This window comes from Cetorhinus maximus, chromosome 10 (genome assembly GCF_964194155.1).
Source record: "Cetorhinus maximus chromosome 10, sCetMax3.hap1.1, whole genome shotgun sequence".
NCBI lineage: Eukaryota > Metazoa > Chordata > Chondrichthyes > Lamniformes > Cetorhinidae > Cetorhinus > Cetorhinus maximus.
The window spans coordinates 24,857,954-24,930,042 of NC_135888.1; the positions used below are offsets into that span (position 1 = coordinate 24,857,954).

General features: G+C 48.1%; 1 protein-coding gene across 1 annotated transcript; it reads right to left on the bottom strand.

Annotated features, from left to right (window-relative positions):
• Positions 1 to 16,770: 16,770 nt before the first annotated feature.
• Positions 16,771 to 52,235, bottom strand: LOC144685568 (noelin-like). The gene is made up of 6 exons (XM_078550221.1): positions 52,054 to 52,235; positions 39,242 to 39,391; positions 35,757 to 35,912; positions 30,440 to 30,659; positions 29,713 to 29,819; positions 16,771 to 19,307 (listed from the first exon to the last, which is right to left on the bottom strand). The coding sequence occupies exons 1-6, from the start codon at positions 52,201 to 52,203 to the stop codon at positions 18,633 to 18,635; spliced, it is 1,458 nt and encodes a 485-aa protein (XP_078406347.1). The 5' UTR covers positions 52,204 to 52,235; the 3' UTR covers positions 16,771 to 18,632.
• Positions 52,236 to 72,089: the final 19,854 nt, after the last annotated feature.

The following is a 72,089-nucleotide window of genomic DNA, read 5'->3' on the forward strand; positions in this document are numbered from 1 at the left end:
ATCAGTGCTGGGGCTTCAACTTTTTACAATTTCTATGAATGACTTGGATGAAGGGACTGAAGGAATGGTGGCTAAATTTGCTGACGACACAAAAATAGGTAGGAAAGTAAATTGCAAAGAGGTCATAAGGAGTCCACAAAATGATATAGATAGTTTCAGTGAGTGGACAAAGACCTGGCAAATGGAGTATAATGTGAGAAAATGTGACATTGTCCATTTTGGCAGGAAGAATAAAAAAGCTTATTATCTAAATGGTGAGAGATTGAAGAGCTCTGAGATCCAGAGGGATCTGGGTGTCCTAGTGCATGAATCACACAAGGTTAGTTTGCAGCTACAGCAGGTAATTAGGAAAGCTAATAGAATGTTATCATTTATTGTGAGGGGAATTGAGCACAAAAGTAGGGAGGTTATGCTTTGGTTGTACAGGGCACTGGTGAGACCACATCTGGAATATTGTGTACAGTACTGGTCTACTTATTTAAAGAAAGATGTAAGTGTGTTAGAAGCAGTTCAGAGAATGTTTACTAGACTAATACCAGGAATGAGCGGGTTGTCTTATGAGGAAAGGTTGGACAGTTTAGACTTGTATCCACTGGAGTTTAGAAGAGTAAGAGGCAACTTAATTGAAACCTTTAAGATCCTGGGGGTCTTGACAGGGTGGATATGGAGAGGATGTTTCCTCTTGTGGGAGAATCTAGATCGAGGGGTCAGTGTTTAAAAATAAGGGGTCACTCATTTAAGACAGAGATGAGGAGAATCTTTTTCTCCTAGTGGGTCGTGGGTTTGGAACTCTCTTCCTCAAAAGGCGGTAGAAGTAGAGTCTTTGATGCACAGTGGCAGCAGTGTGTACCATCTACAAGATGCACTGCAGCACTCACCAAGACTCCTTAGACAGCATCTTCCAAACACACGACCACTACCATCTAGAAGGACGAGGGCAGCAGATCGATGGGAACATCACCACCTGGAAGTTCCCCTCCAAGCCACTCACCATCCTGACTTGGAAATATATCGCCGTTCCTTCACTGTCGCTGGGTCAGAATCCTGGGACTCCCTCCCTAACAGCACTGTGGGTGTACCTACACCACATAGACTGCAGCGGTTCAAGAAGGCAGCTCACCACTACCTTCTCAAGGACAACTAGGGATGGGCAATAAATGCTGGCCCAGCCAGCGAAGCCCATATCCCGTGAATGAATAAAAAAGAAACTTCACAGTGTTACTGGATGAGCCTCCACCATAATGAAGAGGAAACTCTATGTTACTGATATTATAGAGTCATAGAGCCATAGAGGTCTACAGCACAGAAAAAGGCCCTTTGGCCCGTCAAGTCTACTTAATAGTACCTAACTATTCTAATCCCATTTTCCAGCAAATGTCATATTAACCCTTCAGTACGGCACATCAGTCCATAGTGAAAAAGGCTAATTCTCTGATAAATAATCCATCACTCATCTACATCCTCCAACCTTTTTGTTCAAACCTCTGTCAGTTTGACATTGGTTGCTGCTTATTCGAGCTATCCATTGCTTTTCGAATGAGACTTACACGGAGCAGCACCACACCAACCCTACCCCTATCAGCCTGTCAGGAAGGTCGGTATATCAAAGCAAAACTCTCAGGAGGCTCACTGGTCCATTGACAGAACTCTGTCAGTAGTCACGACAATGTACCAAAGAAACACAAGGAAGACCAAAGACTGGGTAAGTCTTCCAGAGTCAGTGCCATGAAGTCAAAGCTGTCACTTCACCAACTCAACACATACGTCAACATGATTAATGCTCCTTACTTTCCACATCAATATCATTTTTCCCCCTAATTTCCTTGGCAGATATGAAAGTCCCAGAGGAGATGATCGACTAAGTGATACGGAGTGTAAGGAACTGGGAAAATGTGTTAAAACTAATGGACAACATTGCCATTTGGATTGTGGTTCCAATAGCTTAAGCTGCAGAGGCCAAACACAAAGTGACTTGCACTGATCCAGAAAGTGGGAAATCTGTCATATTTGTTTGGCAATTTTCTCAAATTCTGGTCAATTGGGAAGCTCATGGCTTTATGTGTCCATAACATGAACAGGCAGATTACCTACATGTGGAGCCATGTGCTTTATTGAACGTAATGCAGTGATGCAATGACATTGTCAGTGAATACAATGCAAGAGCAGCTGCACCAAGACCTTCATATAAGGCATGAAAAATAAGAATTTTGACATATTTTCAGTAATGCTTTGAAGTTTTCAAACCCACAATTAATGCAGCAGGATGAATAGATGCGGGGGATTGGAAAGATGGGAGGGGTTGGCAATGGAGTGACTGGTGAAGGGGGAGTTAGGGAATGGGATGAGTTCCATAGGAACATAAGAAATAGGAGCAGGAGTAGGCCATCTAGCTCCTCGAGCCTGCTCTGCCATTCAATAAGATCATGGCTGATCTGATCTTTGCTTCCAGCTCCACTTTCCTGTCTTGACCCCCCTGGTTTTTAGATCAAAAATCTGTCTAACTCAGCCTTGAATATATTCAGTGACCCAGTCTCCACTGCTCTCTGGGGAAGAGTGTTCGAGGCACTAAAGACCCTCTGAGAGAAGAAATTCCTCTGCATTCCTGTCTTGATTGGGAGATCTTGTATTCTGAAATTATGCTACCTGGTTCTGGTCTCCCCTATGAGGGGAAACATCCTCTTAGCGTCCACCCTGTGAAGCCCCCTCGGGATCTTATGTTTCAATAAGATCATCTCTCATTCTTCTAAACTCCAATGGGTACAGGACCAACCTGCTCAACCTCTCCTCCTAAGACAAACCCCCTCATCCCAGGAATCAGCCAAGTGAATCTTCTCTGAACTGCCTCCAATGCAAGTCTATCCCTCTTTAAATAAGGAGATCTAAACTGTACACAGTACTCTTAGTGCGGTCTCACCAATGCCCGGTACAGTTGTAGTAAGACTTCCCTCTTTTTACACTCTACCCACTTTGCAATAAAGTCCAACATTCCAGCTGCCTTCCTAATCACTTGCTGTACCTGAATGCTGTTTGTGATTCGTGTACCAGGACACCCAGATCCCTCTGTACCTCAGAGTTCTGTAATCTGTCCATTCAAATAATATTCTGCTTTTCTATTCTTCCTGCCAAAGTGGAAAATCTCACATTATGTCCCATATTATACTTCATTTTGCCCACACATTTTAAAAAATTCATTTAAGGTATGTGGGCATCGCTGGCTAGGCCAATATTTATTGCCCATCCCTAAGTTGCCCTTGAGAAGGTGGTGGTGAGCTGCCTTCTTGAACTGCTGCAGTCCATGTGGTGTAGGTACACCCACAGTGCTGTTAGGGAGTGGGTTCAATGACCATATCTATATTGCTTTGCAGACTCTCTGTCCTCACAACTTGCTTTCCTACCGATCTTTGTATCATCAGCAAATTTGGCTACAATACAGTTGGTCCCTTCATCCAAGTCATTGATCTCCTTCGGTTCTCTGCCCGAAGACAGGTCCAACCCACAGTGCCATAACCTTCACCATGGGTAGGGCAAGGAGGGAAAATCCATCCCAGCCAGAACAGGGAATCGAACCCCATGCTGTTGGCACCAATATGGTCCACACAAGCTGTGCAGCCAACTGGCCCCCAAAGAGTCCAAATTTCTGCAGCAACAATTGCTTTTCTATGCATGTTGTAGTCTGGAGCTATGATGGTAGAGGCTCCAACATTCTTTCCATCCCATGGCCAACCAGGAATCTCTCCCACACTTACCACCTGCCATTGGCATGTTCTTCAGGTTGATAATCAACCTGTTTGGCCACGTTACAAACACGCCTTCCTTGGCCATCAGTCCTGGGGTGGGACTTGAACCCAGAGCTTTGGGCTCGAACCCAGAGCTTCAGGCTCAGAGGCTGCGATGCTACCCACTGCGCCACAAGACCTCAAGCCATTAATATAGAACATGAATAGTTGAGTGTCTGTGTGGCACTCCACTAGTTACAGTTTGCCAACCTGAAATGATCCATTTATCCCAACTCTGTTTCCTATCAGCCAACCCTCTATCCATGCTAATAAATTCCACTCCTGTCCCCCAACATCATGAGCTCTTGTGCTTAACCTTTGGTGTTTCACCTTATTGAATGCCTTTTAGAAATCCTAATATACCACATCTACTGGTTCCCTTTTATCAACACTGTTTGCCACATCTCAAAGAACTCAATTTGTCAAACATGATTTTCCTTTCACAAACCCATGTTGACTCTGCCTGATTGTATTATGATTTTCTAAATGTCCTGCCACTGCCTCCTTAATAATGGATTCCAGCAATTTCCAGTGACAGATAGTAGACTAACCGGCCTATAGTTTCCTGCTTTCTGTCTCCCTTCTTTCTTGTACAGAGGCATTACTTGGGAGGATGATAAAGATTAGCTAGGGCAACAGGGAAATTTCCACTGCTCCTTTTGAATGTTGCCATGGGATCTTTAAATGCAGCTGAGGCCCGAGGGAGCCTTGTTCTTACCTGCACACACGCCTGATCGTGCAACACTCACTCTGATGCACTGGGAGTGTCAGCCTAGACAGAAGATATGGATCCAAGATGTGCTGATTAAAGAAATCTTTTCACTACATCTGTAGATCGGTGAGGAGTGGTTTAAGCCTGGCAAATGCCCTGTGCATGTCAGGTGAAGCCCATACTTGCACTTACTGCCAGGGTCAGCCAACAGCTACCCCGTGGTGTAAATGTCAGCTCCAACCAGCTATCGAACTGAAGAGGAATCAGACTTCCTGAAGGAGTGATTTTCACTTCAACTTCACTCTGGAGTCACATCCAAACTCCTCATCAAGATTAGCTTTCAGCTCCGTAATAACTCATGACACCGTGGAGTGTGGCTGCAGTCAGTGACTCCAAGCTGTGCCTTTGAAAAAACTGTGGGCTGAAGGGTGAGTGCACGCCCTCAGGGAGCTGAGCGAGTCTGTACCCTTGAGGTGATGGGGGAGGAATGAGTTGGAGTGGGAGTCTGTGTGCAGGAATCTTTAAGACATGAACATTTACTTGTTGACAGGAGCAAAGGGAAAACTTTCAGGATGTCTCAAGGCATTTTACAATCAATGAAGCACTTTGTGATGTATATTCAGCATTCCAATGGAGAAAACATGGCAACCAGTGTGTGCATGGCAAGATCCCTCAAACAGCAATGTGATTATCACCAGAGAATCTGTTTTACTGGTGTTGTTGAGGGATGAATGTTGACCAGAACACTGGGCAGAACTCCCCAACTTATTTTTGAAATAGCAGGCCATGGGCTCTTTAATGTCCACCTGTGAGAGCAGACTGGACTTTGGCTGAGCACTCTTTGGTCTTCCTTGTGTTTCATTGGTACAATTCAAATCCTCGTGACGACTGACAGAGTTCTGTCAATGGAACAGTGAACATCCTGAGGGTTTTGCTTTGATATACTGACTTTCCTGACTGGATGAAAGGGGTAGGGTTGGTGAGGTGCTGCTCTGCTTAAGCTGCCACACTGTTTTATGCTGAGACTGGTACACAGTTGCCAAGGCCACCTGTGCCACATCACCTCACCAACATAAAGGCTCCTGTAGAATGTCCCTGCCCAGCTCCTGGCATGATTGTTTTCACCTCTCTGCCTCCTTTCGATATTTAAGATGACCAAAGCTTAGTTTCCTCCCTCAAGTTCACGCTTACCAATTACACCTACCTATCATAGCTTACTCCATGATTTCATCAGCTTAAGGCATAACACTCCAGCTTTGTCTTAGCAGCGTCATCTCATTAATCCTTCCCAAGAGTACAACTTATCTAAAATCTTGTAGCCCACATCTGCATGAACTAACTCCCAAGGGTCCATTGCTCATTCCCTCAGTACTGACCCTCCGACAGTGCGGCACTCCCTCAGTACTGACCCTCCGACAGTGTGGCACCCCCTCAGTGCTGACCCTCCGACAGTGTGCGGTGTTCCCTCAGGGCTGACCCTCCCACAGTGCAGCACTCTCTCAGTTCTGAACCTCCGACAGTGCGGCACTCCCTCAGTACTGACCCTCTGACAGTGTGGCATTCCCTCAGTACTGTCCCTCCGACAGTGCGGCTCTCCCTCAGTACTGACCCTCCGACAGTGCGGCGCTCCCTCAGTACTGACCCTCCGACAGTGCGGCGCTCCCTCAGTACTGACCCTCCGACAGTGCGGCACTCCCTCAGTACTGACCCTCCGACAGTGCGGCATTCCCTCAGTGCTGACCCTCCGACAGTGCGGTGCTCCCTCAGTACTGACCCTCCGACAGTGCAGCGCTCCCTCAGTACTGACTCCTCATTACCTCACACCACAGTGCTCCCTCAGTACTGCAAGTGTCTGCCTGGATTTTGTGCTCCAGTTCCAGAGTGGGGGGCTTGAGCCCACAAGCAGCTGACTGAGGCAAGAGTGGTACCCAATGTGCCCCAGCTGACAGCAGCTAACAAGATTGTGCAACACAGAGTCAGAGGGAAAAGATCGAGGGATTTGTAAACAAGCTGGTTTGTGGTGCGTCAGTGAGAGAGAATGAGGGGACACATCAGTGTTTCCACACACACGCCTGCAGTCAAATGACTGAGATGGAAGGACAAACACACTCTGACGAAGGTTGTGAAAAACATGTTTTTGTGTGGTGGGGGTTGGGTGTGTGTGTGTGTTAGGCACCGGTTGAGCTTGAGTGTGGAGGCTCACAGGGACTGGATAGTCGGTCGCAGGTGGTGTCAGGTAATGACATGATCCGGGGTTTGTAGCCCCTGTGGGATGCTGCAACCTCACTGCAGTAATTAAACCACCAACTCATTCTGCAGCTCAGGAGGTGAGGCATTGACTGGCGGTGGGGGGGGGGGGGGGGGGCACAGGGTCAGAGGTTAATGAAGCCCCCTCTGCAAACATTTCTTAAGGTTGGGATCAGGATCCCATGGAATAGCAATGGGAACAGGATAGTGTGAGCTTCAGAACTGGATGGAGTGGGAAATATGTCATGGTGATGGAGTTTGAAGCAGGAATTCTGATTGCTCCCTTTCTCGCTGGAAAACTGAACATAATCATTCCAGTCAATGTGTCATAAAATGGCAGTGCATAGCAGGGCCAGGGTCGAGCAGAGAGAGAGAGCAGGATTGCAACAGACAGGGAGGCGGGATCCAGGGAGGGGATTTGGAGAAAATGGGGAGAGGTTACCAGCTTTTGGATAAGATGTTAAACTGAGGTCCTTTCTGCCTTCTCAAGTTAATTCAGGGGGATTGGAACCAGGGAGTTTCGTGGAAGAAGAGTGAGGTTCAGAGAGTGGGGCTGTCACAGAGTGAGGGAGTGGGCAGAGAACAAGACTTGAGCTGAGCTGGAGGGAAGGAGGCAAGAAACAACAGATAATTCAGTGTCAAGTGAACTAATTAAAATAGTGAAATAAAACTGCATGGATGGCGTGTGACTGGTAACTCACCTCCTGACTCCCCAAAGTCTGTCCACCATCTACAAGGCACAAGTCAGGAGTGTGATGGAATACTCCCCACTTGCCTGGATGAGTGCAGCTCCCACAACTCTCAAGAAGCTTGACACCGTCCAGGACAAAGCAGCCCCGCTTGATTGGCACCACATCCACAAACATTCACTCCCTCCACCACCGACGCACAGTAGCAGCTGTATGTACCGCCTACAAGATGCACTGCAGGAATTCACCAAGGCTCCTTCGACAACACCTTCCACCTAGGAGGACAAGGGCACGTGGGAACACCATCACCTGGAAGTTCCCGTCCAAGTCACTCACCACCTTGACTTGGAAATATATCTCCATTCCTTCACTGTAACTGGGTCAAAATCCTGGAACTCCCTCCCTAACAGCACTGTGGGTGTACCTACACTACATGGACTGCAGTGGTTCAAGAAGGCAGCTCACCACCACCTTCTCAAGGGCAATTAGGGATGGGCAGTAAATGCTGGCCCAGCCAGCGATGCTCACAGCCCACGAATGAATTAAAAAAATGCCAGCCTGACTGTCTCCCCCTTGGCAGCCTGGTTGTCTCTGTGAGACAGCCTCATCTGTTGGAAGGGGTATTTCCTGTCAGACAGACGCCTGCTCAGGGTTTGACTCCTACATTTAAACTGCGACAAAGTCACGGGAATATCAAACAAATCTGATTCACAACTGAAACATTTTCAGCCATTATAGAAAAATCATGTACAAATATTTCAAAACACAAAACTGGGTCTTGGGTGCAAGTTTGAAAACCCATCAACCAATAAATATCCTCCATTTAACCCCAAAACACCCCCATGCCTCAGTACGAACCCTTCGACAGTGTAGCACTCCCTCAGTACTGACCCTCCGACAGTGCGGCACTCCCTCAGTACTGACCCTCTAAGAAGTGTTTAATAGACGAATTTTGGCATCAGCAAAAGTGACCACAAAGTGGTCAGATTGTCGTAAAAGCCCAATTGATTCGCTAATGTCCTTTAAGGAAGTAAACCTGCCGCCCTTATCTATTCTGAGCCTGTTTTTGACTCCAGACCCCACGCTAAGTAATAAGAAATAATGGGAGCTTGTCAGAAAGGCACGGTGATAATCATGGGAGATTTTAATCTATATATAGACTAGAAAAGTCAGATGGGAAAAGGTAGCCTAGGTGAAGAGTTCATAGAATGTTTCCGGGATAGTTTCTTAGAACAGCATGTTCTGGAGCCAACCAGAGAGCAGGCTATACTTGAGCTGGCATTGTGCAATGAGATGGGACTAATTAATGAATCTCATAGGGAAGGTGCCCCTCAGTAGCAGCGTCCATAATACGATTGAATTTTACATTCAGTTTGAGGGGGAGAGGAGTGGGTCTGAGATTATGTTTTTAAACTTAAATAAGGGCAATTATGAGGGCATGAAAGCAGAGCAATTATGAGGGCATGAAAGTGAACTGGCAAATTAGGTTAAGAGATAGGTCAATAGAAATGCAGTGGCAAACATTTAAGGGGATATTTCAGCATACACAGAATAGATACATCTAAACGAGTAAGAAAAACTCCAAGGGACGGACACACCATCCGTGGTTAACTAGAAAGGTTAAAGATAGTATCAAACTTAAAGTAAAAGCATATAATTGTGCAAAGATGGGTGAAAGGTCAGAAGATTGGACAGAATATAAGGAACAGCAAAGGTTAATAAGGAGGGAAAAATTGGAGTACAAGAGAAAGCTGGCCAGAAATATAAAAACAGATAGTAAGAGTTTTTATATTTAAAAAAGAAACAAAGTGAGTGTTGGTCCTATAGAAAGTGAGTTTGGAGAATTGATGTTGGAAATCAAGGCGATGGGAAATGAATGGAACAGGTATTTTGCATCAGTTTTCACAATAGAGGATACAAGTAACATTCCAGAAGCAGCTATAAATCAGGAAATGGGAGGGAGGGAGGAAGTCTGGAAAATTACAATCACCAGGGAAGTGGCACTGAATAAATTGTTGGAGCTGCGGCCTGACAAATCCCTGGGTCCTGATGGACTTCATCCTAGGGTCTTAAAAGAAGTGTCTAGTGAGATAGTTGATACATTGGTTTTAATTTTCCAAAACTCCCTAGATTCAGGGAAGGTCCCATTAGATTGGAAGATAGAAAATGTAATGATGTTATTCAAAAAGGGAGACAGAAAGCAGGAAACTACAGGCCAGTTTGCTTAACATCTGTCATAGGGAAAATGTTAGAAGCTATTATTAAAGAAGCAGGGCACTTAGATAAGCTCAATGTTATCAGGCAGAGTCAACATGGTTTTGTGAAAGAGAAATCATGTTTAACCAATTTATTGGAGTTCTTTGAGGGAGTAACATGTGCTGTGGATAAAGGGGAACCAGTGGGTATACTGTATTTAGATTTCCAGAAGGCATTTGATAAAGTCCCACATTAAAGGTTATTGTGGAAAATAAAAGCTCATGGTGTACAGGGTAACATATTCACATGGATAGAAGACTGGCTGGCTAACTAGAAGCAGAGAGTAGGCATAAATGGACCTTTTTGAGGTTGACAAATTTTACTGAGTGGTGTGCCACAGGGTTCAGTGCTAGGACCTCAACTGTTTACAACGGTGAGAGATTGCAGAGCTCTGAAATGCAGAAGGATCTGGGTGTCTTAGTGTATGAATCACAAAAGGCTAGTGTGCAGGTGCAGCAAGTAATTAGGAAGGCTAATATAATGTTGTCATTTATTGCGAGTGGGATTGAGTGGGATAAAAGTAGGGAGGTTATGCTTCAGTCACATGGGGCACTAGTGAGACCACATTTGGAGTACTGTGTACGGTATTGGTCACCTTATTTAAGGATGTTAAACGCAGTTCAGGGAAGATTTACTAAATTAATACCAGGAATGGGTGGGTTGTCTTATGAAGAAAGGTTGGACAGACTAGGTTTATATCCACTGGAGCTTAGAAGAGTAGGAGGTAACTTGATTGAAACATACGAGATCCTGAGGGGGCTTGACAGGGTGGATGTGGAGAGGATGTTCCCTCTTGTCGGAGAATCTAGAACTAGGGGTCACAGTTTAAAAATAAGGGGTCGCTCATTTAGACAGATAAGTTGATTTTTTTTCTCTCAGAGGGTCGTGAGTTTTTGGAAATCTCTCCTTCAAAAGGCAGTGGAAGCAGAGTCTTTGAATATTTTAAGGCACAGCGAGATAGATTCTTAACAAGGGGGTGAAAGGTTAACGGGGGTGGGTGGGATGCAGATTTGTGGTTACAATCAGATCAGCCATGACCTTATTAAATGGCGGAGCAGACTCAAGGGGCTGAATGGCCTACTCCTTGTTTGTATGCACTAATGTGAAGGACAGGGGAGGTGACAGCGTAGTGGTATTGTCACTGGACTAGTAATCCAGAGACCCAAGGTGATGGTCTGGGGACCTGGGTTCAAATCCCACCACGGCAGATGGTGGAATTTGAATCCAATAAAAATCTTAAATTAAAAGTCTAATAATGACCATGAAACCATTGTTGATAGTTGTAAAAACCCATCTGGTTCACTGGTTAGGGAAGGAAATCTGTCGTCCTTACCTGGTCTGGTCTACATGTGACTTCAGCAATGTGATTGACTCTTGAATACCCTCTGAAATGGCTGAGCAAGCCACTCAGTTGTAACAAACTGCTACAAAGTCACAAAACATGATTGAAACCAGACGGACCACCCGGCATCGACCGAGGCACCGGAAACGACAACAGCAAACTCAGACCTGTCGACCCTGCAAAGTCCTCCTTACTAACATCTGGGGGCTTGTGCCAAAATTGGGAGAGCTGTCTCACAGACTAGTCAAGCAACAGCCTGATATAGTCATCCTCACGGAATCATACCTTACAGATAATGTCCCAGACTCTACCATCAACATCCCTGGGTCTGTCCTGGGACAGGACAGAGGTGGGGGCACAGTGGTATACAGTCGGGAGGGGGTTGCCCTGGGAGACCTCAACTTCTGGACCCCATGAAGTCTCATGGCATCAGGTCAAACATGGACAAGGAAACCTCCTGCTGATTACCACATACTGCCCTCCGCAGCTGATGAATCAGTGCTCCTCCATGTTGAACATCACTTGGCAAGGGTGCAGAATGTACTCTGGACTTCAACGTTCATCACTAAGAGTGACTAGGTAGCACCACTACTGACCGAGCTGGACGAGTCCTAAATGACATAGCTGCTAGACTGGGTCTGAGGCAGGTGGTGAGGGAACCAACAAGAGGGAAAAACATACTTGACCTCATCCTCACCAATCTGCACCAGTATCGGTCGGAGTGACCACCGCACAGTCATTGTGGAGACGAAGTCCCACCTTCACATTGAGGATACCCTCCATTGTGTTGTGTGGCACTACCACAGTGTTAAACGGGATAGATTTCGAACAGATCTAGCAACTCCAGATTGGGCATCCATGAGGTGCTGTGAGCCATCAGCAGCAGCAGAATTGTACTTGAACACAATCTGTAGCCTCATGGCCCAGCATATCCCCCACTCTACCATCACCATCAAGGCAGGGGATCAACCCTGGTTCAGTGAAGTGTGCAGGAGGGCATGCTAGGAGCAGCAGCAGGCACACCTACAAATGAGGTGTCAACCTGGTGAAGCTAAAACACAGGACTACTTGCAAGCCAAAAAGCATAAGCAGCAGACAGAGCTAAGCGATCCCACAACCAATGGATGAGATCTAAGCTCTGCAAGTCCTGCCACATCCAGTCATGAATGGTGGTGGACAATTAAACAACTCACTGGAGGGGGAGGCTCCACAAATATCTCCATCCTCAATGATGGGGGAGCCCAGCACATCAGTGCAAAAGATAAGGCTGAAGCCTTTGCAACACACTTCTGCCAGAAGTGCCAAGTGGATGATTCATCTCGGCCTCCTCCGGTGGCCCCCAGCATCACAGACGCCAGTCTTCAGTCAATTCGATTCATTCCATGTTATATCAAGAAATGGCTGAAGGCACTGGATACTGCAGAGGCTATGGGCCCTGACAATATTCCAGCAATAGTACTGAAGACATGTGCTCCAGAACTTGCGGTGCCCCTAGCCAAGCTGTTCCAGTACAGCTACAACACTGGCATCTACCCGGTTATGTGGAAAATTGCCCAGGTGTGTCCTGTACACAAAAAGGTCAAATCCAACCCAGCCAATTACCGCCCCTTCAGTCTACTCTCGATCATCAGTAAAGTAATGGAATGGAATGGAAATAAAGTAATGGAATCAACAGTGCTATCAAGTAGAACTTGCTTAGCAATAATCTGCTCACTGACGCCCAGTTTGGGTTCTGTCAGGGCCACTCAGCTCCTGATCTCATTACAGCCTTGGTTCAAACGCGGACAAAAGAGCTGAACTCCCGAGTTGAGGTGAGAGTGAATGCCCTTGACATCGAGGCAGCATTTGACCAAGTGTTGCATCAAGGACTCCTAGCAAAACTGGAGTCAATGGGAATCAGGGGGAAAACTCTCTGCTGGTTGGAGTCATACCTAGCACAAAGGAAGACGTTTGTGGTTGTTGGAGGTCAGTCATCTCAGCTCCAGGACATCACTGCAGGAGTTCCTCAGGGTAGTGCCCTCAGCCCAACCATCTTCAGCTGTTTCAACAATGACCTTCCTTCCATCATAAGGTCACAAGTGGGGATGTTCGCTGATGATTGCACAATGTTCAGCACCATTTGCGATTCCTCAGATGCTGAAGCAGTCCATGTCCAAATGCAGCAAGACCTGGACAATATCCAGGCTTGGCCTGACAAGTGGCAAATAACATTCACGCCACACAAGTGCCAGGCAATGACCATCTCCAACAAGAGAGAATCCAACCATCGTCCCTTCATATTCAATGGCATTACCATCACTGAATCCCCCACTATCAACATCCTGGGGGTGGGGGGGGGTTACCATTGACCAGAAACTGAACTGGACTAGCCATATAAATACTGTGGCTACAAGAGCAGGTCAGAGGCTGGGAATCGTGCGACAAGTAACTCACCTCCTGGCTCCCCAAAGCCTGTGCACCATCTACAAGGCACAAGTCAGGAATGTGATGGAATACGCCTCACTTGCCTGGATGAGTGCATTCACAACACTCAAGAAGCTGGACACTGTTCAGGACAGAGCAGCCCGCTTGATTGACACCACATCCACAAACATTCACTCCCTCCACCACTAACACACAGTAGCAGCAGTGTGTACCATCTACAAGATGGACTGCAGCAACTCACCAAGGCTCCTTCAACAGCACCTTCCAGACCCATGACCTCTGTCATCTAGAAGGACAAGGAGAGCAGATAGATGAGAACACCACCACCTGGAATTCCCCTCCAAGTCACTCACCATCCTGACCTGGAAATATATCACCGTTCCTTCACTGTCACTGGGTCAAAATCCTGGAACTCCCTCCCTAACAGCACAACAGCAACAGTACCTACACCACATGGACTGCAGTGGCTCAGGAAGGCAGCTCACCACCACCTACTCAAGGGCAATTAGAGGTGGGCAATAAATACTGGCCCAGCCAGCGAAGCCCACATACCATGAATGAATAAAAAAAAATTCATCAAGTGGGCTAATAAGACTCTCAGTTGTATCAAGCCAACAGAATCTAGCATCCTCTTCTAAGAACAATTAGGAATGGGTGATCAATGTCAACTTTTGAGAGCGAAACTCACATCCTAAGGATAAGTGAATAGAAAAGAATACAAAGCTTGCAGCCCAGTGTGGTAGGCCCATAGGAGAAGGATAGAATGCAGCTCCACTGTTACATGCAGTTCCAGCCACACTCTGACAGGAACAATATATGTACAGTGTAGAAGCTCCAGATTCAGTGCACTGAAGCTATATTACTGCAAACAGTGCATAGACAGAGACAGGCAGTTCTACAAGCAACACGTCAGGCTGAAGGTCTGTTGTCCCAGTTCATCAGGTCAAGAATGGTGGTGGGGAACCAGACAACAAGCAGGCGTCGTCTCAGGCATGGTGGAGCCATAGAAGGCGATCGGCATCCAAAAGTGCAGAATGAACAATTTCACTACCTCCATCCACTCCTTGTGGTTCCCATGACAATAACTGTCAGCATCAAGCCAATTTGCCTCACTTGCTGTGACATTGCGCAGGGCCTGAGTGTATTGCTTGTAGAAGGTGACAGAGCGCCTTAGCAATAATTCTAGCTGTAGAATTGATAAGACGCACCAGAGTCAGCTGCTCCAATACCTCACAGTAAATTAATTTTAAATCTGTGAAGAGATTTTTTACTAAAGGTACACAAAGATCTGGAGGCAAGGCAGGTGGATGGAGTGAAGATAAGGATCAGTTATAATCTCATCCAAAGGCAATGCAAAGAAGGAGCTGTCCGGTTAATCCCACACAGCCCTGCTCATTCCATTTAGACCTGGCGCAGTGTCAAATTTCTCTTTGATAATGGTGCTCTGATGTACCTTTGCTGAGTTAAAGATGCTATACAAATGCAAGTTGTTGTTACACCGCATCACGCAGGGATTTTTATCAATTTATCACATCTCAATTTCCGCAATGCAGCAAATAAAGGTCGATTTCACAAGCAACGTGTTAGTAGGACTGGCTCTGCCAGCTCACTACAGGAAGCTGCAAACTGGAAGGTTAACGCTGACACTCAGGTCAACGTACAGCCTGTCACAGTGAGGGTGCAAACAATCTGAAATTAACAAAAGGCGAATGTCCTGATGGGAGGTCAGACCAGCCCCCCAACAAAAGCTGATGCTAAGTTTTGTTCCGTTTATTTCCCATGGTACCGATAAACTGAGGTTTAATGAGGGATCAAAGCTTCCTCTGCACTGTCCCCATCAAACACTCCCAGGACAGGTACAGCACGGGGTTAGATACAGAGTAAAGCTCCCTCTACACTGCCCCCATCAAACACTCCCAGGACAGGTACAGCACGGGGTTAGATACAGAGTAAAGCTCCCTCTACACTGTCCCCATCGAACACTCCCAGGACAGATACAGCACGGGGTTAGATACAGAGTAAAGCTCCCTCTACACTGTCCCCATCGAACACTCCCAGGACAGGTACAGCACAGGGTTAGATACAGAGTAAAGCTTCCTCTACACTGTCCCCATCAAACACTCCCAGGACAGGTACAGCATGGGGTGAGATACAGAGTAAAGCGCCCTCTACACTGTTCCCATCAAACACTCCCAGGACAGGTACAGCACAGGGTTAGATACAGAGTAAAGCTCCCTCTACACCGTCCCCATCAAACACTCCCAAGACAGGTACAGCACAGGGTTAGATACGGAGTAAAGCTCCCTCTACACCGTCCCCATCAAACACTCCCAGGGCAGGTACAGCACGGGGTTAGATACAGAGTAAAGCTCCCTCTACACTGTCCCCATCAAACACTCCCAGGACAGGTACAGCACGAGGTTAGATACAGAGTAAACCTCCCTCTACACTGTCCCCATCAAACATTCCCAGGACAGGTACAGCATGGGGTTAGATACAGAGTAAAGCTCCCTCTACACTGTCCCCATCAAACACTCCCAGGACAGGTACAGCACGAGGTTAGATACAGAGTAAACCTCCCTCTACACTGTCCCCATCAAACATTCCCAGGACAGGTACAGCATGGGGTTAGATACAGAGTAAAGCGCCCTCTGCACTGTCCCCATCAAACACTCCCAGGACAAGTACAGCATGGGGTTAGATACAGAGTAAAGCTCCCTCTACACTGTCCCCATCAAACACTCCCAGGACAGGTACAGCACGGGGTTAGATACAGAGTAAAGCGTTCTCTGCACTGTCCCCATCAAACACTGGGGATTTTCTTATACACAGCGAGTTGTTGTGATTTGGAAGGCGCTGCCTGAATGGACGGTGGAAGCAGATTCAGTAGGAACTTTCAAAAGGGGAATTGATTAAGTACTTGAAAAGTAGAAATTTGCAGGGTTGTGGGGAATGAGCAGGGGAAGTGGGGTTAATTGGATAGCTCTTTTAAAGAGACATGGGCACTATGGTGGATTGGTGTCACCCTGTGCTGTAAGATTCGATGAGTTGTGTCTGGAAGTACATTTGGTGACAGTGCCTTTCTTATGCGTCACTTGCTACCACGCCAGGCAAAGATTCTAGCAACACACAAGCAAACTGCAGAAAATGCTGGAAATACTCAGCAGGTCTGGCAGCATCTGTGGAGAGAGGAACAGAATTAATGATTCAGGTCTACGACCTTTCACCAAACTGGTCAGGATTATTGCAGAATAGGAAATGTTTCAAATTAAAGCCTCTGATCAAATGCACAAAGACTGAAGGATTCACATTGCTGATCACAGGTCATCTTGGGCTCCTTTTAATGATAAAATAGAAAGGGGCAAGTACAGAGGTTGAGTTTAACAGTCGTACTGTTTCCCTGTAACAACAGTCAGTAGCAGCACATGCCAACCTCTCCGTTCACTGCCATTGGTGGAGAACAAGAGTTAAAACTCTAAATGCGTACACGCACACACTGACTGATACACTCAAAAACTCTCTCTCACGTGGACTAACAGACTTTGAGTCACACAGACTGATAGATGCACATACACTCATGTAGACCGACTGACTCACTCAGATACTGTCACTGACTAAGACTCTCACTCTCACACTACCAGGCAGATGCACAGTCACAGAGACACATACACACCCACTTAAATAGACTCTCTTGCACACACACAGCCACACACCAGATGCCCACAAGCACAATAACATGCCCCCACATTCACGCACACCAACACACACACACAGACCTACTCTTGTATACATATATAAACCAAGACATTGTGGCAGACAGAGATATGCAGACAGCGACATACACACAGATGGAAATGGATACCCCTTCCCCCAAAACACACACACACACACACACCCCTATGTACTGAGACACATAGATATAGTAACAAAGACAAACACAAGTATACACGGAGACGGAATCAGGTGTACTGATGTGCACACACAAGTCGATATCAGAGCTGTATACACGCAAATGCATATGCAGATATACTCTCACACTTTCCCTCTCACATACCACAGCTTTGCAAACGATTGAAACAATATTCTAACAGTTGGTAACTGGAGAGTTCATTCATGTGGTGATGGGTTTTGGACAGAGATGGGCTGGATATGAAATATTTAAACTCTGCAAACAGACCTGGGTTGAATTGAGAACAGAATCTTAAAGTACCAGGTGCTTTGATGGGAAAAATACTCTGGTTAATACGATGTACCTCACACTGAACATACAGATGTTAAATGGGCCTTTGCAATGTGTCACTGATGAGCTGTGACACACAATTCACCACACAATAGACTTGATGCAGAAATCATTTTTCAAACAATTATATCTCTTAGATTAAACAACAAATTCCCTCCAGTAACAGATGAGGCAGCTCAGTAATGCTGTAGCAGGTTAAATGCAGGCAACAGTGAGGGTGAAATCCAGTTCGTCTGACAGTTGCATTTGCAAATAATCCATCCCATTCCTGTGGTCAGTGGCTGTAACCAGCATGAGAGACAGTCTTTTGCAGAAGTGGGGGTGTTTCAAGGGGGGGCAACGAGATGGTGGGAATCATTCCTCCCTCCCCCACCCACAGCCCTCACAATTTGTAGAACTATTCAAGGTTGAGTGATGATGTGGATGCCTCCGATCCATCAGCAGGGATGGTCACCGTGGTTACTCACTGCCCGCTCCTGATGAGACTTTCAGTGTTTCCCCCTGGCTCACTGGGGGGAATGCGACTCTTGCTGTCCTCGATATTGGAGGCAAGACGGGGAGGGAGGGGACAATCAGGAAAGAAAACAAGGGAGAGGGGAGGAGAGGCTGGGGGTGGATTGGGTGGAAGGAAAAGATGGGGAGTGGGAGGAGGGAAGGAAGGGAGGAATGGAGACAGAGGATGCGAGAACATGGAAGGAGGGAGTGAAGGGGCTATTCCATCCACTGATTCCAATTTTCATTCTGTTGAGTTGGGAATCGGGGATGGACATTGCTTATTGAGAGAATCCCTCACATGGAGAGAGCAACAGTCCAGAAACAAAGCTAAAACTGTCAATTATGCTATGTGTCCTTTCTACAGAATATATATATACCTGTACAGGTCCTACAGATCTATATATCTCTATACTAACTGTTTCATTGTGGAAATGAAGGACTTTGTGTGGTCTTATAATTCATCAGATTTAATGATGTGGAACAATGTGACATTATACAGAACCTGGTGACCATTATTCCAGGTGTAAAGGGCTCGGTCCTTGGGGTTATAATCCAGCATGGAGATGTGAGAGTATTGGTTATGGAACTGGATGTCAGTGTATTCGTAGGTGGAAGTGTTGGTGTTATATGAGTAGTAAACTTTGGCACCACCCAGGTGTGAGTTAGTCATGTACAGAGTGCCACAGATCATGAAAGCCTCTCCGGCACTACGTTTAGGATAGCCAGTGTTCCAGCTCCGTATCACCTCCAGAGTCCCCAGGTCCAGCTTGCTGATGACGATGTTCCCCGCGTTCTGATTGGTGGCGTAGACAGCCCACAGCCCCCCCTCGTCCACCATCAGGTCGATGTCAGAGTGGCCTCCCCAGGAGTAAGGGTACATGTTGTTATATCCTGCGTAGTCCAGGCTTCGTTGAGTAAGCAGGCGTTCAGTCGGGATATGGAACTTGATGATGATGTGGCTCTGGTACTTGTTAAAGTACAAGGTCTGGTTGTAGACTACCTGACCTGTGCCAGACCAGGGATGAGGCAGACGATGCACTGTGAAATTGTCTGTACTCATGAAATCCTGCAGGGACTTATAAACACGCACAAAGCGGTTGTTATGGTAACCATCCATGTAATAAACCTAGAGGAAAATTAAACAAGACAGCATCAAGATGGATTTGTCAACTAAATGTAGGAGCTGAATTTAACATCAGAGTAGATCAGGAATGACCTAATTCAAACCTTCAAACCCATGCCCACCTTTCCCAGAACTCCACGTTTGAATCCCTCCAATCAGGTTTCCACCCCAGCCACATTACCAAGACAGTTCTTATCAGAGACACAAATGGCATCCTCTGTGACTGTGACACGGGTAAACTTTCCCTCCTTGTCCTTCTCGGCCAGTCTGCAGCCTCTGACACGGTTTGACCACACCATCCTTCTCCAACGCCTCTCCACTGCTGTCCAGCTAAGTGCGACTGCTCTCACCTGGTTCCACTGTTATCGATCTAATCGTAACCAGAGAATCTCCTGCAATGACCTCTCTTCCTGCTCCCACACTGTTACCTCTGGTGTTCCCAAGGATCTATCCTTGGCCCCTCCTATTTCTCATCTACATGCTGCCTCTCGGTGACATCATCCAAAGGTGCAGTGTTAGTTTTCACATGTACATGGATGACCCCCAGCTCTACCCCACCATTACCTCTCTCAACTCCTCCACTTTTGCTGAATTATCAGACTGCTTATCCGACATCCAGAACTGGATGAGCAGAAATTTCCTTCAATTAAATATTGGGAAGACTGAAGCCATTGTTTTTGGTCCCCACTCCAAATGCTGTTCCTTTGCTACTGACTCCATCCCTCTCCCTGGCAACTCCCTGAACCTGAACCAGTTTATTTGCAACCTTGGTGTCTTATTTGATCCTGAGTTGAGGTTCTGACTACATCACTAAAACTGTCCACTTCCTCCTCCAGAGCATCGCCTGACTTTGTCCCTGTCTCAGCTTATCTGCTGCTGAAACCCTCATTGATGCCTTGGTTAACTCTACACTTGACTATTCCAATGCACCACTTGCTGGTCTCCCACATTCTACCTTCTGCAAACTTGAGGCTATTCAAAACTCTTCTGCCTGTGTCCTTACTTGCACCAAGCCCCATTCACCTGTCACCCCAGTGTTTGCTGATCTATACGGACTCCCTGTTAAGTAACACATCAATTTTAAAATTCTCATCCTTGGTGTTCAAATCCCACCATGGCCTCTGTAATCTCCTCCAGCGCCCAGGATCCCCACACTCAGCAAACTCTGGCCTCTTGCACATCCCTGATTTTAATTACTCCACCACTGGTAACCGTGTCTTCAGTTGGCTGGACTGCAAGCTCTCGAAATCCCTCCCTAAACCTCTCCACCTCCTCTCTTCTCCTTTAAGATGCTTTTGGTCATCTGCACCAATGTCATCTAATATAGCTCAGTTGTAAGTTTTGTTTCATAATACGCTCCTGAAGCATCTTGGGATGTCTGATGACATTAAAGATGGTATATAAACACAAGTTGTTGCTGCTGATAGAGTTCAGAATCACAGAGCAGAAGAGGCCCTTCGGCCCATCGAGTCTGCACTACCACGTAAGAAACACCTGACCTACCTACCTAATCCCATTTACCAGCACTTGGCCTATAGCCTTGAATGTTATGACGTGCCAAGTGCTCATCCAGGGACTTTTTAAAGGATGTGAGGCAACCCGCCTCCACCACCCTCCCAGTCGGTGCATTCCAGACCGTCACCACCCTCTGGGTAAAAAAGTTTTTCCTCACATCCCCCCTAAACCTCCTGTCCCTCACCTTGAACTTATGCCCCCTTGTGACTGACCCTTCAACTATGGGGAACAGCTGCTCCCTATCCACCCTGCCCATGCCCCTCATAATCTTGTACACCTCGATCAGGTCGCCCCTCAGTCTTCTCTGCTCCAACGAAAACAACCCAAGTCTATCCAACCTCTCTTCATAACTTAAATGTTTAATCCCAGGAAACATCCTGGTGAATCTCCTCTGCACCCCCTCTAGTGCAATCACATCTTTCCTATAATGTGGTGACCAGAACTGCACACAGTACTCCAACTGTGGCCTCACTAAGGTTCTATACAACTCCAACATGACCTCCCTACTTTTGTAATCTATGCCTCGATTGATAAAGGCAAGTGTCCCATATGCCTTTTTCACCACCCAACTAACATGCCCCTATGCCTTCAGAGATCTATGGACACACACGCCAAGGTCCCTTTGTTCCTCAGAACTTCCTAGTGTCATGCCATTCATCGAATACTTCCTTGTCAAATTACTCCTTCAAAAGTGTTTCACCTCACACTTTTCAGGGTTAAATTCCATCTGCCACTTATCTGCCCATTTGACCATCCTATCTATATCTTCCTGTAGCCCAAGACACTCAACCTCACTGTTAACCACCCGGCCAATCTTTGTGTTATCCGCAAACTTACTAATCCTACCCCTCACATAGTCATCTATGTCGTTTATATAAATGACGAATAATAGGGGACCCAGCACAGATCCCTGTGGTATGCCATTGGATACTGGCTTCCAGTCACTAAAGCATCCTTCTGTCATCACCCTCTGCCTCCTACAACTAAGCCAATTTTGAATCCACCTTATCAAATTACCCTGTATCCCATGTGCATTTGCCTTCTTTATAAGTCTCCCATGTGAAAAAGCCTTGTCAAAGGCTTTGCTGAAATCCATATAAACTACATCAACTGCACTACCCTCATCTACACACCTGGTCACCTCCTCAAAAAATTCAATCAAATTTGTTAGGCATGACCTCCCTCTGGCAAAGCCATGCTGACTATCCCTGATCAAACCTTGCCTCTCCAAGTGGAGATAGATACTCTCCTTCAGAATTTTCTTCAATAGTTTCCCTACCACTGACATGAGACTCACTGGCCTGTAGTTCCCTGGCTTATCTCTACAACCCTTCTTAAATAGCGGAACCACATTAGCTGTTCTCCAGTCCTCTGGCACCTCCCCCGTGGCCAGAGAGGAATTAAAAATTTGGGTCAGAGCCCCTACGATCTCCTCCCTTGCCTCCCTCAGCAGTCTGGGACACAAATCATCTGAACCTGGATATTTGTCCACTTTTAAGCCTGCCAACACCTCCAATACCTTGTGACTCCCTATATCAATTTGCTTAAGAACCTCGCAGTCTCTCTTCCCGAGTTCGAAACCTTCATCCTCATTCTCATGGGTGAAGACGGATGTGAAGTATTCATTCAACACTCTAGCAATGTCCTCTGGCTCCACCCATAGATTGACCCCTTGGTCCCTTATGGGCCCTACTCTTTCCCTCGTTACCCTCTTCCCATTGATATACTTATAGAATTTCTTCGCATTTTCCCTACTTTTACCAGCCAGAGCTTTCTCATATCCCCTCTTTGCTCTCCTAATTGCTTTTTTAAGCTCCACCCTGCACTTTCTGTTCTCCACTAATGCCTCTGCTGATTTGCTTCCCTTGTACCTGCAAAAAGCCTCTCTTTTCCTTCTCATCGTAACCTGCATATCTCTGGTCATCCATGGTTCTTTGGGCTTGTTACTCCTTCCTATCATCCTAGAGGGAACATGCTGAGCCTGTACCCACCCCATTTCCTTTTTGAACACCCTCCACTGTTCCTCTGTAGATTTCCCCACAAGTAACTGTTCCCAGTCTACCTTGGCCAGATCCTGCCTTATTTTACTAAAATTCACTCTCCCCCAATCCAAAAGTTCTTTAAAATTATGAAGGAGCTCGATAGGGTAGATGGTTTTTTTTTATTCATTCATGGGATGTGGGTATCGCTAGCTAGGCCAGTATTTATTGCCCATCCCTAATTACCCTTGTTCAGAGGGCATTTAAGAATCAACCACATTGCAATGGGCCTGGAGTCACATGCAGGCCAGGCCAGATAAGGACAGCAGATTTCCTTCCCTAAAGGGCATTAGTGAACACAGGTGTGTGTGGACTGTCTGAATCTAGGGGCCATCAATATGAGAGAGTCGGCAATAAATCCAATGGGGAATTCAGGAGAAACTTCTTTACCCAGAGAGTGGGATTCGCTACTACAGGGAATGGTTGAGGTGAATTGTACCAATGCATTTAAAGGGGAAGCTGGATAAACACATGAGGGAGAAAGGAATAGAAGGCTAGGCTGACAGAGTGAGCTAAAGAGGGGTTGGGAGGAGGCTCATGTGGAGCAGAAACACCAGCACAGAGCAGTTGGGCTGAATGGCCTGTTTCCGTGTGGATACAATTTAATCAGTACCGGGTGTACAGCCAAGAGCATTCAAAAGGGGGACGCTGAAGGTCAATTTGAACAGTAATAACTCAGGGTCATACAGATATCTGGACAAAGGAGGACCAGCGTTCCATCGAATTCACCTTCTCCCATCCTGCCAGTCCCAGGATACAATGATAACAGAGTTGTTGACCAACCAGGGCAAGCAATCTCTATTGATGAGTTTAGAATGGACCCAGACATGAGGTGAGGGAAAACCCCCAAATGAGGAAGAGCTTTGGGAGCTATTAGTCCAAAGTTCTGCCCAAACACTCAGCACACGTCAGATCTCAACTTATTCACATAGCGGATCCCAAATTGTTATTTTCTGAATGAAATCTCTCAAATCTGTTTTTGAATCATCAGGTACCAATCATTTCCACCATTGCCCTAGGAACTCTGCTCCATAGATTGTCCACTCACTCACTGAGATATTGTTTCCACAGATTAGCTTTGGATTCACCCCATTGCGCTCAGGCCATGTCTTCTGGTTCTGCTGCTCTGGACAAGGTGAGGCAGTGGGTCATGTTCTACATTATCCAGTCCCTTTAGAATGCTAGAAACACCACACAGATCATCTCTCAAACTACCCTGCTCCAGTGAGAACATGCCAACTTACACGGTCACTCCTCATAATCCAATCCTTCTATCCTCTCAATCATTCTAACTGCTCTCTTCTTTATCCTGTTTCGAGCTGCAATATCCTTACTATACTGTGGCAATCTGAGCTGGACCCAGGATTCAAAGTGCTGCTGCATCAATGATTTACAAAGATTACCTCATTATTTCTGCTCAATATTGATGGTTACATCCCAACATCTGGAATGCGCTGCCTGGAAATGTGGTGGAGGCAGGTTCAACCAAGACATTCAAGAGGGCATCAGATGATTACTTGAATAGAAACAATGTGCAAGGGTACGGGGAAAAGGCAGGAGAATGGCACTAAGTCATAATGATCATTTGGTGAGCCGGTGCAGACACAATGGGCCGAATGGCCTCCTTCTGTGCTGTAACAGTTCTGTGATCTGATGTGTTTTCCTCACTGTCACCAAGCTTAGATGTGATAGTTTCAATTTAACATAAAAAGAAACCAATTTAAGGCAATCGTGTTCAGTTCCGGGTACTGCACCCTCAGTATGGGAACTTGGAGATGGGGAGATTGGAGGGGTGGGTCGGAGGGGAAGGGGGGTGTAGAGTGGACCATGGGGGTCAGTGCTGGGGCATTTGCTGTTTCGATGGATCTATAGCTTCAATATTTCGACAGTGGCAAAACAGAGGGGGCAGGGAGATCTGCGATTCAGCTAAAGCTTTGCAAGAGAATTAAAGTTACTGCTACATAGGAAGTTAATTTAAAAATCTATAGAGATTGAAAATATATGAGAGGCTGAAATAGCCAGTGAACGGAATAGAACGAGGAGATTAAACAATTCTGGAAGGAAATGGAACATGGACACAGTGGAAATCCTGACAATGTGGAAAAGCAATTTAAAGTAGGTTATGGAGTAGAGATTGTCTCGAGACTCTGCTGAGACTAGGGGATCCTCACTTCAATACTTTGTAGGGTTTCTAGACTCCAGAAGGGGGCAACACGAAAGAAAATCAGACTTTCATTTATATGGCACTGTTCACCAATGCAGGGCATCCCAAATCACTGTACAACCAATAAAATACTTTGGAAGTGTTGTCACTGTTGTAATGACATGGCAGCCATCTTACACACAGCAAGATCCCACAAACAACAACATGATAAATCTGCTTCTCTGGTTGAAGGATAAATACTGACTGAGGAACTGGAGACAACTCCCCTGCTCTTCTTTGAAATAGAGCCATGGGATCTTTGACGTCCACCTGAGAGGGCTGAAGGGACCAGGGTTTAGCACCTCATTAATTGCCCCCAGCTTCAGTGGAAGAGGCAATGTTTTTGCTCCTGCTTGTTAGTCTGACTGTAAACAACATATCTCAAAAAAATAACAGAAGGTTTCAACAAAACTTGACAAACAGATAGGGATATGGCCTATGGAAGAACTGATTAGTATTTGGTGAAGATGCAAATCTTTTTTTTTTTAAAAGGAGCTGTGAACATTGGGAGATAGGGTGACTTGACTTTTTTTTAAGAATGTTGTAGGTTGTTTGATTTAGAAAGTGGTTAATTGTTTTAGAATTTTGTGGATTGTCTCAGCTGCTGTGATGCAATTTGCCACAGCTGGCAAAATATGAACAGAGTTTTCAGATCAGGTTGTTGGATGTGGATAGATCTGAAGTCTCCTCAGGGAAATGGAAGCTCTTAATAAGATGATTTCTTTTTTCAGCTTTGTAGTTACAGAGAATGAAACAGGCAGGGAAAAGCCTCAAGGAAAAGCTGCATAATTGTAATAACGTTGAGTTAACACAGCAGTGGAGGTATGTGCTCTACTGAGTGCCTCTTCACTTGTTATGACTGCACCTCTGACAATATAAAACTCTCTCAGTACTGATCCTCTGACAACACAGCACCCCATCAGTGCTGACCTTCCGACAATGCAGCGCTACGTCAGTACTGACCCTTTGACAGTGCAGGACTCCCTCGGTATTGACCCACCGACAGTGCAGCACACCCTCAGTCTTGATCCTCTGACACTGTAGCACTCCCTCAGTACTGAGCCTCCGACAGTGCAGCACTGCCTCAGTACTGACCCACCGGTAATGCGGCTCTCCCTCAGTACTGACCCTCTGACAGCGCAGTGTTCCCTCAGTACTGACCTTCCGACAATGCAGCACTCCCTCTGCAATGACCCTCCGACAATGTGGCTCTCCCTCAGTACTGAATCTCTGACAGTGTGGCACTCCCTCAGTGTTACACAGAGTGCTAGCCTGGAATCTTTGTTCAAATATCTGAAGTGGGACTCAAACTCCTGACCTCCTGACTCAGTGACGAGAGTTCTACCCACCGAACTACAGCTGACACCTTGCGGATTTCCATATGTTTCGAGTTTAGTATCTGCCGTTTCCTTAATTCACTTTAGCAATTCGCCGAAATGACCAAGGTCTGTTCAGCTGATGCTCAAATATATGAATTTGCTCAGAAATGAGTGTAACTCACATGAAATCAACTAAATTCTTGGAGCAGTGATATTGGTTTCTGGCCTATCACCCCACACATCTTTAATAATTATTACAATCAGACATCTAAAAACTAAATGTGTAAAAAGAAAACTTAAACTGATCACTAATCTTTATCTAGCGTTCATTCGGATTTGCTGCAGCCAATTCCTTGCCCCACAGGCCTTGCTATCTGAGACCAGGAGATGGGCCTGGCTCCATCGCCAGCACCAACAGGTTCATAGAGAAATCTCATGGCCTGTGAGGAGCAATTGGCCACTTGGACTCAGGGTATTCTCCACAGCCCCACTGTGGTTGACAGGGCCCTCTACCATGTCCGTTCTATTTCCCGCACTTTTGCTCTCACCCCTTCCCCTCCCTCCCAGAACAGCGATAGGGTTCCCCTTCTCCTCGCCTTCCACCCCACCAGCCTCCGCATTCAACGGATCATCCTCCAGCATTTCTGCCACCTCCAGCAGAATGTCACCTTCCCCTGCCCTCCCCTTTCAGAATCCCATAGGGACTGTTCCCTTCCAGAGTGGCCAAGGTCCACTCCTCAGTCATCCTCAACACATCCCCCTTTCCCACGACACCTTTCCATGCAAGGGCTGGAAATGCAACACCTGCCCATTTACCTCCTCCCATCTCACCATCCTAGGCCCCAAACACTCCTTCCCAAGTGAAACACTGATTTACTTGTACTTCTTTCAGTTTAGTATACGGTATTCACTGCTCACAACGTGGTCTCCTCTACAATGGGGAGATGAAAGGCGGACTGGGTGACTGCTTTGTGGAACACCTCCCTTCAGTCTGCAAGCGTGACCCTGAGCTTCCTGTCGCTTGTCATTTGAATTCTCCACCTTACTCCCACTTTGACCTTTCTGTCCTCGGCCTCAATTTTATATTCTTAAGGATATAAGTGTTAGAAGCAGTTCAGTGAAGGTAGACATGACTGATGCCTGGGATGGGGGCAGGGGAAGTGTGGGTTACCTTATGAGGAAAGTTTGGACAGGCTGGGCCTAAACCCATTGGAGTTTAGAAGAATGAGAGGTGGTCTTATTGAAATATAAAAAATTCTGAGGGGGCTTGACAGGGTGGATGCTGAGAGGGAGCTTCCTCTTGTGGAAGAGACTAAAACTAGGGGACACAGTTTAAAAATAAGGGGTCTCCCATTTAAGACGGAGATGAGGAGAGTTTTTTTTTTCTCCCAGAGGGTCGTGAACCTTTGGAATTCTCTTTCCCAGAGAGAGGCGGAGGCTGGGTCATTGAATATATTAAAGGCTATGGTAAATAGATTCCAACAGGGGAGTCAAAGGTTATCGGGGGTAGGCGGAATGTGGAGCTGAGGCCACAGTCAGATCAGCCATAATCTTACTGAATGGTGCAGCAGGCTTGAGGGGCTGAATGGCCTATCCTGCTCCTATTTCATATGCACAATGTTCCAATGAAGCTCAACACAAGTTCAAGGAACAGCACCTCATCTTCTGACTGGGCACTCTATAGCCTTCTGGACTCAATATTGAGTTCAATAATTTTAGTTTATAACACCTGTCCCCATCTTGTTTCATTTTTTTTTGCTGGTTCAGTTTCTCTTGTTTCTATCTTTATTCCTTCATGTTGTATTTGGATGGCTGCTATCCAGCCATTCACACCTCATCTGGACGCATCTTTTGTTTCTTTACTTTACCCACTACCACAAAACCTTTCATTATTTAATCTGTCCCGGCCTCCACCCAATCACAGGGGCTGCCTTTTGTTCTTCCACCCCCCTCCCACTTGTTCAAAACATTTCCATCTTTCCTCAGTTCTAATGAAAGGTCAGCGACCTGAAACGTTAACTCAGTTTCTCTCTCCACAGACGCTGCCTGACCTGCTGAGTATTTCCAGCACTTTGTTTCTATTTCTGGGGAAGCTGGGATTGTTCTCCTCAAGAGCAGAGAAGGTTAAATCGAACTGTTCAAAATTAGGAAGGGCTCAGTTAAGAGTAAAACAAGGAGAAACTGTTTCCACTGGCAGGATGGTTGATAACCAGAGGGATACAGATTTAAGAAAGTTGGCAAAAGAACCAGAGGGGAAATGGAGATAATTTTTTGTTTTACACAGTGAGTTGTTGTGATCTGGAAGGTGCTGCCTGAAAGGGGGGTGAAAGCAGATTTAATAGGGACTTTGGGAAGTGAATTGGGTAAATACTTGAGAACCAATTGGATAGCTCTTTCAAAGAGCTGGCATAGGCTCAATGGGCTGAACTCATACACTCTATGAGTATGTTGCATTTATGGCTTCTAGTTCTGGTCTCTCCCACAAGTGGAAATATCTTCTCTATGTCTATCCTATCAAACCCTTTCATCATTCTATCAAGCCAGCCATCAGTCTTCTCTATTCTGAAAGAGAGAGCCCCAGCCTGTTCAATCCTTCCTGAAGAATGGAGATGTTTTACCTCATAACCAAACCTCCTCCAGTTCCCCCAGATCCTCCTTGTAATACGGAGACTGGATTTGTTCATAGTGCTCCAAGTGCAGTCTAACCAAGGCTGTTTCTGTTCCTCTCAAAATGAACCCACATTGTTTGAGAGAGTCAGTTTTCCTCTCCCCTCTGTTCTCACTTTATAGGTGTTGTTTATCTGTAATTCCTCCCATGTCTGAAAGAGGGGCCAATGCTTTAAATGCTAACTTGTCTGTTCTTTCCACAGATGCAGCCTGACTGTCGATCTGTGTTTGGCAGAGATGGCTCTGATGGTCAGAATGGTTGTATTGGCAGTGATCCTGTCATCATCCAGAATCATTAGAATAAAGGTTTCATATAATTTCCTTGTTTTTGTATTCTATTCTTCACACAAAAACAACAGTGGTCCTAATAACAGTCGCTGGGGAACACTGCCCAGTACCACCCTCCATTCTGAAAAACTACCATTCACCACTGCTCTCTGTATAGCTCATACCCCAATTTTGTATTCACACAGACACCATCACCTCAATCCTGAGGATTTCAGTTTTGCCAATTACTTATCCCATGTATCATTATTTCCCCCTCCATGTGCTCTATGTATTTTGCTCTCTCATTGCTGCTCCTCCTGCCCACTAACCCCCGGTGAGATTAAATGGTCATGGTTGAGTTTGAAGTGAGCAGTGATTTGGTGATTGCCAGGACATACCTTGGTGTCACCCTCTGGTGAAGCAGGATCAGTCATCCAGGCACCAAACCTTGAACCGGATGTCTTGACGGTGAGTGGGTTGCTGATTCCCGTCAGTTTGCCGCAGGCTGGAATTGATGGAGAAAGTGTGACTGGAGTGAGTGGCAATGTGTGCAGATGTGTTTCACTGTCGAGCTCTCTGTTTATCACTATACCTCTTACCCTGTCCCGATCGTCCCCTCCTCCCCAACCCCTGCCCAAAAACAGGGTGGTGGTCCCAGGGGAGTGGGCGTGCCGGGATGTGTCCCCTTGGGGCGGGTTCACAGTTCAAATACCGATGGTGAGTCTTTGGTTTAGATTCTCTGCGTGCTGCTGTTTATCTTAGGTTTGGCCATGCCCTCAGTAGTCAAACAGCCTACCAACAATTACCCTCTTTGTTCCCACCCAGGATAGGGAGATCACTGACACCTCAGTCACTCAGGCAAGTAGGGAACAAACTGTGTTTTTCCAGAGAGGGAAGGGGTGCAGGGGCAGGAAAGGGGGAGTAGGGGAAATGGTGACTTTCAGGGCTCACCTTTCCCCACCACCACCCACCCCCCTCACCCGCCTGTATAGAGGGGAGCAACCAGAGACCCTCAGGACCCCCACCGTTGCTGCCTCCGATCCGCGATTCAGCACTCCCCTCGGACCCCCGAGGGGAGCAGCCAATTCCGCGTAAGCCGTTTAAGACGCGCGATTCGGGGCCTACCTAATTTTTGCATGCAGGCCCGAAGCCTGTCCTCAAGATTGGAGACTCTGCCCAGGAGCTCTTCATAGTCGTACGCTCCGATCTCCTCCTGAAGCTCGGCCAGTACAGCCGTGAGATTCGTCGCTTCCGCTTTAAACTGCAACACCAACTTGGCGTCAGCTTTATATTGCTCCAGCACGGGGATTAAAGGCAACAGTTCATCCATTCTCGATTTTAGGGCCTGCAACGGGTAAAATAATCTCTATTCAGTCGCAAGTGTGGAAAAATAAAAATCCCAACAGCTCCCCGCGGCCCCTGTCTAACGCTGTTATAAATATAATTCCCATTTCTTTCACGACCTCAGGATGCCCCCACACTGCTTTACAGCCAATGAAGTACTTTTGTAGTGTAGTCACTGCGGTAGGAAACACAGCAGCCAATCTGCGCACAGCAAGCTCCCACAAACAGCAACATGCCAATGACCTGATAATCTGTTTCACTGATGTCGGAGGAGGTCAGGGCACCAGGGAGAACTCCCCCCTACTTGTCTTCAAATAGTGGCTGTGGGATCTTTAATGTCCTCCTGAGGGGGCTAATGAGGCTTCAGTTTAACTTAACATTTGAAAGACGGCACCTCCAACAGTGCAGGGCTCCCTCAGTACTGAACTAGAATGTCAGCCTGGATTACGTGCTCAAATCTGTGTGTGTGTGAGAGACGGGGTCCCTGAATTGGTTCTCCCTGGGGGTATGGGTTCCACAGGCACTGGCACTCCCTTGTTTTGTCATCTGGAGGAGCAGAGAGTGAACACTACACCAAAATAATTTGGGAAAAAAAGCCTTTATTTTTTTTTTATTTTTTAGAATGCGATTGGGTTAACATGCTTTCAGTCACGTAACAAAAAGGACATTCAGTAGCGATGCATCAACATTTTTTTGATATATTTATATATAAATTTTAATTTTTTTTAAAACTATTGATGGTTAAACGGTTTAACATGCAGGAGAATCACAGCAAAGATTAACAAGTCAGCTCTATATGTATTAAAGAAAGCCTTAAAATTGTCATGTGATTTTTTTTGAGTTTTTTTTTAAACTATATAATAGTGCAAGGTCAGGAGCTCAAGTCCACGGTTACAAAGAATTGGACTTGTATCTTCGTTCAATCAATGCCGCTTTTCAAAAAAACTTTCTTAAACTTAGCCCTGCAAACAAAGAAAGGTAAGAGCGATACTATTGAGGAGTTCCTGCAATTTCCCCACTCCCGACTCCCAGAGACACAAGTACCCATTTTAAAACCGGACCCACCTCCACAAATACAGACACACACAAGGGGCCAGGTCGCCATCACCAGCACCTTCATTCATTTCTCTGTCAGTAACACATTCCTCACATACTGAGAGTTGCTACAATCTCTATCCTTCACATTTGCAATATTACAAAGGAAAATTACTTCCAGATTTGTCACAGCTTTTACTGGAAGTTATGAAGCAAAATATCCCCACATTAGCAGCTTCCTACCGGGGGGGGTACAGGTCTCCGACACTCCCCAACTCTCACCGGGGGGCACGGGTCCCCTACACACCCCGGCTCTCATCGGGGGGTACAGGTTCCCCCACACACCCTGACTCTCACTGGGGGTAACTGGTTCCCCCACAAAGCCCGACTCTCACCGGGGGTTACAGGTCCCCTACACACCCCGACTCTCACCGGGGGGGCACGGGTCCCCTACACACCCCGACTCTCACCGGAGGGTACAGGTTCCCCCACACACCCCAACTCTCACCGGGGGGTACGGGCTCCCACACACACCGACTCTCACCGGAGGGTACAGGTCCCCTACACACCCCGACTCTCACCGGGGGGTACAGGTCCCCCACACACCCCGACTCTCACCGGGGGTTACAGGTCCCCTACACACCCCGACTCTCACCGGTGGGGCACGGGTCCCCTACACACCCCGACTCTCACCGGAGGGTACAGGTTCCCCCACACACCCCGACTCTCACCGGGGATATACCTGAAAAACCTGCACATTTCATTCAAATCAGGAATCATGCTTTTAAAAATGGACCTGATGACAAATTGAACTGAACAAGGCTAAACCCAAAATGTGAAGATAAGATCTTGAGGACAGAGTGAAAAAGGCAGTTTTATGATGGAAATGTTGCCCCCACAAGAGTCAGTATTAACCAGCCATTTAGATGGATTCCCATCGAGTTTGATGAATGAGTGACTGAATGATAATTAAAGTTGGGAAGTGATTTTCCTGTCAGGATGGTTAGCTTGCTGGGAAATATTGACCTGGAAGCATTTCTCAATCTGTCAACATTCCAATCGGGATAACAGCAGGGTTCACAAAACTAATAGGTGGGATATGCAATTGACCTAACACCAGGATCACTATTAGAAACAAACCCATGAGCTCTTGATTCTGACCCTGATCCATTTGGGTGGCAGGGGATAGGATCAGTGGGCAGCAGAGAGGGGCTGGTGGGCGTAGCATTGAGGGACTGGGAAGTCTCCGAAAGTGGGCGAGGGGGGGCCCCAGAGAGGGGGGTGGGCACAATAGACATTTATCAGTGGGGTCTGGGATGTACCTGCATCCAGCCCAAAGCAGCCGGATGTGGGGTGAGCTTTTCTTTGTTTTCTGTCATCGAGGATACAGGTAGGTTGCCTGAAGGTGATAGCAAACCCTTGGCAAAGCTGGTACTCCAGCAGGCGGTGTATAAAACAGTATTGCCAGCACAGGTACAGCCCATAGGGCCCCAAGGGGTCCATGCCAGTGTTTATGCTCCAGATGAGCCTCCTCCCAGCCCTTTTGATCACACCTCAACAGCACATCCTCGTACTGTGTCCCCGCAGTTCCACATTCTCCCCACTCTCTGGGCAAAGAAGCTTCTCCTGAATGAATGACTGAATTTATTAGTGACTAACTTTTATTTATGGCTCCTAGTTCCGGTCTCCACAACAAGTGGGGACATCTTTAAATTTATCCAATTGAAATCTCTCTTAATATTAAAGACCTCGATCAGATCACTTCTCAGCCTTCTCTTTTCTAGAGAAAAGAACCCCAGCCTGTTCAGTCTTTCCTGACAGTTGTAACCTCTCAGCTCTGGTATCATCCTTGTCAATCTATTTTGGATCTTCTCCAGTGCCTCTGTATTGTTTGTATAATAGAGACCAGACCTGTACACCACGCCCCAAATGTGGTCTAAGCAAGGTTCTCCACAAGTTTAATCGAACTTCTCTGCTTTTCAATTCCTTCCCTCTAGAAATGAACCCCAGTGTTTGCATTTTTATGACCTTATTAACCTGTGTTGCTATTTTTAGTGATTTGTGTCTCTGTACCCCCAGATCCCTCTGACCCTTTACCCCGTTTAAACTGGTAATTTCAGAGGAACATGGGACATCCTTATTCCTCCTATCAAAATGCACCATGTCATACTGACCGACATTGAAGTTTATTTGTCAATTACATGTCCACTCTGTAAGTTTGTTAATGTCTTCCTGTATTTTGTCGCAGTCTTCTTCAGTCTTAACTACATCCTCTCATTCGGTGTCAGCCATAAATTTTGAAATTGTGCTTCCAATTCCCGAGTCCAATTTTAAAAAATGTAAATGGTGAACAACGGTGGTCCCAGGGTCAATCCTTGTGGAATACCACCTCCCACCATCTGCCAGTCTAAGTAACTACCTTTAATCCCAACTCCGTTTTGTGTTTTGCCAACTTTCTATTCATTCTGTTACCTGCCCCTGACTCTACACACTGACCTTATTCATGTCCCTACCCATGTGGTACTTAATCAAAGGTCTTTTGAAAAGATATGTTATATCTGCTGCATTAGCCTCATCCACGCTTTCTGTTACTTCTTCCAAGAATTCAATATGGCTGGTGAAACAAAGGGAAAAGTTTCCCTTTTGAAAGCCATGCCGATGACTCTTCATTATAATTCCATTTCCAGAGGTTTTTCCATTATAGGTTTCGATAACGAATCCATTAACTTTCCTGTCAGTGACATTAAGCTAATTAGTCTACATTTCCCTGGGTTTGCTCTGTTTCCTTTTTAAATATAGAAATCACATTAGCTGTTCATCAGTTCTCTGGCACGTTTCCCTTTCTAATACATTATTATATATATATATATATGTAATAGAGCCTCCGTTATCTCCTGCTTAACTTCTTTAAATTTGCATGGATGTAATCTATCTGGACCAGGGGTGTTATCTTGTCGTAGATTGATTAGTTTATTAATTATCTCCCCTCTTTCTATCTTAAACATTTTTATCTTTTTGATCTTCTCTTCTAATCTCATTGAAACGTATAAAACTCTGACAGGGGTTGACAGACTGGATGCAGGGATGATGTTTCCTCTGGCTCGGGGGGTAGGGAGGGTTCTAGAACAAGGAGTCACAGTCTTAGGATATGGAGTAGGCCATTTATGACTGAGGTGAGGAGAAACTTCTTCACTCAGAGGGTGGTGAGCCTGTGGAATTCTCTACCATAGAAGCTGTGGAGGACAAGTCACTGAATATATTTAAGGAGGAAATAGATTTCTAGACTCTAAAGGCATCAAGGGTATGGGGAGAGAGTGGGAGTATGGCGTTGAGATAGAGGATCAGCCATGATCATATTGAATGGTGGAGCAGGCTTGAAGGGCCAAATGGCCTACTCCTGCTCCTAGTTTTTATGTTTCCACGTCCACCATGTTGGTTCCCTTTAGTAAATACGAAATAATTATTCAATATCCTTGCCATTTTGCTCTCATTAACAAAAACCTGGGTCAAGCACATGGGCTGAATGGCCTCCTCCTGTTCTTTAAACATTTGTGGCCAATGATTTTTAAATTTAGTGAACCTAAGGGTAAAGTAGTTCACAGAGGGGGTGAATGCGGATCAGCCTCTGCAAAAGTTAATTCCGGAACCTCTAAAAGGAAACAAGATCAATAACCTGCTGAGATAGAGGATCAGGGGTTGTAAGAGCTCAATCTAATTACATTGGGGGTGAAAGAGAATAGAGATCCTGGAGCCGGGTGGGAGGGCTGGTGGTGTGTGGAGGAGCCCATGACTGAGGTTGGCAAGTGTGAGATGAACAGGTTTGATGGGCTGATTGTCATTTCCTCATCCTTGTGTTCTTCTGAACACGACAGAGGAGTTCATGGCTGTTTTGTGATCTGACCAATCGACTCAATAGGTCATTGGGCTCCCCTCAGAACGGGAAGGCTGTGCCAAAGTCTTGTTGGCAAATTACTCAATGATTACATATAACTGACAAACATTTCTCGGCCCCACAGACCAGCCCCACAAGCAGAATATGAATCTAAAACGGTGCTCACTGTACCTGAAACTGTCGGGAGAGATGTGCTTTGTGACTCTCCTCCACTTGTTTGAATTTTGTTTCCAAGCCTCTCATCTGTGTTTCCATTTTCTCCACGTACTGCAGGTCTCGCTGGGTTCGTCGATCCAAGACTTCTATAGATTGAGTCATATTCTGCACCTGTAACAGTGAAGGGGGAGTGAGATTGACTTCCATTAGCTGATAAATGGGGACAATTCTACATCCACCAATTGCCCACAGTCCATATTCTCAATCTTGCTGATGAGCTACAGCCAGGAACACAGCATGCTTGTATGTAAGACAAATTAGCTGGTCACAGCGTCCTTACATGGAGATCATTACTACATGGTCAAAGAGTTAGAAGAATCTCACTCAAGAGAGATACCTATGGCAAGAATATGCAACTGCATCGTGACAGTTGACATAACAAAATTACATACAAACATATGAAATAGGAGGAGTAGGCCATTCGACCCCTCGGATCTGCTCCACCATTCAATAAGATCATGGCTAATCTGTTTGTGTTGCCTTTTACATTCTCATCTACCCCTGATGACCTTTGATTCCCTTGCCTAACAAGAATCTATCTACTTCTGCCTTAAAAATATTCAATGACCCCACTTCCAGTCTTCTGAGGCAGAGAATTCTAAAGTCGCACAACCCTCTCAGCGAAAAAAATTCTCCTCATCTCTGTCCTAAAAGAGCGACCCCTAAATTTAAAACAGTGCCCCCTAGTTCTGGACTCACCCACAAGAGGAAACATCCTTTCCACGTCCACCTTGTCAAGGCCATTCAGGATCTTGTATACTTCAATCAACTCACCCCTCACTCTTCTAAACTCCAGTGGAAACAAGACCAGTCTGTCCAACCTTTCCTTATAAGACAACCCACTCATTCCAGGTATCAACCTAATAAACCTCCTCTGAACCGCTTTCAATGCATTTACATCCTTCCTTAAATAAGGAGACCAAAACTGCACACAGCATTTGAGATGCGGTCTCACCAATTCCCTGTATAACTGAAGCATAACATCCTTACTTTTATGTTAAATCCCTCTAGTAATAAAGGATAGCATTTCATTCGCCTTCTTAATTACTTGCTGTACCTGCATACTAACTTTTTGTGGCTCATGCACTAGAACACCTAGATCCCTCTGCACCTCGGAAATCTACAGCCGTTCTCCATTTAAGAAATACTCTTTTTTATTCTTCCTGCCAAAGTGAACAGCTTCACATTTTCCCACATTAAACTCTAAACAGAAAGTGTTGACATGTGTGGCTAAAAACAATGACACCAAGGGCTGGGTTTTCCCACAGGAGGGGGATCCTACTACTTCCTATCAACAAGACTGGTGGCGCAATCTTCTGGGAGGCAGCCTTCGAATAGGACAGCGAGTGCAGAAGTGGCCAGTTGAGGACGGTGGGTGGGTTGCTGATCAGAGGTTCACCAGTACTTGGGTTTCAACATCCTCACAGGAAGAGGACAGCGATGCTAAGGCATGCTGGGGACTGCAAGGGCATCTCAACAGAGACACCTTGGAGGCATGGATCCAATTCAAATATGATGAGGGCCAAAGTCAGTTAGTCCCTTGGACAGGAGGGAAACCTCAATGGAGGAATCAAATGGGCCGTAGGTACAGCCTTTCCGACCTGTGGCCTGGTCATTGGGGCATTGAACCTCCGTCTCTGATGGCTTTCTCCCTGGCCTGCCACAAGGAGGCCTCCTTCGTTGAGATGGTGAGGCCACACAAATACCTCTAACTGTGGCCTTAACAAGAGCGAAACGGGCAGCTCACCCTGGGAGAGGTCCTTGGCAGTGGGGATGCATCAGGGAACTGTTCTGAAATGGCTTTCCCCTATTTTTCCTTCTCTCCTGCCTCCAGGCCTGACACTATGGGATCAGGAAGATTTAGCCTCATGAGTCTGGAAGTGTGCATTGGCCCTGTGTATTATTAGGTAATAGGTACAGCAGAGTAATTCCCCAACAGTCATCCCCTGCCCAATATTACTACAGTAATTACCCAGCCACACCACCCATCCCCAGTTACTGCAAAGATTACACTCTCCACCCTTGCCCGCCAACCACCAACTCCGCCACCCCCCCCACAACCCCACCACCAGATATTGCAGGAACATCAGGAAAAGTACTGCAACCATGGATAACTAAAGACGTTAGGATTAGATTAGATTGGAAAAAGGATTGACAAAATTAGTAATGAGTAATTAGTAAGGAGAAGAGTTAGAAAGGGAGTGAAACTTGAGGAATTTGAAAACAAGGATGACAATTTTAAAATTGAGATATTATCGGACCTGAAACCAGTGAACGTGTGATCGGTGAACGAGCTTTAGATATGGGCAGCAGTGTTTTAGATGAACACAAGTTTATGTAGGGTGGACAATGGCAGCCTGGCTAGGCGGTCAAGTGTAGAAGTAGGTCGCAGTGGCATGATGAAGGTTTCAGATATAGATGAGTTAAGGCAGAGGTAGAATCAGGTGATGTTCTGGAGGTGGAAAGGGGCCGTCTTTGTGATAGTATGGATATATGGTTAGAAATTGACCTTGGGATCAGACACAACACCAAGGTTACAAATGGTTTTTCTGAACGTAAGACAGTTTCCAGGACAGAAACCCATGGTTAGGGAATGGAGTTTGTGGTCTTTGCAGGAGAAGGCAAAGATAATAGCTGCACTCTTCCCAATATTTAATTGGAGGAACTTCCAGCTTATCCAACATTGGATGTCAGACAAGCAGCCTAGCAAATCAGAGACAAGGGAGGAATCCAAAGGGGTCAGATAGCACTGAGTTGTCAGCGTGTACATGGAATCTGCCGCTGTGTTTTCAGATGATGTCACTGAGTGACATGTAGGTGCAAAATGGGAGGGGCCAAGATAGATCTTTGGAGGACACCAGAGGTAACAGTGTGGGAGCAGGAAGAGAGGTCATTGCAGGAGATTCTCTGGTTACGATTAGATCAATAAGAATGGAACTAGATGAGAGCAGTTCCACCCAGCTGGACCAGTGAAACTAACTGCGTTTCCCTTTGAAAGAACCAGCACAGACTTGATGGGCCAAATGGCCACCTTCTGCACTATACTACTCTAGGATTCTTTGGGAATGGAGAGGCATTGGAGGAGGGCGGTGTGGTCAACGGTGTCAAAGGCTGCAAACAGAAGGACAAGGAGGGACAGTCTATCATGGTCACATAGGACACATTGGCAAGTGCTGTTCAGTACTTGGCCAGAATGGAACCCTGATGGAGAAATTCTAATGGATTTGTGGGAAAGATGGGCATGGATTTGGGAAAGCAACAACATGTTCAAGGGCTTTGGAGTGCAGGTGCAGTTTGAAGGTTTCCCACGTGTCTCCTGTTATGTGGTCTGTTACCCAGGTCCATATTTCACATGAGAGTTCCTCCTGTTTCCATGCACAGAAAGCCCTAGCTGATGGCTCACGCTGCTTGTCCCTAACTCTTTGCAGAACCTGCCATACCTTTTCCAGGAGCTGCCTCAGCTGCTTGGTCCGGGCGTCACGTGAGCACAGAGTCTGCTGGGGAGCCACCACGGTGCAGATACACCTCCCTTCACTGTCCGGCGCAGAGCTGAACACACGCCAGCCATCCTCAGCATTGTCTGGTAATACCTGGGCAGGAAAGAGGATATAGATCGCCAGAAGGAGCAGAGAATTCGGTACAAAGGAATAGCACAAATTGAGCAACAAACTGAGATTTAAGCACCCGTCCCACCCTTGATGGAGACCCAATTAATACAATAAAACAACCTATCGGGATAAAACAAAGACTGAATGTAGAAGAGGAGCACATTCTACACCAGGTGCATTCCAGCTCCAGAGAATATACATCCAGGTAAACTCTGACACCTTGATTTCTTGCTGCACCACATGCTTCAAATGAGTTACAGTTTCACAGTCCGTCTCTGTCTGACTCTATCCACCTGACTGTGTGCCTGGACATGTGAATTTGTCTACCTGCGTATCTCTCTCTGCCCCCATGTGTAGCAGGCGCTGAATAACCTGTCGTCCAGATGATTGGGAAATGGAGCCATGTGTGTGAGCAACAAACTTCAGGAGGAACTTGAGGAGAAACACAGAGCTGTGCCCTGCCAACACTGCTTTTTTTTTTTGAGTGTTGCTTTGCAATGTCCCCTATCCGCCTAAGCTCCAAAAGCTGTTGTTCGAATGCTAAGGAAATTTCTAACTGCAATTGTCACTAGACAGGATTTATCAAGAATGCAGCAGATTCAGACATTATGAGCCCGTGTCCCGCAGCACAAGCACAATATGAGATTGCAGTACCCAGGAGGCTGAACAATTTACAAGTTATGTAACCTGAAAAAAAGTTAAAATAAATGATCTTGCCCACTCTCTCATCTAACCATCTCGGTTTTTCCATCAGCAATTCTTTTTTATTCGTTCTGTTTTTCTGTCAAATCCACTGCAACAGACTCCCAGTGGAAAAAACGCAAAGGAAATCTAACCCACATCCATATTTAAGCTACACAGTACCACTCAGAATTTAACCAAGCTGCCGCGTACACTTTGCTACTCAATTTAACTCATGTCCTGAAATCAAATTGGGATGAGGGGGTTGTCCTACGATGAGAGGCTGAGTAAATTGGGCCGATATTCTCTGGAGTTTGGAAGAATGAGGCGATCTCGTTGAAACCTACAAGATTCTGAAGGGGTTTGACAGGGTGGAGGCTGGGAGATTGTTTCCACTGGTCGGGGAATCTAAAACACGGGGGCTCAGTCTCAGGATAAGGGGGCCGATCATTTAGGACTGAGATGAAAGGGAATTTTTTTACTCAAAGGGTTGTGAATTCTCTACCCCAGAGGGCTGTGGATGCTTCATCGTTGAATACATTTAAGGCTGGGATAGACAGAGTTTTGGTGTCTCAGGTAATTATGTGATATGAGGAATCTTTAAAATTCTGAAGGATTCCAGTAAGAATAGATAGAGTATATCCACTTGTGGGGAAGAACATAACTAAGGGGCCATCAATATGTGATGGTCAGTAATAAATCCAATCGGAATTCAGGAGGAACTTCTTTACCTGGAGAATGGTGAGAATGTGGAACTTGCTACCACAGGGAGTGGCTGAGACAAATAGTATTGATATACTTAAACAAATGAGTGAGAAAGGAATAGAAGGGTATGGTGACAAGGTGAGCTGAGGAAAGTTGGAAGGATGCTTGAGTGACTGAATAGCCTGTTTCTGTTGTGTGTAACTTACATAATTCTAACTCACACACTGTCACCCACATTCTACCTCCATCTTCCCCTTTACTTTCCCCCTCCCGGTGAAATGACCAAGCTGCCGCTTTGTTGGAGACTCGGAGATCAGTAATTGGATGCAGGCCTGTCTCTGGAATGTTACAGACATATGCTGTTTATAATGTTACATCTTATTCCGGGGGCAGTTTAGAGCTGGTCTAATATACCAAACGATTCTCCTCAGGTTTGAAGGTTTAAAAGTGCCAATGACAACAGACAGTCTGATTTACAGAGAAGATTCACAGCTGAGAATTGGGCCTGGGTTTCTCACAGGTATTGCTGCATTAGCAGCAGTGCCAGTGTCAATGTCCAATCTCTCTGCTTCTTGCTGTCAGTCTCACTTCACATCCCCCCGAACGCTGTCCCATTTCCCCCCTGAACCCTGGGTTGTGGGTTCATGTCCCACTCCCGGAAACCAAGAACTGTGATTGTACTCGAAAGAGTTGCAATCTGTGGCTGTTGATAACTCGAAAGAGTTTCCCCCCTGAACCCTGACCCCCACCCCATTTCCCCCCTCCCCGCCCTGACTCCCGTCCCATTCCCCCCATCCCCGCCCTGACCCCCACCCCATTTCCCCCCTCCCCGCCCTGACCCCCACCCCATTTCCCCCCTCCCCATCCTGACCCCCGTCCCATTCCCCCCCTCCCCACCCTGGCCCCTGTCCCACCCCCCTCACCCTGACTCCCATCACTTTGCCCCAACCCCATCACCCCCACGAGCCCCATCCCATTTCCCCCACCAGGACCCCCACCCATTCCCTTCCCACCATACAAACGTATGAACATACGAAATAGGAACAGAAGCAGGCTATTCGGCCCCTTGAACCTGTACCACAATTCGATAAGATCATGGCTGATCTGTGTTTCGATTTCCACATTTCCATCTACCCGATAACCTTTGATTCCCTTGCTTAGTAAGAATCTATCTAACTCTGCCTTAAAAATATTCAATGACTCTGCCTCCACCGCCTTCTGAGGCAGATTAGTTCCAAAGTTGCACAACCCTCTGAGAGAAAAAAATTCTCCTCATCTCTGTCCTAAAAGGGTGACCCCTAATTTTAAATCAGTGCCTCCTAGTTCTGGACTCACCCACAAGAGGAAACATTTTTTCCACGTCCACCTTGTAAAGGCCGTTCAGGATCTTATATACTTCAATCAAGCATAGCTCCAGTGGAAACGAGCCCAGTCTGTCCAACCTTTCCTCATAAGACAACTCACTCATTCCAGATATCAATCTAGTAAACCTCCTCTGAACCGCCTCCAATGCATTTACATCCTTCCTTAAATAAGGAGACCAAAGCTGCACACAGTATTTGAGATGCGGTCTCACCAATGCCCTGTGTAACTGAAGAATAACATCCTTACTTTTATGTTCAATCCCTCTTGTAATAAAGGATAGCATTCCATTAGCCTTCTTAATTACTTGCTGTACCTGCACACTAACTTTTTGTGACTCATGTACTAGAACACCTAGATCCCTCTGCAGCTCTGAATTATGCAGCTGTTCTCCATTTAAGTACTCCTCTGCTTTTTTGTTCTTCCTGCCAAAGTGAACAACTTCACATTTTCCCACATTAAACTCCATCTGCCAGATCCTTGCCTACTCACTCAACCTATCTATATCTGCCTGCAACCTCCTTATGTCCTCTTCACAACATACTTTCCTACCTTTGTGTCATCTGTAAATTTAGCTGCCTTGCTTTCACTCCCCTCATTTCAGTCATTGATATAAATTGTAAAAAGTTGAGGCTCCTGCGGGACTTCACTTGTCACATGCTGCCAATCAGGTAAAGACCCAATTGTGTATACTCTGTTTTCTGCCAGCCAGCCAATCTTGTATCCATGCTAATATGTTATCCCCATACCATGAGTTTTTATTTTCTGCAATAACCTTTGATGTGGCACCCTATCAAATGCCTTCTGAAAATCCAAGTACAGCACATCTACAGGCTCCCCTTTATCCAAAGCGCACGTTACTCCTTCAAAGAGCTCCAATAAATTGGTTAAACATGATTTCCCTTTCACAAAACCATGCTGACTCTTCCCTATCACCTTGAGTTTTTCTAAGTGCCCAGCTATAATATCCTTCATGATCGATTCTAATAACTTCCCCACGACAGACGTCAAGCTAACTGGTCTATAGATTCCTGTTTTCGATCTCCCTCTCTTCTTGAATAGAGGGGTCACATTTGCTACTTTCCAGTTTGATGGAACCTTTCCAGAATATGGTGAACTTTGGAAACTTAACTCCAACACATCGACTACCTCATTAGCCACCTCTTTTAAGACCCTAGGATGAAGTCCATCAGGACCCGGAGACTTGTCAGCCCACAGCTCCATCAGTTTGTTCAGTACCGCTTCCCTAATGATTATAATTTCACCAAGTTCTCCTTCTCCCTTCCACCTTCTGATTTTCAGCTATTACTGAAATTTTTTTGTATCTATCCCCTATAGTGAAGACAGAAGCAAAATATTTGTTCATTTCACCCATTTCCTTATTATCTACGATTAACTCCGCATTCTCACTCTTTACAGGATCAACATTCAGTTTACTTACTCTTTTCCTTTTTAAATACCTGTAGAAACTCTTCCTATCTGTTTTTACATTTCTAGCTAGCTTCCTCTCATACTTTAACTTCTTTCTCCCGATTAACCTTTTAGCCATTCTCTGCTGTTCTTTATATTCTGAACAATGATCTGTCCTGCCACTCATCTTTGCACAGTTATATGCTTTTCCCCTAAGTTTGATGCTTTCTTAACTTCTTTAGTTAACCACGGTTGGTGGGTCCTTCCTTTAGAATTTTTTCTTTATAATAGGAATATACTTATTCTGTGCATTCTGAAGTTTCCCCTTAAATGTCTGCCACTGCTTCTCTATTGATCTATCCCCTAGACTAGTTTCCCAGTTCACTTCAGCTAGCTCAGCTTTCATCCCCACATAGTTGACCTTATTTAAGTTTAAGATACCAGTCTTAGGCCCACTCTTCTCCCTTTCAAACTGGATGTAACATTTAACCATATTGTGGTCACTGTTACCTAGGAGTGTCTTCACCCTGAGGCCATTAATTAATCCTGTCACATTACACAATACCAAATCTAATATAACCTGCTCTCTGGTTGGTTCCAGAACATGCTGCTCTAAGAAACTATCTCAAAAGCATTCTATGAACCCCTCATCCAGGCTACTACTGGCAATCTGATTTTTCCATATGTAGATTAAAATCACCTATGATTATTGCTGTCCCTTTATCACAAGCACCCAATATTTCTTCTTGTATACTTTGTCCCCCATCATGATTAGTTAGGAGGCCTGTAGACCACTCCCACTAGTGACGACTTTCCCCTACTATTCCACTCAAACTGATTCTACATCCTGATCTCCTGAACCAAAGTCATTTCTAACTATTACACCAATGCCATCTTTGATTAACAGGGCTATCCCTCCACCTTTACCTAGCTTCCTATTCTTCTTGAATGTCATATTGTCCCCTCAATATTCAGGACCCAATCCTTGTCATCCTGCAGCCATGTCTCCGCAATGGCTATCAGATCATACTTGTTTACTTCAACGTGCGCTTTGTGTTTTTTTATTTGTTCACGGGATGTGGGGGGCGCTGGCTAGGCCAGCATTTATTGCCCAACCCTAAATGACCTCTAAACAAGGGCAATTAAGAATCAACCGCATTGCTGTGGGCCTGGAGTCACATTTAGGCCAGACCAGGGAAGGACGGCAGATTTCCTTCCCTATGGGACATTCGTGAACCAGGTGGGTTTTTACGACCACGAAACTATTGTCGATTGTCATCATTAGGCTTTTTATTCCAGATTTTTATTGAATTCAAATTCCAACATCTGCTATGGTGGGATTCGAAACCGGCTCCCTAATCCAATGGCAATACCACTATGGCACCGCCTCCCCTACATGCATTCAGATACAGAGCCTTCAGTTTTGTCTTTTTGTGATCTTTGTAACATCTAGTCTTGACTATGGGTGAGTTCTTAGGTTTTCTCTCCAAGTCTCTTCCTGCTATTCTCTGACCCTCATTTCCCATATTACTATTATGGTCTCCGGCCTTGAATCTACCCCTTGATTCGCCACATCTACTCAAGCCCTCTCTACTTCCTTAGTTGTGCGATTTGTGAGGACACAAGTCCCAGCACGGTTCATGTATAGACCATCCCAATGGTACATCCCCCACTTTCTCAAGTACCAGAGACAGTGTCCCATGAACTGGAACCCACTTCTCCAACACCAGTCTTTCAGCCACACATTCATCTCTAATCTTATTTGCCCTATGCCAATTTTCACGTGGCTCAGGTAACAATCCAGCTTCTTAATTTGGTACCAAGCTTCTCATACTGACTATGTAGAACCTCCTTCCTTGTCCTGCCTATGTTGCTGGTGCCTACATGGACCAGGACGACTGGATCCTCCCCCTCCCACTGCAAGTTCCTCTCCAGCCCTGTGCAGATGTCCTGAACCCTGGAATTGGGCTAGACTCTTGCTCTTTGCTGCAGAGAACGGTGTCAATCCCCCAGACTATACTATCCCTTACTACCACTACATTCCTTTTTGCTCCCCCTGCTTGAACGGCTTCCTGTACCACAGTGCCATGACCAGCCTGCTCATCCACCTTGCAGACTTCACTTTCATCCACACAGGTTGTGAGCATCTCAAACCTATTTGGCAACTGCAAAGCCTGAGGCTTCTTCACCACTGTCTGCTCAGTCCCTTTACCTGCCTCACCCATGGTCACATTCTCCTATCCTTCACTGTTGACCAAAACAGACGACCCTATTCTAAGAGATGTGATCGTTTTTTGTAATAAATTGTCCAGGTATTTCTCCCCCTCCCTTAATATTGTGCAGTGCCTGCAATTTGGCTTCCAGATCAATAATCCTGATCCGGAATTCCTCAAGCTGCTTACACTTCCTGCAGACGTGTTTGTCCTGGATCACCCTGGTGTCCAAAAGCTCCCACATTCCACAGCTGCAACACAACATTGTTATTTATGTTATTTAGCTAACTTAATTTAATTACTCACTTAATTAACTTAGAATAATCCCTATGTACGTCACACTCTCCCGTGCACCGAATTCCCATGTGAACCTAATTCGCTACTCACTCAGACTACGTCTCACTCCAGCGTAGTCACCTGTCTCCTTGTACGCCCTTTGCCGTGGCGCCATCCTATTCCCGACCCCTCTCCCTTCCCTCCTGAACCCCCCACCCATTCCCACCCCCATCATGACCTCTTCCATTCACTTCCCCTCCCAGACACCCTCCTCTCTCCCCCCAACCCTGACCCCTCCTATTCCACCACCCCGAGCCTCACCTCTCTCCCCACTCTGACCATCTCAACCCATCCTGAACCCTCCCCTCTCCATACCCATCCTAATTCCCTGCTCTCCCTCCTGAGCCTCTCCCATTCACACGCCCACCCTGACCCCTCCCTTTCCCTCCCCTTTTCCCCCCACTCGTCCCCCTCCCATTCCCTACCCTGGGCCCTGCTGATTCCTCCCCTGACACAACAGTGCAGAGTCTTCCCCTTCCTACCACCTTGCTTTCACCCCCCACTGTCCCCTGAAATGCATTCAAAAGAGAATTGGATCATTATCTGAAAAGGAAGAATTTGCTATGGGGGAAAGGCAGAGGATGGGGATTAAGTAGCTCCTTCAGAGGGATAGCACAGAACATGATGGGGCTGAATGGCCTATTTCTGTGGTGTGATCATTCTGTGCTTCATTCTCTCTTCCCCTCTTCTAGAGCATAAGAACATAAGAAATAGGAACAGGAGTAGACCATTCAGTCCCTCGAGCCTGCTCTGCCATTCAACAGATCATGGCTGATCTTGTGTTTCTGCTTCCACATTCTCATCTAACCCCAATAATCTTTGATTCCCTTCCTTCACAGGAATCTATCTACCTCTGCCTTAAAAATATTCAATAACCCCGCCTCCACTATCTTCTGAGGCAAAGAATTCCAAAGTCGCACAACCCTCAGAAAAGATTTCTCCTCATCTCTGTCCTAAAAGAGCGACCCCTAATTTTAAATCAGTGCCCCCTAGTTCTGGGCTCACCCACAAGAGGAAACATCCTTTCCACGTCCACCTTGTCAAGGCCGTTCAGGATCTTGTATACTTCAATCAAATCACCCCTCACTCTTCTAAACTCCAGTGGAAACAAGCCCAGTCTGTCCAACCTTTCCTCATAAGACAACCCACTCATTCCAGGTATCAATCTGATAAACCTCCTCTGAACCGCTTCCAATGCATTTACATCCTTCCTTAAATAAGGAGACCAAAACTGCACACAGTATTCGAGATGTGGTCTCACCAATGCCCTGTATAACTGAAGCATAACATCCTTACTTTTATGTTCAATCCCTCTTGTAATAAAGGATAGCATTCCATTCACCTTCTTAGTTATTTGCTGTACCTGCATACTAACTTTTTGTGACTCATGTACTAGAACACCTAGATCCCTCTGCACCTCAGAATTATGCAGCCATTCTCCATTTAAGTAATACTCTGCTTTTTTGTTCTTCCTGCCAAAGTGAACAACTTCACATTTTCCCTCATTAAACTCTATTTGCCAGATCTTTGCCTGCGCCACTCACTCAACCTATCTATATCCATCTGCAACCTCATGTCCTCTTCACAACATACTTTCTTTCCTATCTTTGTGTCATTGCAAATTTAGCTCCCATGTCTTCACTCCCCTCATCTAAGTCATTGATGTAAATCGTAAAAAGTTGAGGCCCCAGTACAGACCCCTGTGGGACTCCACTCATCACATCCTACCAATCAGAAAAAGATCCATTTTTGCATACTCTCTGCTTTCTGCCAGGCAACCAATCTTCTATCCGTGCTAATATGTTACCCACTACACCATGCGCTTTTATTTTCCGTAATAATCTTTGATGTGGCAGCTTATCAAATTCCTTCTGGAAATCCAAGTACAGTACGTCTACAGGCTGCCCTTTATCCACTGCGCATGTTACCCCTTCAAAAATCTCCAATAAATTGGTTAAACATGATTTTCCTTTCACAAAACCATGCTGACTCTTCCCAATTGCTTTGAGCTCTTCTAAGTGCCAAGCTATAACCTCCTTAATGATCGATTCTAATAGCTTCCCCATGACAGACGTCTAGCTAACTAGGGGTTATATTTGCTACTTTCCAATTTGATGGAACCTTTCCAGAGCCTCGCGAATTTTGGAAAATTAACAGCAGCGCATTGACTACCTCATTAGCCACCTCTTTTAAGACCCTAGGATGTAGTCCATCAGGACCTGGAGACTTGCCAGCCCGCAGCTCCATTAATTTGGAGCACCATTTCCCTAGTGATTTCAATTTCACCAAGTTTCATTCTGCAGTTCACCTCCTGATTTGCAGCTATTACTGGAATGTTTTTTGTATCCTCTACAGTGAACACAGAAGCAAAATATTTGTTCATTTCTTCCGCCATTTCCTGATTATCTACTATTAACTCCCACTGTCACTCTCTAGAGGACCAACACTCATTTTATTTACTTTTTTTCTTTTTAAGTACCTGTCGAAACTCTTGCTATCCATTTTTACATTTCTAGCTAGCTTCCTCTCATACTCTAATTTCTTTCTCCTGATTAACCTTTTAGTCATTCTCTGCCGTTCTTTATATTCTGCCCAATCATCTGTCCTGCCATTCATCTTTGCGGAGTTGTATGCTTTTTCCTTATGTTTGATGCTTTCCTTAACTTTAGTTAATCATGGATGGTGGGGTCCCCCCCCGTTAGAATCCTTCTTTATGGTAGGAATGTACTTATTTGAATAGTCTGAAATATCCCCTTAAATATCTGCCACTGCTTCTCTATTGATCTATCCTCTAGCCTAGTTTCCCAGTTCACTTCAGTTAGCTCAGCTTTCATCCCCACATAGTTGACCTTATTTAAGTTTACGTTTAAGATACTAGTCTTAGACCCACTCTTCTCCCTTTCAAACTTGATGTAAAATTCAATCATATTGTGGTCGCTGCTACCTAGGGGTGTCTTTACTCTGAGGTCATTAATTAATCCCGTCACATTACACAGTACCAAATCTAATATAACCTGCTCTCTGGTTGGTTCCAGAACATGCTGCTCTAAGAAACTACCTTGAAGGCAATCTAAGAACTTCTCAACCAGGCTACTACTGCCAAACTGATTTTTCCAGTTTGTGCATTGATTTAAATCACCCATAATTATTGCTGTCTCTTTATCACAAGCACACAATATTTTCTCTTGATTATTTTGTTCTACACTGTGGCTACTGTTAGGAACCTGTAGATCACGCTCACTAGACTATTTTCCCCTACTATCCTCACCTCCACGCAAACTGATTCTACATCCTGATCTCCTGAACCAAGATCATCTCTAACTAATGCACCAATGCCCACTTTGATTAACAGTGCTACCCCTCCACCTTTACCTAGCTTCCTATTCTTCTTGAATGTCTTGTACCCTTCAATATTAAGGACCCAATCTTTGTCATCCTCCAGTCATGTCTCTGTAATTGCTATCAGATCATATTTATTTACTTCAATGTGGGCCATCAATTCATTTACTTTGTTATGAATGCTACGTGCATTTAGATAGAGAGCCTTCAGTTTTGTCTTTTTGTTACCTCTGTAACATCTAGTCTTGACTGTTGATATATTCTTAGGTTTTTTCTCTCTGTCCCTTCCTGCCATTCTCTGACCCTCATTTCTCATATTACTATTTTGCTCTCCTGTCCTGACTCTACACCTTGAATTGCTACCTCTACCCAACCTAGATTCCTCACCCCTCTTGTTTAGTTTAAAGCCCTCTCTACTTCCCAAGTTATGCGATTTGCGAGGACACACGTCCCAGCCCGGTTCAGATGTAAACTGTCCCAACGTTACAGCCCCCACTTTCCCCAGAACTGATGCCAGTGCCCCACAAACTGGAACCCACTTCTCCCACACCAGTCTTTCAGCCACGCATTCGTCTCTCTAATCTTATTTGCCCTATGCCAATTTGCACGTGGCTCAGGTAATAATCCAGAGATTATTACCTTTGAGGTTCTTAATTTGGTACCTAGCTCCTCATACTGATTTTGCAGAACCTCTTTACTAGTTCTACCTAAGTCATTGGTACCTACATGGATCATGACAACTGGATGCTCCCACTCTAGCCCTGAGCAGATGTCCTGAACTTTGGCACCGGGAGGGAAAGTAAGTCGTCTGGACTCTCGCTCTTTGCTGCAGGGAACAGTGTCAATTCCCCTCACTATACTATCCCTTACTACCACTACATTCCTTTTTGCTCCCCACACTTGAACAGCTTCAGCCATCAGTCTCTCCCGCTCCCCCAAATGCTCTCACTCCAGCTCCCCCCCACACCATCACACATTGCCCCACACCCTCGCTCACAAAACGCCCCACACCCTCGACCCCAACCTCCCCACTCTCACCCTTGCTCCTCACACCCCAACACCACCACCCACCCCCCGCAACCCCCACTCTCATACCCCTGACTCTTGCCCGCCGCAACTCCCCACACTCTTCACCCTCCCCACACTCTTCACCCCGCCGCAACTCCCCACATTCTTCATCCCCCCCGCAACTCCCCACACTCTTCACCCCCCCCGCAACTCCCCACACTCTTCACCCCCCCCGCAACTCCCCACACTCTTCACCCCCCCCGCAACTCCCCACACTCTTCACCCTCCCTGCAACTCCCCACACTCTTCACCCCGCCGCAACTCCCCACACTCTTCACCCTCCCCGAAACTCCCCACACTCTTCACCCCCCCCCCAGCAACTCCCCACACTCTTCACCCCCCCCCAGCAACTCCCCACTCTCCCCCACATCCACTTCCCCACCCACAATCTTCCTCCACGCTCATCCCCCCCGCCCCGTTCCCTTACTCTTCCCCCCCCACCCCCCCACGCTCTTCCCCCCTACCAATGCCCTTCCCCTTCCCAACTCCCCACGCTCTTCCCCCCTACCAATGCCCTACCCCTTCCCAAATCCCCACACTCTTCCCCCCTACCAATGCCCTTCCCCTTCCCAAATCCCCACGCTCCTCCCCCCACCAATGCTCTTCCCCTTCCCAAATCCCCACGCTCTTCCCCTTCCCAAATCCCCACGCTCTTCCCCTCCCCACACTCTTCACCCTCCCGCAACTCCCCACGCTCTTGCCCCCCCACAACTCCCCACCCCACCGAGTCTACCCCCTCCTCCACTCTCCACCCACCCACTTCCACCCCACGCTCTTCCCCCCAGCCCCCTCCCCAACTCTTCATGCTCTTCCTCCCCGCCAACTCCCCACGCTCTTCTCCCCAACCCCTTCCCCCGCCCAAATCCCCACGCTCTTCTGCCCAGTCCCTTCCCCTCCCTCCCCCCGCCCAAATCACCACGCTCTCCCCCACCCAACTCTCCACAATCTCCCCCCTCTCTCCCCCTCCCAACGCTCTCACCCCCCCCAACTCCCCACGCTCTTCCCCGCCCCAAGCTCTTCTTCCCCCAACTCCCCATGCTCTCCACCCCACCCCACCCCGGTCGATCCCCACATTCTTCCCCCCTGCTCTCCCCTCCCTGCCCGCCACCCTCTTGCCCCCTGCCCCCACACTCTTCAATCACCTCCCACACTCTTCCCCACCACCATCCCCCACACTTCACCCTCCCCTTCCCCCACACTGCCCCCCCAAACCCTCTCCCCACACTGCACCCCCCCCCGACCCCTCTCCCCACACTGCGCCCCCCCGACCCATCTCCCCACACTGCCCCCCCGACCCCTCTCCCCACACTGCGCCCCCCAGACCCCTCTCCCCACACTGCGCCCCCCAAACCCCTCTCCCCACACTGCCCCCCCCACCCCTCTCCCCACACTGCCCCCCCCCGACCCCTCTCCCCACACTGCCCCCCCCACCCCTCTCCCCCCTCAACCCCTCTCCCCACACTGCCCCCCCTCAACCCCTCTCCCCACACTGCCCCCCCCTCAGCCCCCCCGTTCCCCCACCCCACTTACCCCGGTGCTCCGGTCCAGGCTGCCGGCGCTGGCCGCGCTGAGCCGGGTGGTGTTGAGTCCGACCAGGGAGGGCAGAGTCTGGGACATCCAGTTGCTGATCATGGCCATGGTGCTGAGGACAATTCCGATCTTCAGTAAAGGCACCGTCATTGCGGGGAAACTGCGGCTCTCTCATAGCGGGGAACCGGCCGGGGCGAGGGGGGGCGCAGAGCGGGGGCAGCGGCCTCAGCGGGGCGGGGGGCAGGGGGCGTACCGGCACCGGGACATGTCAGCCGGGGAGAGAGAGCGGGCTCTTCAACCAGGAGCGGCCGCCTTCACCGCCGCCCAGACTCCAACTGGAAGCGGGCGGAGTGGCGGCTGCGCAGGACCCGCCCCCGTCTAAATCCGCCCCAAAATCCCGTCCCGGGACACACCCCGTCCAACCTCCGGAAAACAAACCCCACCCCAGTGCAACAGATCTCACTCACTCTCCGCTCTGCTTCCTGCAGCTTTCAGACAGATTCCACCTCCCAGTCAATTAGAAAATAGCAATAAAACCACATCACACTTTAAATACTCAGAGTGAGAGCGTAAAACCCGCACCCCAGTGAGAGTCAGTGTGTGTGGGACCCGTACCCCAGTGAGAGTCAGTGTGTGTGGGACCCGTACCCCAGTGAGAGTCAGTGTGTGTGGGACCCGTACCCCAGACAGAGTCAGTGTGTGTGGGACCCGTACCCCAGACAGAGTCAGTGTGTGTGGGACCAGTACCCCAGTGAGAGTCAGTGTGTGTGGGACCTGTACCCCAGTGAGAGTCAGTGTGTGTGGGACCTGTACCCCAGTGAGAGTCAGTGTGTGTGGGACCTGTACCCCAGTGAGAGTCAGTGTGTGTGGGACCCGTACCCCAGTGAGAGTCAGTGTGTGTGGGACCCGTATCCCAGTGAGAGTCAGTGTGTGTGGGAGCTGTACCCCAGTGAGAGTCAGTGTGTGTGGGACCCGTATCCCAGTGAGAGTCAGTGTGTGTGGGACCCGTATCCCAGTGAGAGTCAGTGTGTATGGGACCCGTACCCCAGTGAGAGTCAGTGTGTGTGGAACCCGTACCCCAGTGAGAGTCAGTGTGTGTGGGACCCGTACCCCAGTGAGAGTCAGAGTGTGTAGGACCCGTACCCCAGTGAGAGTGTGTGGGGGGCCCGTACCCCAGTGAGAGTCAGTGTGTGTGGGAGCCGTACTCCAGTGAGAGTCAATGGGCAGAATTTTGCCCTTGGTGGGCTGGGGCAGTTGGGAAGCCGCCTGCGATCGGCACTGCATCGCGATTTCATACTGGCGGGCTAATTAAGGCCCGCCCAGCGTGAAACACAAGCGGCAGCGCTGAGTGCTGCCTGTGCGGGAGGGAGGGAGGGAGGGCTGTCTGAGCGTGAACTTCCCAATACGCGTGAGTGAGCACTGCATCATCTCCCTGAGGCACAGAGCTGGCTCAGGGAGATGAAGACACATGGAAAAATAGTAAAGAAAATAAAAATGTAATGAAACATTTCCACTGATGTAATTGTGTCACATGAACAGGGACATATTATTAATTCAATTGTAAAACTTATTTTATTTTTATTTGCTTTAAGAAACCACATACCTCCCGTGGATGAGGTTTCCAAAAAAAATGCAAAAGCCGCTTGCTATTTTCGCTTGCCCGTTAAACGTTAGGTTGGATGCGCAGTGAAAAAATTTAGTTGAATTTATTATTTAATGGCCATAACAAGCCTTTTAATTATTGTTGGGCACACAGCTAACTCTGGCGCACGCCCCCCAACAACTATTGCACGACTGCATTGGCGCTGGTACACTCGGCTGATGTCAATGCGCGTCATTTCATGCTCGAGTGCGTCGGGCACATGCCTGTTCCCTGAGCAAAAATTTCTGCCCGATGTGTGTGGGACCCGTACCCGAGCAAGAGTCAGTGTGTGTGGGACCCTTACCCAGTGAGAGTCAGTGTGTGTGGGACCCTTACCCAGTGAGAGTCAGTGTGTGTGGGACCCGTACCCAGTGAGAGTCAGTGTGTGTGGGACCCTTACCCAGTGAGAGTCAGTGTGTGTGGGACCCTTACCCAGTGAGAGTCAGTGTGTGTGGGACCCTTACCCAGTGAGAGTCAGTGTGTGTGGGACCCTTACCCAGTGAGGGTCAGTGTGTGGGACCCTTACCCAGTGAGAGTCAGTGTGTGTGGGACCCGTACCCCAGTGAGAGTCAGTGTGTGTGGGACCCTTACCCAGTGAGAGTCAGTGTGTGTGGGACCCGTACCCAGTGAGAGTCAGTGTGTGTGGGACCCTTACCCAGTGAGAGTCAGTGTGTGTGGGACCCTTACCCAGTGAGAGTCAGTGTGTGTGGGACCCTTACCCAGTGAGAGTCAGTGCGTGTGGAACCCGTACCCCAATGAGAGTCAGTGTGTGTGGGACCCGTACCCCAGTGAGAGTCAGTGTGTGTAGAACCCTTACCCAGTGAGAGTCAGTGTGTGTGGGGCCCTTACCTCAGTGAGAGTCAGTGTGTGTGGGACCCGTACCCCAGTGAGGGTCAGTGCGTGGGACCTGTATCCCAGTGAGAATCAGTGTGTGTGGAACTGTACCCCAGTGAGAGTCAGTGTGTGTGGGACCCGTACTCCAGTGAGAGTCAGTGTGTGTGTGACCCGTACCCCAGTGAAAGTCAGTGTGTGTGGGACCCGTACCCCAGTGAGAGTCAGTGTGTGTGGGACCCGTACCCTAGTGAGTGTCAGTGTGTGTGGGACCCATACCCCAGTGAGAGTCAGTGTGTGGGAGACCTGTACCCCAGTGAGAGTCAGTGTGTGTGGGACCCGTACCCTAGTGAGTGTCAGTGTGTTCTAATGAAGTGTGAAATTAAGATTTAGAAGCTAGAATGATTTATTACTTTAGTTGTAAAGTGTGCTGAATTCTCAAGACATGGTATTGCCATGGAAACGGGGCATGGTCTATTTGTCAGGGCATGTTGCAGCCATCTCTCGGAGTCTTACTGCAGCAGGCGGCCGCCTCTCGCAGCTCCCTCAGCTGGGGAGAAGAGTGAGAATCATGTACAGCAGAAATGTGGCAGCTTCTTCATGTGAACTCATATTACACTCAAAGGAGAAGGGGAATGGGTGGCAACATCCCAGATTACATTGCACAATTCATTTACAAACCAGGATAAACTGTGTAATGCTCTTTCAGTACTGACCCTCCAACAGTGCAGCATTCCCTCAGTACTGACCCTCCGACAATACAGCACACCCTCAGTACCGACATTCTGACAATGCAGTGCTCCCTCAGTACTGACCCTCTGACAGTGCAGTACTCCCTCAGTACTGACCCTCCGACAGTGCAGTACTCCCTCAGTACTGACCCTCCGACAGTGCAACACTCTCAGTACTGACCCTCTGACAGTGCAGTACTCCCTCAGTACTGAGCCTCTGACAGTGCAACACTCCCTCAGTACTGACCCTCCGACAGTGCAGCGCTCCCTCAGTACTGACCCTCCGACAGTGCAGCGCTCTCTCAGTACTGACCCTCCGACAGTGCAGCGCTCCCTCAGTACTGACCCTCTGACAGTGCAGCACTCCCTCAGTACAGACCCTCCCTCAGTACTGACCCTCCGACAATTCAGCACTCCCTCAGTACTAATCCTCCGACAGTGCAGCATTCCCTCAGTACTGGCCCGACGACAGCGCAGAACTCCTTCAGTACTGACCCTCCGACAGTGCAGTACTCCCTCAGTACTGGCCCTCCGACAGTGCAGAACTCCTTCAGTACTGACCCTCCGACAGTTTAGCACTCCCCCAGTACTGACACTGCCAGTGCCACACTGCCTCAGTACTGACCCTCCCTCAGCACTGACCCTCCGACAGTGCAGCACTCCCTCTGTACTGGCCCGACGACAGCGCAGAACTCATTCAGTACTGACCCTCCGACAGTGCAGTACTCCCTCAGTACTGGCCCTCTGACAGTGTAGCACTCCCTCAGTACTGACCTTCCGACAGTGCAGCACTCCCTCAGTATTGAACCTCTGACAGTGCAGCACTTCAGCAGTACTGAACCTCTGACAGTGCAGCACTTCAGCAGTACTGAACCTCTGACAGTGCAGCACTTCAGCAGTACTGCACTGGGGTGATTTTGTGCTCAGGTTTCTGAAGTGTGGCTGACTCACTCAGAGCCACATCGGACACTTGTACCTCAGGTGGGAGAGAAACCTGTGGACCTCCTGCTACCCCAAATATCCGGTTGGCAAACCTCTGACCTCAAGAGGGAGCGTCCTTGGGCTATGTGGTATAGTCTGTTGCTGCCACAGACACCCTCCACCCACTTCCCCACCCCAACATATACAAGCTTCCGTCCATGTATAGCGTAATGAAAATCTGGAACCTTTCTCCCCTACAAAAGGCTGTGGATTCCTGGGATCTAGTGACATTTTGAAGACCTTAGATTGACAGGTTTTGACTGGGTAAGCACATCAGGACCTGAGGGATTGAGATACAGTTCAACTGTGACATAAATGAATGACAGAACAGTCTCATAGAGTAGAATTGCTTCATTCTGTTCCTATGGGACTCTGTTCCTAATCATTATACCAGCACCACACCATCCCCCCCATCCAACAGCAGGTATTATCGGGATTTCTGAATTTCCCCGAGTCTTGTCAGATAATCTTAAAAGTCCAGCAATGTAACTTATGTCAAACCCCTTGAATCTTGTTGCTGATGTATATTTATATATATTTTTTTAAATGATGCATAATCACAGAATCTTTACAGTACAGAAGGAGGCCATTCGGCCCATTGAGTCTGCACTGGCTCTCTGAAAGAGCATTCCACCTAGTCCCACTCCCCTGCCTTGTCCCCATAACCTTGCACATTCTCTCTTTTCAGGTAGGAATCCAATTCCTTTTTGAATACCTCGATCGAACCTGCCTCCACCACCCTCCCAGGAAGTTCGTTCCAGACTCCAACCACCCTCTGGGTGAAAAAGTTTTTCCTCACATCACTTTCACTCCTGTTGCCAATTATTTTGAATCTGTGCCCTCTAGTTCTTGATGTACTCTTGCATGGGAACAGTTTCTCACTATTTACCCTGTCCATACCCCTCCCTTTGGGGGAGGTGATGGCGTAGTGAATATCTCGACATATATTGTTGCTGGACTAGCAATCCAGAGATCCAGGGTAATGCTCTGGGGACTGGGGTTCGAAACCCACCATGGCAGATGGTGAAATTTGAATTCAATAAAAATTTGGAATTAAAAGTCTGATGCTGACCATAAAACCATTGCCGATTGTTGTAAAAACCCATCTAGTTCACTAATGCCCTTTAGGGAAGGAAATCTGCCATCCTTACCTGGTCTGGCCTACATGTGACTCCAGACCCACAGCAATGTGGTTGACTCTTAAATGACCTCTGAACAAGGGCAATTAGGGTTGGGCAATAAATGCTGGCCCAGCCAGCAATGCCCACATCCCACGAATGAATAAAAAGCAGGATCTTGAATACCTCTATCAAGTCTCCTGTCAGCCTTCTTTTCTCCAAGGAAAACAGTCCCAGCATCTTCAAAATATCCTCATAGCTACACTTCTTCATCCCTGGAATTATTCTTGTGAATCTCCTCTGTATTCTCTCCAATGCCTTCACAACCTTCCTCAAGTATGGTGCCCAGAACTGGATAAAGTACTCCGGATGAGGCCTAACTAATGCCTTACACAAGATGGTGGAGCGCAGTTGTTTACAGCTTTGCTGGGCTTGGAGTTTGAGATTTACTCTGTGTCGATTCATCATTTCACTGGCCCTGGTGGGAGACCAATACAATTTGCATTTATATAAAACCTCTAACAACGTCCCCAAAGGCGACTCACAAGAACGTAAACAAGATTTGAAACCTAGTCACGTAAGGAGACGTTGGGACAGGTGACCAAAAGCTTGGTCAAAGAGAGAGCTTTTAAGGAGGAGAGAGAGGCAGGGAGGTTTAGGGAGGGAATTCCAGCGCTTAGGCAGCTGAAGGCACGGCCGCCAGTGGTGGAGCGAAGGGAATGGGGGATTCACTGAAGAGCAGAGTTAGAAGCAGTAGATTCTTGGAGGGCTGGAGGTGGTTATGGAAATGGGGAGGGAAGGAGTTGTACCTGTATAGAGCAATAACTTGCATTTATATAGCACCTTTCACAACTTCAGGATGTCACAAAGTGCAGTACGAGTGTAGTCATTGTTATAATGGGAGGAAATTTAAGACATTACCCTAACACTCCATACATCGCTACAGCCAATGAGCTACTGTAGACAAACAGTGATTGTTGTTGTGCAGGCAGAGAATGTGGGTAATGATGCAATCAACCTCCTCACTCAGTAAGATGGGGAGTGGGCTTCCTGGGATCAGACGGATTTCTTTGCTCTCCTCTCCAGATGTTGCTTAGTTCCGTAGGCCTGTTGTACTGCAGCTAGGTAAGCATTCATTTTCTGAGAGGTCGGACATTTGAGTGTCTGGCAGGGTGTGGGCGGGAATAGTCGATCTGAATCCCCCTCCTCCCCTGACTTTTTTTTTTACAACTCCCATTCAGATTCACAGGAGCAGGAGTCTGGGCGTGCCCAGAGCTCAGTGAGGCTGATCCCATTAACAGCACCCCAAATGCAAGCCAGCCAACTGGACACAGACCAGGGATTGAGCCTAGCGCTTCCCTGCTCTGTGTACACTGCCACTACTTACCAACTAAGGAAGGGTTAAGCGTCTCCAGCGCCCTTTTAGGTAGGATCAGGATCAGAATTCTTCCTGATGAATATACGGCTGACAGATTGTCCTTAAGAAACTGACCAATGGTGGGCAGCAGTCTCCCATGCCTGACTGTGATTGGTTGACCGTTTTGCACACCTGACCGTGGTTGGGCAGCAGTCTGACTGACATACCTCACATAATCTGGGTGGACAGTTGATATTTAAACAGTCGTTTGGTAATATGGGACTGGAGTAGCGCTGAAAAAAGAGACATGTTGAAGCTTTCCGTGTTGCACTCATCAGGACACTTGCAAGAATATCAATGTACGGGGGGGGGGGAAACAACAATTTATACTGTATGTGAAGAGAATGCGGATTGGTTGGCGAGTGGCGTTGCCATGGAGAATGCACCACTGATGGTGGCTGACAGTTAACTGCCAAGCATTGTCTGAAATTTAAAGCAGGCAGCTTGACAAGGCATCGCCCTGAGGAATCAGTCAATGAATGGCTGTCGCTTATTTTGTTTAGCTGAAACAGGCATAATGTGTGCACATTCTTTCTGCCTGCAAATTAATATATGTAGCTTCCTGTACACGCAAACGCGCCAGACTGATGATCTTAAATTGGTTGTCAGCGTAATCCTTAGCACATCGAGGATTTATTTAGCAAATGTTGTCTAATTGTGGAATCACATCCAATGTTGGACATTCAATATTAGGGGAGGCGGTGTTGTGGCAGTAGCGGTGTCGCTGGACTGGTGGTCCGGAAGCCCAGGCTAGCGCTCTGGCTTAGCGCTAGGGCCCCACCATGGCCAGCCGGTGGAATTTAGGTTCAATTAATTTTTTTAAAAGTCTGGAACTGAACGCTAGTCCCAGTAATGGTGACCACAAAACTATCGCCTGGTTGCCCATCTGGTTGACTGGTGTGCTTTTGGTGGTTGGGGGGGGGGGGGGGGGAGGGGTCTGCCGCTTTTGGCTGATCTGACCTGTACACCCATGGTAATGTGGTGGACTTTTAACTGTCATCAGTTGAGGGACAGTTGGAGATGGGCAACGAATGTTGGTGTAGCCTCCGATCAATGGATTTTAAAACATTTCCGTGTGGACGCGCTGCCCATGTGTGTGCACAGGGAGTGCCAGACCCACCAGACCCCCACGTCCCTCCTCCCCTGCCCTGACACCAGTGATTCACCAACACTATTGGGCTATACTCCCTGCTTTTCTTAACACAAGTTGTGGCGAGGGCTCTAATTGAAGTAACTGTTGTAGGGAACACAAGTGCTTGTTGAAAAACCTTCTCTTTCCCGCCCTCTTTAACATCTGGACCATGTCAGTTCTTAACCTGCTTTGGGTGGGGTGGGCTGGAGTGGGGTAGAAATTGTGTGTACCCTCCATTCTGAATTCTGACATTGTCTCACTCGTAGCTCGAGTGCTGACAGAACAGAGACGCTTTGTGCCCAGGACTGAATAATTCCACAAAAGCCCGTTTCCCCCCACCTCTCCGCAACGCCCCCCGCCCACTCCTCCATTCTCACACAATGGACACAGGTGGCAGGATGTAAACTTCTATCAACCTGTCAAATAAAGAGGGTGTTTATCTTGATTCAAGTGGGACTGTGTGTTTTCTTTCCATTTATTTTCTTCTCTTAACTTTTACGACGTCAGGTTTCTGACTCAACAGAAACGGACTCCTGGTCCCAATCCGATTTAGTTAATGCGCAAAGTTGGAGTGTTACTGAGGTGTCCGGGGCACTGAGGGCCCTGTGTTCTCTGGGTTAGCTGGAGATGGGGGTCAAGTGGCACCTTTAGAGAATCACAGGGTTGTTATAGAACTGAAGAAGGCCATTCTGCCCGTCGAACGTGTGCTGGCTCTCTGAATGAACAATGCACCTAATGCCACTCCCCAGTCTTCTCCCCACAACCCAGCACATTCTTCCTTTTCACATAATAATCCAATTCCCTCTTGGATGCCTCGATTCAACTGACCTCCACCACACACTCAAGCAGCGCATTCCAGACCTTAACCACTCGCTGCGTGAAAAAGGGTTTATTCTCATGGTGCTGGTGCTTCTTTTGCCAAAATCTGTGCCCGCTTGATCCCCATCTTTCCACCAGTGGGACCAGATTTTCCCTATCTACTCAAAAACAGAAGATATGTAGCAGCTTCTTCATGTGAACTCAAATTACACTCAAAGGAGAAGGGGAATGAGTGGAAAAATCCCAGATTACATTGCACAATGCGGCGCTCCCTCAGCGCCGACCCTCCGACAGTGCGGCGCTCCCTCAACGCTGACCCTCCGACAGTGCGGCGCTCCCTCAGCGCCGACCCTCCGACAGTGCGGCGCTCCCTCAGCGCCGACCCTCCGACAGTGCGGCGCTCCCTCAGCGCCGACCCTCCGACAGTGCGGCGCTCCCTCAGCGCTGACCCTCCGACAGTGCGGCGCTCCCTCAGCGCCGACCCTCCGACAGTGCGGCGCTCCCTCAGCGCCGACCCTCCGACAGTGCGGCGCTCCCTCAGCGCCGACCCTCCGACAGTGCGGCGCTCCCTCAGTGCTGACCCTCCGACAGTGCGGCGCTCCCTCAGTACCGACCCTCCGACAGTGCGGCGCTCCCTCAGTACTGACCCTCTGGCAGTGCGGCGCTCCCCCAGTACTGACCCTCTGGCAGTGCGGCGCTCCCTCAGTACTGACCCTCCGACAGTGCGGCACTCCCTCAGTACTGACCCTCTGGCAGTGAGGCACTCCCTCAGTACTGACCCTCTGGCAGTGCAGCACTCCCTCAGTACTGCAATGAGAGTATTAGCGTAGGTTTTGTGCTCAAGGCCCTGGACTTGAACCCTCAACCTTCTGAATCCAGAGGTGAATGTGCTGCCCATTCATCCACAGTTGACACTTTCACAGTCACTACCAAAAACACTGAATTAACTGTCAACAATTTTTGATTCACCAGAACTCTTCTGCCAGATTCTGAACTGGCAGCAAGTGCCGGTCAATGATGACCACTTCTGCTTGTTGAGCTAAACTGATGCCCTGTTCAGCAACATCTTCAAAATTCTCATCCTTGTTTTCAATTCCAAACGGCCGTCTCACTCCTCCCTACCACTGCCACCTCCTCCTGCCCTACAATCCTCCAAGACCCCTGACCTCCTTCAGTTCTGGCCTTTTGACACCTCCAATTTTAATCGCTCCCATATTGGCACCTGTGCCTTCAGCTGCCTGGGCCCTCAGCTCTGGAATTCCGCCCCCTAAACCTCTCTCCTTCTTTAAAGGCTCCTTTAAAGCGACCTCTGTGAACAAACCAGTGGATCTGTCCCAATATATCCCTGTGAGTCGATTTCAAAGTTTATTTGAAAGCCACTCCTGTGAGGTGCCTTGGGATCTTTCCGACATAAAGGTGATATATAAATGCACAATCTTTCTCTGCACATCACTTGCAAGTGATTGGGACTGTCAAAGAGATGGAACTGAGGTCAAGCTGTTGTTATCAAGTAACCACAGAGGCAGAAGTGCTCTGGTGGCTGCTGCAGGTTGTGTTAAACCTTGCACATTGCCAGGGGGTTGGAATAAAATGATCCAATCCTTGTGATGGTGGAGCGGTATTGTCACTGGACGAGTAATCCAGAGAAATCTGCCGTCCTTACCCAGTCTGGCTTACACGTGACTCCTGACCCACAGCAATGTAGCTGACTCTGAAATGCCCTCTGAAATGGCCAAGCAAGACACTCAGTTGTATCCAACTGCTAAAAAAAGACAAGTCAATGATGAAACAACCTAGGCACCGGAAACGACAACAGCAAACTCAGCCCTGTCGATCCTGCAAAGTCCTCCTAACTAACATCTGGGGGCTAGTGCCAAAATTGGGAGAGCTGTCTCACAGACTAGTCAAGCAACAGCCTGACATAGTCATCCTCACGGAATCATACTTTACAGATAATGTCCCAGACTCCACCATCACTATCACTGGGTATGTCCTGTCCCACCAGCAGGACAGGCCCAGCAGAGGTAGTGGCACAGTGGTATACAGTTGGGAGGGAATTGCCCTGGGAGTCCTCAACATCGACTCCGGACCCCAGGAAGTCTCATGGCATCAGGTCAAACATGGACAAGGAAACCTCCTGCTGATTACCACATACTGCCCTCCCTCAGCTGATCAATCGGTGCTCCTCCATGTTGAACACCACTTGGAGAAGGACTAAGGGTGGCACAGAATGTACTCTGGATGGGTAACTTCAATGTCCATCACCAACAGTAGCTCGGTAGCACCACTACTGACCAAGCTGGCCGAGTCCTAAATGACATAGCTGCTAAACTGGGTCTGCGGCAGGTGGTGAGGGAACCAACAAGAGAGAAAAACATACTTGACCTCATCCTCACCAACCTGCCTGTCCCAGATGCATCTGTCCATGACAGTATCGGTAAGAGTGACTACCGCACAGTCATTGTGGTTGCTGAAGTCCCGTCTTCACATTGAGGATACCCTCCATCGTGCTGTGTGGCACTACCACTATGTTAAGTGAGATAGATTTTGAACAGATCTAGCAACTCAAGACTGGGCATCCATGAGGCACTGTGGGCCATCAGCAGCAGCAGAATTGTACTTGACCACAATCTGTAAACTCATGGCCCGACATATCCCCCACTCTACCATTACCATCAAGCCAGGAGATCAACCCTGGTTCAGTGAAGAGTGCAGGAGGGAATGCCAGGAGCAGCACCAGGCATACCTAAAAATGAGGTGTCAACCTTGTGAAGCTACAACACAGGACTACTTGCGTGCCAAACAGCATAAGCAGCAAGTGATAGACAGAGCTAAGCGATTCCACAACCAAAGGATCAGATCTAAGCTCTGCAGTCCTGCCACATCTGGTCGTGAATGGTGGTGGACAATTAAACACCTCAGTGGAGGAGGAGGCTGCACAAACATCCTCGTTCTTAATGATGCAAAAGATAAGGCTGAAGCATTTGCAACCACCTTCAGCCATTAGTGCCAAATGAATGATCCATCTCGGCCTCCCCTGGAGGTCCCCAGCATCACAGGTGCCAGTCTTCAGCCAATTCGATTCACTGCACGTGATATCAAGAAACAGCTGAAGGCACTGGATACTGCAAAGGCCGTGACAATATTCCGGCAATAGAACTGAAGACTTGTGCTCCAGAACTTCAACAACCACAGCCATCTTCCTTTGTGCTAGGTATGGCTCCAACCAGTGGAGAGTTTTCCCCCTGATTCCCATTGACTCCAGTTTTGCTAGGGCTCCTTGATGCCACACTCGGTCAAATGCTGCCTTGATGTCAAGGGCAGTCACTCTCATCTCACCTCGGGAGTTCAGCTCTTTTGTCCATGTTTGAACCAAGGCTGTAATGAGGTCAGGAGCTGAGTGGTCCTGGTGGAACCCAAACTGGGCATCAGTGAGCAGGTTATTGCTAAGCAAGAGCTGCTTGATAGCATTGTCGATGACCCCTTCTATCATTTTACTGATGATTGAGAGTAGACTGATGAGGTGGTAATTGGCCAGGTTGGATTTGTCCAGCCTTTTGTGTACAGGACATTCCTGGGCAATTTTCCACATTACTGGGTAAATGCCAGTGTTGTAGCTGTACTGGAACAGCTTGGCTAGGGGCGTGACAAGCTCCGGAGCACAGTCTTCAGTTCTATTGCCGGAATATTGTCAAGCCCATAGGCTTTGCAGTATCCTGTGCTTTCAGCTGTTTCTTGATATCAAGTGGAGTGAATTGAATTGGCTGATAGCCCACAGTGCCTCATGGATGCCCAGTTTTGAGTTGCTAGATCTGTTCGAAATCTATCCCATTTAGCACAGTGGTAATGCCACACAACACGATGGAGGGTATCCTCACTGTGAAGATGGGACTTCGTCTCCACAAGGACGGTGCGGTGGTCACTCCTACTGATACTGTCATGGACAGATGCATCTACGGCAGGCAGGTTGGTGAGGATGAGGTCAACAAGTCTAGCTGCTATGTCATTTAGGACTGAGTTACTGAGCCACTCTTGGTGATGGACATTGAAATCCCCCACCCAAAAGTACATTCTGCACCCTTGACACCCTCTGTGCTTCCTCCAAGTGATGTTCAACATGGAGGAGCACTGACTCATCAGCAGAGGGAGGGCGGTACGTGGTAATCAGCAGGTTTCCTTGCCCATGTTTGACCTGATGCCTTGAGACTTCATGGGGTTCAGAGTCGATGTTGAGGACTCCCAGGGCAACTCCCTCCTGACTGTATACCACTGTGCCACCACCTCTGCTGGGTCTGTCCTGCCGGTGGGACAGGACATGCCCAGGGATGGTGATGGTGGTGTCTGGGACATTATCTGTAAAATATGATTCCATGAGGATGACATTGCTTGACTAGTCTGTGAGACAGCTCTCCCAATTTCGGCACCAGCCCCCAAATGTTAGTAAGGAGGACTTTGCAGGGTCGACAGGACTGAGTTTGCTGTTGTTGTTTCTGGTACCTAAGTCGAGGCCGGGTGGTCCGTCCGGTTTCATTACTTTATTGAGACTTTGTAGCGGTTTGATATAACTGAGTGTCTTGCTCAGCTTTTTCAGAGGGTTTTTAAGGGTCAACCGCATTGCTGTGGATCTGGAGTCACATGTTAGCCAGACCAGGTAAGGATGATAGATTTCCTTCCCTAAAGGACATTAGTGAACCAGATGGACTTTTACGACAATCGACAATGTCATCATTAGACTTTTAATTCCAGATTTTTATTGAATTCAAATTCCATCATCTGCTGTGGTGGGATTCAAACCCGGGTCCCCAGCGCATTACCCTGGGTCTCTGGATTACTGGCCCAGCAACACTACGCCATCGCCTCCCCTCAAGTGCAGTTGGGGATGGGAAATAAATGCTGGCGCAGCCAGCAAGGCTGACATTGCATAAACAAATAGTTAAAAAAAATCAACTGCTCTGTACACTAGGACTTCAGTTGACTTGTGGAGGTCTCTGTTGTTAAACACTCGCTGGTGTAGTTTGTAGAAGGTGGATCTGGTGTTCGATCTCCTCGTCAATGACGGCCTTTTGGGAGAGGTGGCTGCCAAGGTATGGGATGTGCTGAACAAATTCCAGAGTCTCTCCTTCAACAGAGATGGGTCAAAATCCTGGAACTCCCTCCCTAACACCACATGGACTGCAGCGGTTCAAGAAGGCAGCTCACCATCACCTTCTGAAGGGCAATTAGGGATGGGCAGTAAAAGCTGGTCCAGCCAGCAAAGCCCACATCCTGTGAATGAATAAAAAAACAACAGAGATGGGAGGTGGAATATTTGGCTGGCCAGGTGTGGGTTGATATGAGTTTAGTTTTGACAACGTTCAAGGACAGGGTGAGTCCCTTGTGTGCAGAATTGAAGAGATGGACAGTGGCTTGTAAATCTGGTGCAGAGTGGACAACGAGACTGCCTCATCCTCAATCTGTAGATCAGGTACGTCTGAAGCAGCGAATTTTTGAGATTTGGCATGGAGGTGACTGAGGTTAAAGAGTTTTCCATCGGGGTGGTATTTAATACTCACCCCAGGGGGCAGTTGGTCTTTGATGAGGTGAATAGTCACTGTCGGGTAGATTGTAAAACATAAGGCAGCTATCGCACAGTCTTAAACAAAAACAGAATTACCTGGAAAAACTCAGCAGGTCTGGCAGCATCGGTGGAGAAGAAAAGAGCTGACATTTCGGGTCCACATGACCCTTCAACAGAACTGAAGTAAAGTTAGGAGAGGGGTGAAATATAAGCTGGTTTAAGGTGGGGGGCGGGGGAGAGAGGCACAGTCTTGACTGATACCAGTACCGATTTTAAAAGTGTCTGTTTCAGATCTCCCACTCAAAACAGTTGTAGTCATATCATCATGAAGCAGCTGCAGTAGAGAAGAGTGTATCTGAGAGCAAGTAGAGATGGTTTAGTGTGCAATGAGAGTGAGTTAGCGGGTCTCTCTGCCGCTTTTTGATGCTGTCGCTTTAAGGACTAGTTCAACTCGGCAACTTCAAAGAGTGGAGTCTGGCGCCACCAAGCGGCGACAGGCGGCACTGCACCCAATCCCGGACTCCACATCGACCCGGGGCTCAATGAACAAATCATTCACACCGAATAAACACCCAATCACAGAGACCAGCGATGATTCTCGCAGCAACTCCAACACGCAGTTTAGCTTTCATCAATAAACTTCACAAAAACAAGGTTTAATGTCTCCCAAATATTCAGAAAAAATGACCTAAAGGATGGTTTAAATCTCTAATCAGCAGCAAACCCGGGTTAAAGAGAATGAAATTAATTCACCAGCATTTTGACCAGGAATATAAATACAACATTAACCATCATGTTACCAGATTGCATTCAGCAACATTCTTGTGTGTCTCTCTCTCCCACTATCTGTGTCTCTTTCTCTATCTACTTCCCTTCCCTCTCCTTCCACTCCATCTGTCTCAGTATTTACAGCACAGAAAGAGGCCATTTGGCCCATCTGCAGTTTCTACTCCACAGGAGCCTCCTCCCACCCCACTTTCTCTCACCCTATCACCATATCCTTCTACTCCTTTCTCCTTCGTGTGTTTATCCAGCTTCCCCCTTAAATGCGTCCATACAATTCACCTCAGCCACTCTCTGTGGGAGTGAGTGCCACGTTCTCACCACACTGTGGGTAAAGGGACTTCTCCTGAATTCCCCATTGGATGTATTGCTGACTGTCTTATTAATGACCCCTTGTTCTGGTCTCCTGCACAAGTTGAACTAGGGGGCACAGTTTAAAAATAAGGGGTCGCCCATTTAAGTAGGAGATGAGGAGAATTTTTTTCTCTCAGAGGGTCTTTGGAACTCCCTTCCACAGAGAGCAGTGGAAACAGGGTCATTGAATATTTTGTAGATAGAATCTTGACTAACAAGTGGGTTAAAGGTTATCAGGGGTATGTGAGAAAGTGGAGTTGAGGCCACAATCAGATCAGCCATGATCTTATTGAAAGGTGGAGCAGGCTCGAGGGGCTGAGTGGCCTCCCTCCTGCTCCTTGACCGTATGTTCTTATGTCTGTATGGACTGAATTGGACTAGCCATATAAACACTGTGGCTACAAGAGCAGGAATCCTGCGGCGAGTAACTCACCTCCAGGCTCCCCAAAGCCTGTTCACCATCTACAAGGCACAAGTCAGGAGTGTGATGGAATACTCCCCACTTGCCTGGATGAGTGCAGCTCCCACAACACTCAAGAAGCTTGACACCATCCAGGACAAAGCAGCCCCGCTTGATTGGCACCACATCCACAAACATTCACTCCCTCCACCACCGACACACAGTAGCAGCAGTGTGTACCATCTACAAGATGCACTGCAGAAACTCACCAAGGCTCCTTCGACAGCCCCTTCCAAACCCACGACCACTCCCATCTAGAAGGACAAGGGCAGCAGATAGTTGGGAACACCACCACTTGCAAGTTCCCCTCCAAGCCACTCACCATCCTGATTTGGAAATATATCGGCCGTTCCTTCACTGTCACTGGATCAAAATCCTGGAACTCCCTCCCTAACAGCACCGTGGATGTACCTACACCACATGGACTGCAGCGGTTCAAGAAGGCAGCTCACCACCACCTTCTCAAGGGCAACTAGGGATGGGTAATAAATGCTGGCCCAGCCAGTGAAGCCCACATCCCGTCAATGAATAAAAAAAAGTTTCTCCTTGTCCATGTCTCCATCTCTGTCCAGGGTTCTGAAGAGTCATATTCGACTGAAAACATTAACCCTGTTTCTCTCTTCACAAATGCTGCCAGACCTGCTGAGTATTCCAGCAATTTGTTTATTATCCCTATCTCTGCCCCTCTATCCCTCACTTATGCTCTCCCTCTCTCCATCCCTTTCCTTTTCTGGGTTTAAATCGTTTTTGAATCACAATCTTGTGATAAAGTTTGTTGCAGGAATTTGTCCACAACCAGTTTCTCTACACAATTGCAATCCTGTCACAGGATTCCACACTCTGAGGGTCCAGGCTTGGAAATCTAGGGGTAAAAACAGGTCCAACTCTCTGATCAAATTAGGACACCAAACACCTGACCCTCCCACCCCCCCCCAACCAGCGACCCCCTACCCTCCCAACCAAAGACCCCCTACCCTCCAAACCAGAGACCCCCTACCCCCCAAACCAGGGACCGCCCAGGGCTCCCAAACCAGGGACATCAGCCCCCACAAAACAGGGACCCCCTCCCACCAATGACCAGAGAACCCCTCCCCCTCCGAAGACCAAGTACCCATCCTCCCCTAAATCAGGTGCCCCTCCTCCCCAAGCCCAGAAACCAGGAACTCCTCAATCCAGAAACCCCCATACCCTTGGTCACTACCCCTCACCCACTGAGGCCCTTCTCTCTCCCTCCCCTCTCTCTCTCTCTCACTCCCTCTCTCTTCCCCTCCCTCCCTCTCCTCCTTTCCCCACTTCCCACCTCTCTCTCCTCTAACCCCAGTCTCTCTCCTACTTTCCCTCCACTCTCTCCAATGCCTTTCTCCCTCCTCCTCTCTCCCGTCTCCCTCCATCTCTCCCCATCTCCATTCCTGCCCCTCCTCTTTGTCTCTCTCTTCTCCTCTCCCTTTCTCTTGCCCTTTCTCCCTCTCTTCCTCTCCCCCCATCTCTCCTCCCTCTTGTTCCCCCTATCACCTCTCATCCTCTCTCATCTTTCCCACTTCCCCCTCTCCACCCCTTCCTTGCCTCTCTCTTCCCCTTTCTCACTCCTCCCCTTTCCCCTTCTCTCACCACCCCCTCACTTCCTCCCCCTCCCAGCCCCCATCCCTCTCCACCTTCCCCCCTCACTTCCCATTTCTCCTCCTCTAACTACCCCTTCCCCCTCACTTTCTCTCCCTCCCCTTCCCACCATCTCTCTCAGTCTCTGCCCTTCCTGCCATCTCTCTCTCTCACTCCCCTCCTTTCCCGTCTCTCTCTCTCTCTCTCCCATTTCCCCTTTCTCTCTCTTCCCCCCTTCTCTCTTATCTCTCTCCCTCCTTCCCTCCGGTCTCTCTCTCTCTCTCCCCCTTCCCTCTCTCTCTCAACCCCACACTTCCTCCTCTCTCCCATCCTTCCCCCTCCCTCTCCCCTTCCCCCGATCGCCCTCTCTCTCCCCACTTCACCGTTGTCAGTCTCTCTCAATCTCCCCCTTCCCTGCCCCTCTCTCTTCTCCTTCCCACTCCCTACTCCCTCCCTCTCTCCTCCCCTTTCTCCTTCTCTCCCCCTCTCTCCTCCCTCCCCCTTCCTCTCCCTCTCTCCCCACTCCCCCCTCTCTCTCCTCCCTCCCTCTACCCCTTCCTCCCTCTCTCCTCCCCTTTCCCCTTCTCTCCCCCCTCCGTCTCTCTCTCGCTCTCCCCCCTCCGTCCCTCTCGCTCTCCCCCCTCCGTCCCTCTCCCTTTCCCCACTCTGTCTCTCTCCCTCTCTCCCCTCTGTCTCTCTCTCTCTCCCTCCCCGTCTCTCTCTCTCTCCCCCCATCTCTCTCTCTCTCCCCCCATCTCTCTCTCTCCCCCCATCTCTCTCTTCCCCATATCTCCCTCCTTCCCTGACTCACCTCCTCTATCTCCCTATTTCCCTCCTGACTCTCTCCCACCCCCATCTCTCTCCTTCCCTCTAGACTTTCCATTTTCCCTCCATCTCTTCCCCCCCATATCTCTACGCCCCCGTATCTCCCTCCCCCCCACAAACGCCGTCTTTCCCGCCCCCTCTCCTGCCACCTCTCTCTCTCTCCTTCCTCCTCCCGCTCTCTCTCCCCTCTCCCTCCCTCTCCCTTCTCCCCCACCCCCCACTCTCACTCCCTCCCCCGACGCTCTCTCTCTCCCTTCCTACCACACGCCCTCTCCCCCTCCTTCCCCTCTCTCTCCAACTCCCTCCCGCCTCTCACGCCCCTTGTCCTCCCTCCCATCCCCCTCTCTCCCATTCTTCCCCACCCCATCTCTGACCACCATCTCCCCCTCACAATTTCTTTCCCTTCCTCCTCTGCACCCTCCTTCCTGCTCCCTCCACCTCTCTCTCCCTCTTCTACCTCGCTCTCTCTCCTTCTTCCAAGCCCCTCTCTCCCTCCCCCTCTCTTCCCCTCCCCATCTCCCTCTCTCCCCTTCACTCTCTCTTTCTCTTCCCCTAACTCTCTCCCCCCTTCCGTGTTTCTCCTATCTCTCTCTACCTCCGCCGCTCTCTCTCTCCCCCTCCACACTCTCTCTCTACCCCTCCGTCTCTCTCTCTCTCCCCCCTCCGCTCTCTCTCTCCACCCTCCACTCTTTCTCTCTACCTCTCCGTCTCTCTCTCTCTACCCCCTCCGCTCTCTCTCTCCCCCCTCCACTCTCTCTCTCTACCCCTCCGTCTCTCTCTCTCTACCCCCTCCGCTCTCTCTCTCCCCCCTCCGCTCTCTCTCTCTCTCCCCCCTCTGTCTCTCTCTCTCTCCCCCCTCCGCTCTCTCTCTCTCCCCCTCCGCTCTATCTCTCTCCCCCCTCCGTCTCTCTCTTTCTCCCCCCTCCGCTCTTTCTCTCTCCCCTCCGTCTCTCTCTCTCTCCCCCCTTCGTCCCTCTCTCTCTCCCCCCTCCCCGTCTCTCTCTCTCTCCCCCCCTGTCTAACTCTCTCCTCCCCTCCGTCTCACTCTCTCCCCATATCTCCCTCTTTCCCTGACTCTTTCCCCCCCATCTCCCTATTTCCCTCCTGACTCTCTCCCACCCCCATCTCTCTCTTTCCCTCTAGATTCTCTCCCGCCCCCAGATCTCCCTTTTTCCTTCCCTCCCTATCTCTCTTCTCTCTCTCCCCCCTCCGTCTCTCTCTCTCTCTCCCCCCTCCGTCTCTCTCCCTTTCCCCCCTCCGTCTCTCTCCCTCTCCCCCCTCCGTCTCTCTCTCGCTCTCCCCCCTCCGTCCCTCTCCCTCTCCCCCCTCCGTCCCTCTCCCCTCTCCCTTTCCCCCCTCCGTCTCTCTCCCTCTCTCCCCTCCGTCTCTCTCTCTCTCCCTCCCCGTCTCTCTCTCTCCCCCCCATCTCTCTCTCTCTCCCCCCATCTCTCTCTCTCCCCACCTCCGTCTCTCTCTCCCCATATCTCCCTCCTTCCCTGACTCACCTCCTCTATCTCCCTATTTCCCTCCTGACTCTCTCCCACCCCCATCTCTCTCCTTCCCTCTAGACTTTCTCTCCCCCGATCTTCCTTTGTCCTTCCCACCCTATCTCTCTCTCCCTCTCTCTCTCTCCCCACTGTGTATCTCTCTCTCCCCAATCTCTCTCTTTCCCTCCTCCTCTCCCACCCGCTCTCACTCTCCCTCTCCCACCCGCTCTCACTCTCCCTCTCCCACCCGCTCTCACTCTCCCTCTCCCACCCGCTCTCACTCTCCCTCTCCCACCCGCTCTC

Bases quoted from the DNA above. Each gene is read 5' to 3' on its own strand.
- LOC144685568 (XM_078550221.1), bottom strand. From the start codon at position 52,203: ATGACGGTGCCTTTACTGAAGATCGGAATTGTCCTCAGCACCATGGCC. The intron at 35,913-39,241 runs GTATGGCAGGTT...TCACTGTTACAG, and splicing joins TGAGGCAGCTCCTGGAAAAG to GTGCAGAATATGACTCAATC. The intron at 19,308-29,712 runs GTATGTCCTGGC...ATTTTCCTCTAG, and splicing joins CACCAGAGGGTGACACCAAG to GTTTATTACATGGATGGTTA.